We start from the raw sequence: 72089 nt of genomic DNA, 5'->3' as shown, positions 1-72089 counted from the left end.
TGTTTAACAATTCACCTAGTAACAGGCATTTTTGTTGTTTTCAATTCTGGCTATTACAAATAAAAGTGCTGTGAACAATTGTGTGCAGATTTTTTCATCAACATAGGTTTTCATTTTTCTGTGATGAATGACCAAGAGTTTAATTGCTGGGTTATATGGCAAATTTATGTATAGTTTTAAAGAAACTGCTATACTCTTTTCCAGAATGGCTGCCCTATTTTACATTTCTATTTCTACCAGCAAAGAATGAGTGATCTAGTTTCTCTTGCATTCTCACCAACATTTGGTGTTGTCATTATTTTTTTAACCTTTTGGATGGTGGTTTTAATTAGCAATTACCTAATGGCTAATGATGTTGAACATCTTTTTAAGTGCTTACTTGCCATCTGTATATCCTCTTCAGTGAAATACCCCTTCATGCTTTTTACTTATTTTCTAATTGGATTTTTTTTTTTTTTTTGAGACAGAGCCTCAAGCTGTCGCCCTGGGTAGAGTGCCATGGCATCATAGCTCACAAAAACCTCCAACTCTTGGGCTCAAGTGATCCTCTTGCTTCAATTTTTCTATTTTTAGTAGAGACAGGGTCTCACTTTTGCTCAGCCTGTTCTTGAGCTTGTGAGCTCAAGCAATCCACCCGCCTTGGCCTCCCAGAGTGTTAGGATTACAGGCCACCATGCCTGGTCTGGATTGTTTATATTTATTTATTTATTTATTTATTTATTTATTTATTTATTTATTTATTTTGAGACAGATTCTGACTGTGTTACCCTCGGGAGAGTGCTGTGGCATCACAGCTAACAGCAACCTCAAACTCTTAGGCTTAAGCAATTCTCTTGCCTCAGCATCCCAAGTAGCTGGGACTACAGGCACCCGCCACAGTGCCCAGCTATTTTGTTGTTGTTGTTGTTGTTGTTGCAGTTGTCATTGTTGTTTAGAAGGCCTGGGTGGGTTGGGTTCGAACCTGCCAGCCTCAGTATATGTGGCCGGCACCCTACTGACTGAGCTACAGGCACTGCCTGGATTGTTTATTTTTTTACTGTTGAGGTTTGAAAGTTCTTCATATCTTCTAGATATGCACTCTTTGTCAGACACGTGGTTTGAAAATATTTTCTACCAGTCCATAGCTTGTCTTTTCTTTCACAGAATCTTTCACAAAATTGAAGGTTTTGCCTTTAATGAAGTCAAGTTTATTAATTTTTTTATGAATTATGTTTTCTGTGTTAAGTCTAAGAACTCTTCAACAATTCCTAGGTTTTAAAGATTTTTCTCCTATGTTTTCTTCTACAAGTTTTATATTTTTACATTTTATATTTAAATCTATGATCCACTTTGAGCTAAATTTTGTGTAATTTTGTGCTAAATCCAGGTCAAGTTTTATCTTTTTGCCTATGAATATCCAGATACAGCAGCATTGTTTGTTGAAAAGTCATTTTCAAGGGCTCACCTGATTAAGTCAGGGCCCATCCAGTATAATCCCCATTTTTATTAATTAAAGTCAATTGGTTATGGACCTTAATTATATCCAAAATATCCCCTTTTTCATATAGTAGCATAATCATGGAAAAATAACCCATCATATTTACCAATTATACCCACATTCAAGAAGCAGGGACTATACAAGAATGTGGATCATGGAGGGAGAGGGTCATCCTAGAATTCTATCGAGGGCTGTGAATACCCATTCACACCCATTGTTTCCTTCCCTGGGCTTGAGAAACACTGCCTAGCCTTGGAGTCTTGATCAAGGGGGGATTGACTGATCTGGTAAGTTCTACAGGGAGCTAAAGAGTGGGTATGGATGCATGTATGCATTCCAAGGCCTGAGCAAAATATGATTTGGTGTTTTCTACCCTGGGTTAAAGCTGTGAACACTCATTCTAGACTAAATATCTCTGACAGTGCACTGAAACATGGATGAGGTGGGAGCAGAACACTATCACATCAGCCTTTCCTTTGAAAATAGATTAGCCACCTTACAGCAGAAGCTTGTGTTAGGCCAAATTAATATAGGAAATGCGCATTCTCTTGCAACCTACTTTCAAATCTCCACCCAAGTCATGCCAACTGGCATTCAGTTAATAAGCAGTGCTTGGGACCCAGACATGAGGTTTCCTTTCTGTATGATTTCTTTTAGCTATTGGATCCCTCCTGTCTCTGTACTTTTCTGAGACTTCAAAGACATCTCTTCTGCCTAAAAGACTAAGGCTTGTGAAAGAGAATGCCCAGCCAGAAGAAATGCAAAGCCTCTCTGAATCTGCTAACAAGCCACTACCATACAGGTCCTGGGCTGATTCTGTGACTCTTGAATAAAAGGTGGCATGGTGAAATTAAGTCACAATGGTGTCCTTTCCAGCTGAGGTCAACCAGGAGAGTGTAGGAGTAAATGGCTTAGGAAGTTGAGACACATTTAAGAGAAAAGGTGAATTGGGAAATGTAAGGGAAAGGACATACTTGAAATGAGTGAGATCCTAAACCTGCTTGTTGGTTAGTCAGTCTTTCATGAAGTCGAAAAACATGAAGCAAGAAGAGTAATGAGGATTGGAGTTCTCATCTGCTCACAAACATTCTCTTATTCTCTCACTAGCATGCTGCTCTGGACTTTCTTCTCCACCAGGCCCATCACTCCCAATATGAATGGCATCTCTGGTGCCAAGCAGTATGGCAGGCCTAATTCCAATGTGTGCTATGTAAATTCAACTTCAAGACTCCCCTACACCATCAACCTCTTATCAGAATGTACCCTTCCTCTCCTTCACTAATTGCTGAAATCAGGCTCTTTATGGGCACAACATTTCTTTTACAAATCAGCTCCTCTTCCCACATTCCACCAGCATAATGCCTCCAAGTAGGGTTGACATCACCTAAAACCTTGTGGCTGTTTCCAGACCATTGCTCCCTACTACCATGTAAAATCCCCTCTTCCTTCAATACTTCCATCTGCTATTATCATCCTCTATCTTCATCTATCCACCATCACTGTCATCCATTTTCTCTTTATTGTCAGATGATTTTCACACCCACTCTTACTTTTAATTTTACTTCTCTATTCCAATTCCTGTTGCCACATTGCATGATTTCAACAGTCATGTGGATGATTCCAGCCATCTCTAGCCCAGTGGTTCTTGATCTGCAATCACTTGAAAAAGTTTAAAGCACTGATGCTTGGGACCAACTCAATTGAATCTGAATTCCTGGAAATATGGCCTTAGTATGGATATTTTATAAAATTTGTCAGGTGACTTTAGTATACCAGGATTGCAATGAATATTTTCAAAATTTCCATTGCTACTTACATCACAAGCCAGGATGAAAGGCCACTGCTCTGGTCTCACAGATCCTTGGCACCCTCAACTCTAATGACTTCACTTCCACTATTCTTCCAAAGACCAAATTCATTATCATACCTTGACTCTGGCATTACCTAGAATCTCACTACCTCTGAATTCTGATGTCCTAAGAGCACTACTACAATCTTCTAGCTCTTATACTCCCTACTCTGGTACCTATTCCATCTCATTAAAACTTTTGACCTCACTATTATTAGAATTAGAAATGCCATTATTTCTAACTTACTAGCAGTCCCTCTCTGTGTTTCTTTCCTCTTCAATTCTGGCTTCAATGACTGATTTTCCCCTAGTATGGCTCACTTTCTCTCTACTAGACTGATTCTTGAATGCAAAGTGGCATCATGAAATCAAGTCACAATGGTATCCTTTCAAACTGAAGTCTAAGTATTGTTCTAAGTGTCTTTGCTGCATCTTACATAATCTTAAATGTATTTTTTTTTTTTGCAGTTTTTTGCCGGGGCTGGGTTTGAACCCACCACCTCCGGCATATGGGACCGGCGCCCTACCCCTTTGAGCCACAGCGCCGCCGATCTTAAATGTATTTTAAAAGTTGGCAAATTTGAAGATTCCATCCTTAACCCTAATCTTTTCTCTCTATATAATCTCATACTAAGGATTCCCCAAAACTCTTAGTTCAGCCCAAGGTTTTTGCCTGAGCTCTTGACCTGTATATCCACTGTTGACTCTCTCTTCCTCTGCCACCTTCTCCAATTTTACATGTCCCAAACTAAGCTCATTATTATCCATAATCTTCTTTCATCTGAACACGAAAACAGAGTCATGTGTTCCTTGTCTTTATTGGTGACAGCATTATCCACTCTGTCTCACAACAGAAATCTGGGTTTAGTTATCTAGAGTGGCTTCTCTCTTTCAACCCTTACATTCAATTAATCCTCAAGGCCTTTCAGATATAATTCTGAAATAGCTCTGCAATGTATGTACTTCTTTCCATTGCTACTACCTTTGTTCAGGTCTTTATCTCTTACCACAATTAGTGATATAGCCTCCTAACTTATCCCCCATCTGCAGTTTTGGTCCTCAATGATTATTTCTACCCAGCACCTAGAGCAGGGGTCCCCAAACTACGGCCCGCAGGCCACATGAGGCGGTGTGATTGTATTTGTTCCCGTTTTATTTTTTTTACTTCAAAATAAGATAATGTGCAGTGTGCATAGGAATTTGTTCATAGTTTTTTTTTTTTAATTATAGTCCGGCCCTTCAACGGACTGAGGGACAGTGAACTGGCCCCCTGTTTAAAAAGTTTGAGGACCACTGATAGAGTGATGAAAAGTATTTGGCACATAGTAGATATTAAGTAAAATTTGTTGATTAGATGGATGTCCAAGTGCTCTGTGGAGTGACATATAAAGTCTATTCCTATCTCGAGCCTCATTTATTCCATTGCAATTTAGATTCTAGCTAATGAGCACAAGAGCAGGTCTCACAACAGGTATTCTGATTCCAAGTTTAAATGTTCTTTCTTCTACAGCCCAGCTGCTTCTTTTTCAGCCTCATTTTATAGAAGTTTTAAAACCCTTCTGTTTGTGAGCATTTGCATACAGTCCCAACTAGAGTCAAGAAGATAAAAATATTACCTCCCCTTTTCAATTCCCTTGGAGGAATTCCATGATGTTAGATCCACATGGAATGAAGGAGGTAGATTTTGTAGAGGTTGAAAGCTTGGAAGGATTCAGACCATAATTATTGCATCCACCAATTCATTTGTTTATTCAACAGACATTTACTTTGCGCTCGGTTCCATGCCAATTCTTGAGTATGATGGTGAGCTCCACTGCCTTCAGGAGATTTGATGGACAATGATGGGAAAGAGTATCTCCCATGTCCAGTGACAACAGCCAAAGAACTGCTCAAGGGTGTCTCCTGGCCCACTGCAGTGCCACAGCAATGCAGGGTCATGAGATGGTGGGCGGGGGGGAAGTCATTGTGACTCAATCAGGTGCCCACAATAGGAGGGTCTTTTATCCAGTATCCTATCTTCGACAGTATTTGAAAAACCACTTTATATACCAGACAATTGCTGCCAACATTGTGTGTGGAGAAGCACTGGCTCCTCGCACAGTCACTGACATAAGAGGACTAGGGCAGGCAGCAAGGACCAAGTATGCAAATCCCAGCAATGAAGAAATGTGTATACTGTGATCTTGTGCCTTCTCCCCTGGCACAGATCCCTAGGCTGGCCTCCTCTGTGCCCCACCCTTCACCCCCTCCCTTTCTGGGCAGGGCTGTATCAGACCAAGAAGACACTGCCCCAGGGGCTCGTAATCTGAGTGAGACAGTCCAATTATCTACAATTTATGGAGCTCAATTGGAGTGAGTTCAGAAAAGAGCAACCTGAACAATTAAGGGACCGGAGGGCTTGGCTTCTGGGGCAAGATAAAAGGCAAGAGGTCTGAGGCAGCAGTAGTGGTTTCAGGGGGAGTGGTGACTAAGGGGGAGGGCCTACAAGGATGTCTGCCAGCAAAGGAGCGTTAAAGGGGTGAACACCTGTGAGGGAGGAGGTGGAATGGAATGGATGAGATGGAGCAGGAACAAGCAAGGGATGTGAGTCCCCAGGAAGGGCAGGCAAAAGGCTTAGAGCTCAGACCCATCCTCTGGGAGTCAAGCCACGTGGAGCAAGCAGTAAATTTCAGCTTTTCCTGGTACAGGCCCTGGCTTAAGGGAATCCCAGCAAGCCCCAGAGAATGGAGCAAGCAGCAGGGTAGTGCTTGTGACAGACAGAAGCCCAGTCCTGAGGCCTGTTAAGAGCTCACGCTCCATAAGAAGGTCATATGATAGAGAAAATGGTGGTTTGTTGGGCTGGTTGCACTACTCTGAAGTATCTGGAATATCTTCTCTAACCCTACAAAGATTCCACTGAGAATGAAGTCCCTAACCCAAGTCAATTCTAAATTCAGACTTGCCTGGATGCTTAAAAGGTGTCCTGGTTAGGAGGGGAGCCTGCCTTTTGACCAGGTTTTACTTCTGTCAGGCTGTGTGACCTTGGATGAGTCCTTTCGTTTCTCTGGGTCTATTTCTTCTGTCAAAATAAGATGGACATTTAAAAGTATTTTTTAATGATCTCTTACACAGAGGCTGGGCATGGTGGCTCATGCTTGTAATCCTAGCACTCTGGAAAGTTGAGGTAGGTGGATTCCTTGAGTTCAGAAGTTTGAGACTAGCCTGAGCAAGAGTGAGACCCCACCTCTACTAAAATAGAAAAACTGGAAGATGTTGTGGTGGGTACCTGTAGTCCCAGTTACTCAGAAGACTGAGGCAAGAGGATTGCTCAAGTCCAAGAGTTTGAGGTTACTGTGAGCTATGACGCCACAGTACCCTAAACAGGGTGTCTCAAAACAAAGGGCCGGGCATGGTGGCTCACGCCTGTAATCCTAGCACTCTGGGAGGCCTAGGTAGGCAGGTTGCCTGAGTTCACAGATTTAAGAGTCAGAGTGAAACTTAGTCTTTAAAAAAAACATAGCCAGGAGTTGTGGTGGGAGCCTATAGTCTCAGCTACTAGGGAGTATTAGGCAAGAGAATCGCTTGAGCCCAAGAGTTTGAGATTGTCACGGCACTCCATTAAGGGCAACAAAGTTGGATTCTTGTTTCAAAAAAAAAAAAATCTTACACATAATCTTACTATATAAACCAGATGAAATGAGTACATTATTAATAGAAACACATTCACTGAGTTCTAATTTATGTCATTTACCTTAGTATAACGTGGATCAATCAGAATTATGGGGCCATTTTAATCAAATCAGTGGTTTCAAATCAAGGGTTATAGCTCTTGGTTGCTGTATGAAATCTGCCAACATATCAACCTTTGTAAAACTCTTAAAGCTCCTCTGTAAAGCCTGAGGGCACCAAAGAACTCTGGGTGAAAGCCATCACCTCAGTTATCTCCCAGATTTCTTCAAACTCAGACTTTTTCAGAGTCTAGACTATGAGTCTCTAGAGGACAGGCACTGCGCCGCCTATACCTTGTGTCCCTAGCACCTTGAGACCTTAATATCTGTCCTGGGGAACAGAGTAAATTTCTTTTAAACTGTTGAATAAAATTAGGGGCCTTTTGTCACATAAAGGAGTTGGGTTTTGGTTGGAAAGGTACCCTATAAGATGCAAGGGCTGTGTCTACTTCAGAGCTTCTTCTCCAGATGGCTGGGAGATGTACTTCCAGTGAACAAGGAGGGTTCAAGTCCTGGATTCTGGGTGCACTGCTCTAGCCAAACCTCTTTTCCTTTTATCTACAATCCCCAGAGGCTTCACTTCTTGGTACCAAAGAGGGAGTTTAAAATAAGATTTCTTTTAGAGATAGAATGAAGCCAACCTGCCCAGGATGGAGGGGTGACCTGGGTAAGAAGGGGCAGAGTAAACCTGATTTAAGGTTGGACAAAAAATAAAAACCGTGTAAATGACTTTGCAAAATAAGGGTTTGGATACTATAAACACCAGATTGTTTCCTGTATAGCCTTCCTTGTGATTCCCCTTGTGAGTGATTTCAGGGTGTCTTGGGAGAGACATTGGAGTTAGTTTTTTTTTTTCTTTTGTATGTACTACAGCATTTATTAAAAGAAGATATATTTTATTAGATTCATGATGCAAAATACAAAAGAAATAAGAAGGTAAAATAAAAAGTGTGTCCCCTTCTTTTCCCAGAGGCAGCAACAATTACCAGTTTCTCAATATATCCTTCCACAGGTATTTTATGTTTATGCCATATTCATATATCCTTCTATAGATATACTGTACAAATATAAGCAAATAAATACGTACACGTGTTTATATTTCCTATTGCTCCTTCCCACAGAAATATAAGTATACTATAAACACTGCTCTTCCGGTTTTTTTTAATGGCTGTAGGGTTCCATTGTATGTATGTGTCACAATTTACCTACCCAGTCTTTTATTGATGACATTGCAGTTTTGTATACTAGTAATAGTTTCTATTATTCATGATGCTGCAATAAATATTCTTATACATACATAGTTTGGCAGAAGTGTGAGTGTATCTTACTACAGATTCCTTAAGCCAGATTATAAACCCAACTTTGAAGCTGCAGGAAAGAATGCTCTGGAATGTCATGGGCTCATTTTGCTTCCCTTTCCCATCGTTGCTGCTTTCCTTGATCTTCAAGTTGCTGTGACTAAGTGCCATTCTGGGACATTAAGGAGAAGGCCTGCCTTCTGACTTGCCTAGTAGAGAGGTCTCTTGATATGTCTTTGTTAGCTAACAATTCCTTCTTGGTGATAGTTCTTATCTTTTGAATGATTTAAGCAGTGGCCAGAGGAGACATAAAGGCCAGGCAAATAATGGAAACCCATGAAGCCAGCTGCATGTAAGATGATAAAAGGGCAACCTAACTTTAGTGTCAGAGACCAAGTGAGGATTTGTGGGGGCAAGCTGACCAGGAGAGAGCATACCACATCTAAAGAGGGCAGATTCAGTTCCAGATGGCAACAGAGGCCCAGTGGTGTCATATCTTCTGAATATTTGAGGAGGAGCTAGAAATTTGGGTTTGATCAACTCTCTCCAATTCATTTACTGTTATAATAATGAATTAGTAATAATAAATGCACAGCACTTACTATGTGTCAGGTACTGTTATAAGAACTTTATATATAACTCAATATTTGTTGTAAGCCTGTGAGGTAGAGTGCTATTTTCATCTCCATTTTACATGAATAAGATGAAGCACAGAGTTTAACTAATCATCCCAGAATCACACAGAACAAGTGGCAGAGTCAGGATGCAAACCTAGGCTATGTCCCTAGTGACTATACTTATAACCTGTTGCCGAGGAGAAGCCTGGCTCAAATTTAAACACTGCAGAAAGCAACACTGCCAAGTCAAACAAGATATCTCTGGAAGCCTCCAGGTGGAGACTTTTACTTTAGAGGGGTCTGGCATGAGGCTGCTGTTGCTCAGATGACTCTGACAACCTCAACATTGACTGAGTTTCTCTGCCATCATTCAGCCCAGGCCAGGTGTCAGCATGGTCCAGGAGTCAGGGGAAGGCCTTTCACCTGGTTTCAGTCACACCGTCTGCATTTTAAGTCACTCTTGAGGAAAGGGTGAAGGTAACAGGGCCAGGGCTAGTTGGCCTAGCTTTGGTTCCTTAACAGGTCATAAAATGGGATAAAAAGGTGTTGGCACCAGTCTTAGAGTTGGAATTCTTGGCTTCTAGTCCTATCCTTCTGCTGTGCATTTTTTTTTTTTTTTTGTAGAGGGGAGGATGGATCTTTCTCCTTCTCCAAGCTTCTGTGCTTTCATCTATGAACCCAACTAATAATTTCTACTGTACAGAGTTATTAAAAGGATCAGAAAGACAATGGGTATACATGTGTAATACAAATGGAAGAGGATATTCTTAGCAGTAGGGTTTGGTTGGGGTACAGAAGCTGTCATTTCCCAGGGAAAGCTACCCTGAGATGGAATGAGGGAACATGAGATGTCTCCTCCTCTCACAACAGCCATCTCGGGGCTATGTCTTTGATCCTAAGCTCTTTTGTCCACTAGGACATTTCTAAGGCCATGAATAAGCCATATTTGACCCTGGGTGTTGATTTAAGGAGTTCAAGGACCAAGAGCATCTTGAAATTAACCACTAGTGCTTTGTTTGCCAGTAAATCTGCTTTTGCCAATTTTCCTGTTTACTTGTATGTTTTTCCATGCTTATTTACAGCTTTGTGAGCTGGGAGGACAAGTTTAATATAGGAGTCTCAATCAAACCTTTCCTAACAAAGAGCTACCTATAGTCTTAGTACCTGTGAGCATTAGGTGCCTCAAGAGAAACAAAAACAAAAACAAAAAAACAAAAACCAACCCAACTACTAAAAGTGAGAGTTGAGGTTATGGAGCAACCTGGTCATGCATGTCATCAACCACTTTGTGACAGGATGCTGTGTGCTTGTTAAGAATAAGCCTCTTGTACCAGCAGGAGGATCATGAGGGGGCAAGGTAGAGGGGAAGAAGGAACAGGGAGATGGCAGGAGAGAAGTACAGATTCTGGGGACAAGGGAGAAAAGGAGGGGGTGAAAGAATGAACACAGATGTGCTCCAGTGCTCTCGGGAAAGCAGGCATTGTATTCTATGTATCTCTCCAGTCTTGTGACAATGTGATCATGAGTTAAGGTTGTTTAAATAGATGCCTATGGAATCCTGTACAGGGTCTTAAAGAGCCTCCCACTGTGTTCAGTTCTGGTTCTAGCAACTCTTCTCTGCAGGGAAGCCTACCAGGGGTAGGCTGGATAGGATGTGAGTTGAAGTGAACTGGCCAAAATGGAGAGGTCAGAGTGTAGAGGGGCTTCAACACCTGCTTTTGATATTTCCAAGTAATGGGAGCCATGACAGGGTAAGGATGCCAGACCAGTGCTCCAGGAGGCTCCTGTGCCTGTGCCAGGTCATCTGGGCTGCAATAGCAGGAGGCTGGAAGCTAGTGACAGGGAAGCCAGTTGGAAGGTGATGTAGATATGAGGATCTAGGCAGACAATAGCAATGAAGATGGAGGAATCAGTTTGGGGATATATGTAACCATGTAAACACACACACACATACATAGAGACAGAGAAATAATATATTTGGGACATATGGCAAGAGAGTGTATAGGGCCGAAAGAGGAGTCCCAGATGACTGGCTTCTTGCTCCAGGGGCCCAGAAGAAAGCCAGAACTATTAATATAAACAGTGAACTGGCCCCTATAAAGGCTCTGGTCCCTCGGCATCAAAAGGCTGCTCCTGCAGCCCTAAGCTCAGGGCCTGGCTGCATGGGCCAGGCCGGCTCAGGGCCTGCATTTGCAGGTGTTGGCTTCAGGAGCTGTCTTGTCGCTGGGGTCCAGGGAGACGCGAGGCCTGAACCGGCTGAAAAAGGAGGCTCCACCTGGTCCCAGCTCCTCCTGTGCCCCGCCCAGACCCCCGCCTTTGGCCCTACTGGTTGGAAACCCAGAGACCAAGGACGGTGAGCTACGGCGGGCCGGGACAGGGGTGGCAGTGGGGGCAGAAACCGGCCTGGACGTGGGGGAAGCGCGTGAAGTGGGAAGAAAGAGCCGCCTAAGAAGAGCCCGCTGGGCAGGCGCCCACGGACCCTACGCCGCCGCGCCTCCGCCTCCCTGGCGCCTCCCGCCCGGGTAGGAGGAACCACAGCGCCACCCAGCGGCCAATATCGGGGAACAGCAGTCAGGGCTCTTCCGTGGCCTCAGAGGAGAGCGGGAGCTGGGTGGAACAGGGACAGTGGAGGCAGGCCTGGAGGAAAGTGAGTGCGAGGGCGGGCATCCAGTGGTTGACGATTCTTCAACCAGACCCTCGGTTCACTTCACCCACCAATCCATCTGGCACGTGGCACTAGGTGAATTTTATTCCAGGTCAGCTGATGATATTCCTCTCAAGCTCAACCAACAATTTTTTATGGCTTCCTATAAGTCACTGTATAAATCGTATAAATCCCAAATTCCTTGGCTTGAATTTTAAGGCCTTCCATGTTTTGATCTCAGGTTATCCTTAAGCTCATCTCTTGCCACCCACTTCACACATATTCTACCACTCACTCTTGCCCAAATGGACTGCTCACCACTTAACCACTTCTGCATCCACAACCATTCAACTCTGTGAGCATTGACTAGGAGAGATAGGAAGAAGACAGGTCCTTGCCTGAATAGAGCTTACATTTAAAGGATAAGAGAGACAATAAATAAGAAAGCCAAATTATAAACAATATCATTTCAAATAGTTACAAGTGCTAGATTCTATAAAAAGGGTGGTATAATAGAGTGACTGTGGTGAGAAGGGCACTACTCTACCCAGAGTAGCTAGAAAAGGCCTTTCTGAGAAAGTGACATCTGAGTTTAAACCCTAAAACGAAGAGTCAGCCTTTCAAAAATCTTGGGGAAGAACATTTCAGACTGAGGAGTGTCATGGTCAAAGGTCCTGAGACAGGAACAAATTCTGCATTTCAGAGGAAAATAAATAAGACAGAACGACTGAAGGACTGAAGGATAGAGTGAAGGGAATATATTGGGTAGGGCTGGAGAGGTAGTCAAGTGGCAGGTTGTGTAGGCTACTGTGAGCCATGCTAAGGAGCTTGGATTTTATTCTGGTTGAGATGGAAAACTGTGGGAGGATGTTACAGGGGAGAGAAATGATCATGTTAGCCTCACTCTGGGTGGACTGTGAGTGGAGTGCAAGATTAGAAGCAGGGAGACCAGTTAGGAGGCTATTTTAGTGGTCTAAGAGAGAGTTGATGGTGACCTGGACTAGGTGGTGACAATGGAGGTGGGAGATATTGTCAGATTCTAGAGGCATTTTGAACAATTTCTGCTCATGTGTTCTGTCCCCCAACCAACCCAGGAGCTTCTTAAGGGAAGATTCCATATCTCAGTGATTTTTGGATTCCCCTCCTTACCCCTAAGCAGTTAGCCTCATAGACTTTGAGTGTTAAGTGAATAGATCTCTATGACCCATCACAGTGAATGTGACAGGAGGTGATGGCAGTAGGACAGAAATTTGGCCCTTGGGCATAACTTCTGGGGCTTCTTTCCAGTTGTTCTAATAAATTTCTCCTTTTTCATTTTTTGCCTTTTGGTGTCTCTTAAAGAATTTAAAAGTGGGAGCGAAGAAAATGCATGAGTTATGGAGGTTGGTCCTCTATGCTAGTAACTGGGCTCAGTGTAAGTCTTCACATACTTTATTTCATTTGAGTTAATTTATTTAATCTCTGTAACAATATCTAATCATATCCTTTCATTTTAGAGATAAGCTGATTAAGAAAAAACATGAAAAGGGACTTTATGAAGTTGGATAGAAGAGCAAAGTTGTCATAGCATAAAATTGTCACTATTTTGATTCCCCAAAAGTCCTTCTTCCCATTTAACACCCTAATGCTGTTTATCCATATCCATTATGCTACAGTCTTTCTCAGTTCCTTGTTAATTCTTAGTATTACAAAGTCTCAAGGTGAAACTACATGTCTTGAAAAGGATTCAAGGTTTCATGAAGTCAATGAAAGTGATGTTGGAGACCATCTCAAATGTCATGTCAAGTTCTTGATAATGGGGATTTGGCAGAGAGAGATCAGTTACCATTAGCAGAAGAGAAAATTGACCTGGGTAATGACAGGATCAGGGCTTCAAAGAGAATGATTCAACTCTCAAAGGATTACAAGAGGTCCTTGGGTAATTGAAGAAGCTCTTTAATTTTGGAAAAACAAAACAAAAACTCTGCTTATGACTGTGCTGCAAAAGTCAATATTATGCTTTCATGTACTTTTGTTAGGAAAATTACATTATTCCCCCAATACTTGATTCATTCTTTGTTCATTCTAAGAATTAGTGCATATTTGCACATTTTACACATTTTAAATTGAGACTAAAATATTTTCTACATTTCCAATTTTATTTCTGAAGATGAAGTCAGTCTCAATCAAACCCTTTTCCCATTTTCTTCCACTCTACTATGAAATGTTGGTCCCCATTTCAAGTGGATTCATTGTAAGTGGCCTTATTCTAGCACCACTTATTCTCAAATAACAAGGACTTCATGTAGCCCCAGCCTTCTCTTCGCCCGGTAATTGTCAAGCCTGGCTGCACATTAGAATCACTTGTGGAGTTTGCTAAACAATACTGAAGCTTGGATACACCCCCACCCTAGAATAATTAAGCCAGACTTTCTGCTGGTGGGACCAGAGCTAAAACACTCCAGGTGATTCTGATGCACTGCCAGGGCTGAGCCTTCCTTGCCCATGTAGAGGCTGAAATACACTGAGGTTGTTTGCAGTTGAACTCACTTGAAGGGAGAATGCCAGGGCCTAGGCCTGGTTAGAGGAGGGGAGTTCAGAGGCAGCTGTAGTGTGATGCTAGCTTAGTTTAAGACTCAAAGGGCGACATATGGCTGGTAGAGCTATCTCCTTGGTATAGCCACTGTCCTCTTTACAACCTTAGCACCATGGGTGCACAGCCCCCTCTATTTCTACATGTGGTAGGTTAGAATGTGACCTCCAGTCCTTTACTCTCTTTCCTATACCCAAGGCCAAGAAAGCCTGGCTCCCTCCTCATAGGCATGCAGTGAGACAAAGACTCTAAAGTTATAGTGAGTGTATTATGGTTGCCTGTATAATGTTTCTGTTGCCTGCTGTACTGTCAGCACCCAGCACAGTGCTTGACACATAGTAATTGCCCAGGAGGTATATTTTAAATGAATGACTAAGTGGAACACAGGCAGGGTGTAGTAAGTACCATGATTAAGGGACAAAGTGTTATTGAGGTACCGTGAAGAGACTGTTTCCAGCTTGGCGGGGGGGGGGTAGGATGTAGAAGTTTTCGTAGCCAGAGATGGCATTTGAGCTGGATTTTGAAAACTAGGAAAGTCCATGATAGATAGAGATGGAAAGAGGACATTCCAGGGAGAATAGACAAAGTGAGCAAAGGGCAGGAGATGAGAAGATGCAGAGCTCATTCAGAGACTGACCAGTAGGGCTATGGGACTTGTGCTTGTGAGTGCCTATGGGGGAGATCAGACTAGTAGGATAGGATCAGGAAACAAAGAGCCTTGAATGGCATGCTCAGAAGTTTACACATGATTCTACAGACAATATGGAGCCATCTGATGGTTTTGAGAGATATAATATGATTTCTTTACAAAGATTAGCTGTGTCCTTTAGGAAACTCAGTTTGGCAAAATTACTTTCACAAAGTCTCTGTTAAGTGCTTCTGAAGTGCATAGCATTGTGCTAGGTGGAGGATGGATTGGAGCTGCAGTAATTGGATAAGAGATTAGTTGGTAGACTATTGCAGTACTTCAGGCAAAAGCTACTGAGAGTTTAAAGCAGCTTAATGGAAGTTGGGGCGGAAAGCAGGGGGAGGACTTGACACATATTATGGAGTAAGAATGACAGTATTTGGTGACTATTTTAGGTATGGGTGAGGAAAAGAGAAGAAAGACTGAGTGACTACTGATAGTAACGATGATCAGCATTTGAGTGGCTCCTTTGTGCCAGCTGTTGTGCCAAGTACTACATGTATGACATCTAATTCTCACAATAGCCCTTGTTGTAGACTAGGACGCCAAGGAAATAAAGGAACTTGTCTAAAGTCATACAAGTGGGAGATGGTTGGGGCTAGACTTAGAACTCATATAGTTTGGCTCCAGAGACCGTGCTCTGATTCCCATGCTGTGCTGCTTCTGGGGGAGTTGGCGCACTGTTTTCTTGAAATAATTTGACAGCACTCCCTCCTGGCCATGCTCACTTTCCCCACTCTTGTGAAAGAAGTGGTAGAGGTGGAGGGTGCCTTCTGCCACCCCTCTGGCAGTTCTTCCTGAGTGCCTTTCCCCCTTGTGATGGACCTGGTGAAGGGAGATGGGGCTAAGAGACTGAAACTGAAGCTACAACAAAGGTGGAAAGCTGGTAATCCACAGGCCACATGGGGATTTGCCCCATGTGGAGGTAGTTTGGTTGTTTTGTTTTTAGACTTGAACCAACATTTAGGAATTAAGGGGCTTTGTAGCAAAATCCTGAGTCCTGATTTCCACTGAAGAATGAGAAGATCTGGAAACTCTGGGCCTATGGTTCCACCAGAAAACCCTGGGTCTTGGGCTGCTCCCCTTGCAAAGACCCCACAGTTCTCATCATTCCCATTTGAGTCTACACTTTCCTCAGCCTGGCCCACTTTGCTCCTTATCCGCCTCATCCCTGCAGGTGGTTGGCTTTGTGATTCCTTGTCTAGAATGGAAACTACAGAGTTTACCTTTTTCTTCCTGAGATTTGAGATGACAGGGGACCAGGCACAGGGTCAGCATCCCCTGGTCCCACCCCATTCCCAAGCCATAGATTGTTTCCTAGGGCAGTAAGCTCCACTCCGCAGAACAAAGCCATAAAGGGAGGGTTATCATCAAGTCTTACCATTTATTTCTTTATGGGGTTAAACAAGAGCAGAGAGACCTCTGCCCCACAATGCAACGAAACAGAAAGCAGTACACATACAGACTCTCACCGAAACACAGAGGCACAGGTAAGGGGGGGCAGAGACAACTGAATCATAGCCAGGTAAGGTAGGAAGGGATGGGGACTACTAGGAAACCAGCTTGGAGACTCAGTCATAGGGACTAGTGCAAGAAAGTCCTACTCATGAAGCACAGTGTAGAAAATGGCAGAAGAAAGCTGCCCGGCTCTGCTGCCTGTGATGGAGGGCAGGGTCAGCTGGAGAGGTGGTGGAAGATTGGGGTTAGAGGGCAGATGGGGGCAGTCAAATGACTTTGAGGTGGTGTGTGGTGCCCCTTTCCCCTGCCACTGGGAAAGGCCTTGGGCTGGTCTGGGCCAGGGGTCTCCTGGGCACTTGGTGAGAGGGAAGAGAAGATGGGAGTCTCCAAGGGTCCATTCCCGGGGGCCATATGGTCCCCCTTTACTTCCCAGTCCCTTTTCCCCTCTTAAGGATGCGGGAGTTAGAAGGCAGTACCTAGGGTCTCTCTGGAGCCCAAGCACCTGCCCTTTCACTTACACATAAGCATGTCTGGAAAAGAGCCAGCACCTCTTCCCCTTCCCAGCTGAAAAGAGCACTCTAGGGATGGGCTATGTGGCCAGGCCCGAAGTGCTGAGGGCCAAACAGGGGACTGTGTGGGCAGGGCATGGGGTGTTTGGAGGGGAACAGCCTATGAGAAATGAGAAAACTGGCAAGGAAGGATTCCCTAGTCTCATGAAACCAATCTGGGACCCAGCTGAGGCCCAGGCTTAATGATTCTCTCTCTACTAGGGAGGCCTCCCATTCATCCCTAAGCTGATCAAATGTGGCTCTCTCCTTCCTATCTCCTTTTTGGTTTCACTCTAATGCAGCTCCATGCCTGCCCCTCCACTTTACTCACCTAGCATCACGTCCTAGAAGGACACAGGCCCTTCTGACACTGAAAGCCCCCAGGCCTCTCACAGAAATACAGTTCTTGCTCCATTTTCTTGTTGGCTTTTATTGACTTTTAGATGTCCCAGGAAATGTGCCCCTCCAGCAGATCAAAGCAAGGCTAATGACCTGCAAGGGGCACTCAATGGCTCTTGTCCTACCTTCTAGTCTGACTAGACAGTCGAAATCTATCAGCTAAGAGATGAAAGCCCATTATTTTTAGTCAAATGGTTCTCTTGCTAGTCTCTGGACTTTCTCCAGCAAAGGATGAGGTGACTGGAGCAGGGGACTCCATTACAGGGTGAAAAGGAGTCTGGTTGTTCCACATCTGGGACAGTAACCCATGGGGTCAGAGATGGAAAAGGATGAATACTCTTTGGTAGGCTGGGGACAGGGACAGGGTAGGGATGAGGGGGCTCATCTCTGGAGAGCTCTGGAGGAATCCCACCAGGTTCTCCTTCATGGAGGCCTGGGCTAGGACAAGATGGGAGAGTATGAGGACCCAGGCCAGGTGACCCACTTGGGCTTAAGTCCCTCCTCCGCATAGAGATCAGAAATGGAAACGTCTTTGGCCCCAAGGCCAAGATCTCCAGGGCAAGAGTGGCCCTTGGGAGTATGTGCACCTTCTGTAAGATATGGCCCTTCAGACAGCGGCAGTTGAACTACATGCCCTCAGCCATCTATTTCATGGCCCCCAAACTCAGTTCCTGTGCTCTTTCCCAGAGGGTTCCTTATGTAACTCTCTTTTTGAGAGAGAAATCTCTTTGATTTGGGGAGCAGATCTGGAGCCTGCCTCAACACTAACTGCCCACCTCTCCAAAGCCAGGTGGCAGTAGCCCATCAGGCCATCTCTCGAAACTCTCTGTCCCTATGTCTCCTCTTCCCTTCCCTTTCCCTGTCTTCACTCTCTCAGCACTCATTCTGTACCCCATTCCTACCCCTCATTGCTTAAGGTGGTGGGGCATAGCTAACTGAGGCCCCAAACTAGCCACAACTGTGCGCAGCTCATCTCCTAGCATGGTGCTTCACATGTGATGGGCCCAAGTGGAGCAAGGTGCACTGAAGTGGCAGGAGGGCCATTGCAGTGTCTGCCGTTGCCTGTAGGCATATGGGAAGGGGGGAATTAAGGATCCTGGCAACAAAAGGAATGTGGAGGGGGGAAAGAGCTTCTCCCCTTTGTGCCCCCCAACATTCCCTGCAGGGCCAAGGCTGTGTGAACAGCCTCCTTCCCTGGGGTCAGGGCTCCTGGCAGGGGTGGACATTTCCAGCCCCCACTCCCCCCCTTTGTTTGCTAAGCCCCACAGATGGGGTCTTGGGAGGGGGCACCTGTTGCTCCTGCCTTTTTCTCCAGGATGAGTTTTACAGCTCCCTGAGGCCCTCTGAGCATTCTGTTGGAGCTATTTTGGGGGTGGGGGTAGGTTAGGGGAGAAGTGTGGTCCCCCATTTTCCCCTGCCCCCCACCTTGTCCTATTCCCCCATGGGAGGAGACCCCTCCCCCCACCTGGAGGGGCTGATGTTAGTATGTGGTGGAGGTCTGTCCTCCCTCCCTACTGTCACTCTTCCAGTGTCAGGCCTTCTTCTAGGGAAGGCAGTGTCTCCAGCCCCAGTCCCCCACCACCCTGGTTGCTGGAGAAGGACACCATGGTATGGAGGAGCATGAGAACAAGGACACAGAGCCGGATCCTGCTGGGGCTGAGACGAGAACCCCCAGAGACCGGCAGCAGGGAGGGCTTATGACTGACGCGGCCTGGGGGGTCATGGTGGGGGTGGTAGTGGTGGTACTGTTGGTGGTAGTGGTGGAAATAGGAGTGGTGGAATTGCTGGTGGTGGGTTTTGGGGGCCTCAGATTCCTTGAATTTCTTCTTCTCCGACTCACAGGAGACCCACTGCACGTCACAGCACTTGGTTTCCGGCCGCTTTGGTGAAGTATCCAGCAACCCTGCCAATGGATAAGGAAGGTGTGGTGGGGTGCTCAGAGGGCTTATGGCTATGCCTTATGCCTTAATCTAGAAAGGTCTGCTCAGGGAGCCCTATCCAAGACTCTTTTCCCCTTGGTCCTCAGCAGTTTCCCTTTCTAAGCCCTTCTTTCCTGGAGCCCACAGCCAGTTTCTCCAGGGTGACTCCTTGGCTGTGTGTTCTAGATAAGAGATGGGCACTCTGATCGTTCACCCTATTCCACTTGGGCCCTATCCCAAACTGGGGACCTCGGTGCCCACTTCTCCAGCCACTGGCCTTCTTCTAACCTGTCTTCCTTATTGTCCTCCCTGCTCCCACTCCCCTGGCCTGGTGCCTGCCCTGGGCCCCCAGCCTCCTCCCTCTTCCCCAGTTCCCTGCCTTTACCTGTACATATAAAGCCAGGGAGCCCTCCGTACACCATTTCCTCATTGTCAGGGAGTATAAAGGGGCACCGGGTCTGCACCTCCAGGCAGTATTGCTTGCAGGGCACCCAGCGCTGGCATTCCTGCTGGGTCACGCTGAAGTATTCTGAGCACAGCCAGGCCTTGTAGACAGCCTGTGGGGAGAGGAAAGAGCATCAGCCCATGTGCCAGCCCCTTCCCACCTCAGAGGAGAGGGATGAGGGGGGCGTAATTGTGGTCTCAAAAGTAGATTCACCAGCCTAACCCCAGGATCCAGGGTTGCAGAGTTCAGGTCAAGGCCACTACACTACATCTTACCCTAAGATCTCTCATCTTATAGCCCAACTCCCGAGTTGCCCAGTCTGCAATAATCCAAGAATCCAAATTTGTTCCTTGGCAAAAATCACAAAATTACTCCCATGTCAGAGCTGGAAGGAGCCTTACCAATCAATCCATCCATCTCTATCATTTAACACTTGGTCCACAGAGGTGGCTTAACTTCTCTGAGGTTACCTGTGTATAATGAAGCAAATTTCAGTTACGTTTGATTCAGCAAACAATTATTTCTCTGATGGTGTTGAGTTCTTAAGTTCAAGAAAGAAATGAAAAGAATAACTTTGCTCTACCTCATTGGGGTGTTGTGTGGATCAAATAATATGGCACATATGGAAATATTTTATGAACTATAAAGTGCACACAAATGTGAAGAGTTATTTTTAATATAAATGGGAATATGCCTTACTAGGCACCACAATTGCCTTTGAGCTCTACTTAATCCATGCTGAGTCCTTTTGGCTTCAGCTCTGGTACAGAGCAGACATCATGGACATTGCTACATTTAATTTGGAATCTTGGCTTTGCAGTTTCATTTCATGGGTATACTTTCTGCTCTTCATCTTGCCCACCAATACCAGGCACTGGGTCCTAGCTGAGCAAGGTTCCCTCCTCCATACTCTTTGGCTATCATCAAGGCAGGGTTTCTTAATAGTCACACTACTGACATTTTGGGTTGGATAATCATTTGTTGTGGGGGCTGTTCTACACATTGTAGAATATTGAGTAGTATCTCTGGACTCCTAGATGGTGGCACCATTCTCTCCCTTCACCCATTATCACAACCAAAAAGATGTCCCTAGCCATTGTTGAATATCGTCTGGGAGGCAAAATTCTCTCCCATTGAGAACTACTGATTTAGTTCTTTGCTACTCAAAGTGTGGACCTGGGCCAGCAGCATCACCAAGGAGCCTGTGAGAAATACAAAATCTTTAGGCCCTGGCCCCAGTTTGCCGAGTCACCATCTCCATTTTAACAGGATGCCCAGATGACTCTCATGCACAGGACTGGAGTTCTGCCTGCATCCAGCCCTGGTATCTTCAGGGGTTCCTTCTAGGTTCATAGGTGCTCCTCACAGCAATAGCTCTCAGACTTCAGTGTGCCTCAAAATCCCCTGGGGCTGGGCTGGGCACAGTGGCTCACACCTATAATCCTAGCACTCTGGGAGGCCAAGGCAGGTGGATTGCCTGAGCTCACAGGTTCCAGACCAGCCTCAGCAAGATTAAGACCTCGTCTCTAAAAATAGCTGGGCATTGTGGCGGGCACCTGTAGTCCCAGCTACTTGGGAGGCTGAGGCAGGATGATCGCTTGAGCCTAAGAGTTTGAGGTTGCTGTGAGCTATGACACCATGGCACTCTACCAAGGATGACAAAGTGAGACTCTGTCCCAAAGTGTATATATATATATATTTTAATATATATAATTAATTTTTTAATCCAAAATCTGCTGTCACCTTTAAGTCTTGATCATTCCAGTAAGTGCCACAAAGCCTAGGTGTCAGCCTTTATTTCTCTTTCCCTGCACCGCCACATCTAGTCTATCAGCAATGCATGGCAATTCTAGCTCCACATCCACACCATTGTGGAGGCCATTATCCTCTCTTACCTGGGTGACAGCCTGCTATCTGGCCTCCCCACCTGTACTCTGGCTTTTTCCAATACACTGTCCACACAGAAGTAGGAATGGTCTTGAAATGCAATCGAATCATGTTACTCCCTTGCTTCAAACTTTTCAATGCATTTAGACTAAAACCCAAACTTCTGACCACAGACTTCAGGCCCTTGCATAACTTCACAACTTTCTCTCTCTCCAACCTCATTTTCTTTTTTTTTTTTTTTTTTGTAGAGACAGAGTCTCACTTTATGGCCCTCGGTAGAGTGCCGTGGCCTCACACAGCTCACAGCAACCTCCAACTCCTGGGCTTAAGCGATTCTCTTGCCTCAGCCTCCCGAGTAGCTGGGACTACAGGCACCCGCCACAACGCCCGGCTATTTCCAACCTCATTTTCTATCTCTCCCTTCAAGTTCATCATACTCTATAAACACAGGTTTTCTTTCTTTTTCTTGAACATGTCCTACTTCTTCCCACCTTAGTGCATTGGCATATGCTGCTCTCTTGGCCTAGAATGTTCTTCCTCCACTTTTGGCATGGTTTGGTTCTTTTTGTTTCAAGTCTCAATTTAAGTGTCACTTACACAGAGAGGATCTCCCTGACCCAGGTCACTAGATGGTGCCACCCTCATAATTCTCTGTTTTCATTAGTGTTTCTTTACACAAGTATTACTTTGTACCCTTGCGTTTTTTCTCTGTCAAACCCTCTAAAATGTGAGTAGCATGTAAGCAGAGATGAGGTTGTCTTATTAACCACTGTTGCTTAGTGAACAGTAAAAGTAAATGAGGACATATCCCTACTCTCAAAGAAATGACTTGAATTTATGGCAGATGGTCTATACTATGAGAGAGGTCAAATCATAGGCCACTGGAGGGAAGCAAGCTGAGCAGCCAGGAAAGATTTCAGTGAGTAGAGAATGTTGAGCTTGGACTCAAAGTAGGATTTTAGATGGGTTAGGTAGAGATAAGACAAAAGGGCATTCCAGGCTGGGGCAACAGCTTAGGCAAAGACATGGAGGCCAGCAAATGCATGGCGTGCTACCAAAACAGAGAATGGTTTTGTGCGAATGGAATGGAAAGGGTACCAATCTCCTGTTCATGGATGTATGCTTCCAAGTATTCATTATTATGAATAACCCTCCAAGGAATATCTCTGTAGACATACCTCTTACACGTTTGTGTTAAATTTTATATCTATAAATTCCTAAATATGAAATTTATTGTAATAAAAGCTATGTGCAAAGGAATGAGAAAGGTGTGAAAGGAGAGTAAAATGAAATTGGTGAAAATAAGAGGCAGGGTAAGAAAGGGAGAGAGGGAGGGGGAAGAGAGGGGCTTAAGGGATACAAAAGAGTAGCAGTGGGGTAAGGGGTAAAAGAGAAGAGGTGTGTAGGAAAGAAAAGATAAGAAAGAGTGAGGGTGGAGGGTATATAATGTGAGAATAGTGGGGGGTAGGAAAGGACAAGTTGGGGAGAAAGAGCTGAGGACTAAGTGGTGGAGGGTTTACAGGAAGTGAGATGAGTGGGGTGAAGGTGAGAGGAAATAAAGGATAAACAAGAGTAGGGGCATAAGAAAGGGTGAGATGAGAGTAAGGGTGAGAAGAGGGAGTAAGTGATATGGGGTTAAGAGTGAGCAGAGGGTGGATTAGAAGGAATAAGGGTGAATGAAAAAGATAGAAATGTGAGAAAGCAGGGGTAAGAAAAGAGGATAAGAGAACACAAGGCAGGTAGGAAAAAGAAATAGAAGGCAGGAAAGAAAACAAAATCACAAGAGCTAAGGGGCCCAGTACCTCAGAGACTTCTGCCTCCATCTTTTGGACCCCACAGTGCCAAGATGAGTTTCTGTCCGCAGCATCTGCCCCAATCTCTGCAGCCTAGACCCAGAGTCTGCTTCATCCTCACCCCAAACTGTGTGGAATGACCTCTACTCCTGACCCTGCGTCCATAAGTGGGGTTCAGAGGTCCCTGTGGAATTCTCTCTGGGCTCTTTCAAGTCAGTGCTCCTGCTTCTAGGTAAGCAGGGCCCAGTGGAGTTCCTATTCTCCTCCCAGGCAACTGCAACTTGCCCAGTAATAGGCTATGGTGGCTGGGCACTCCCCACATCTGCTCCTGGAGGGAAGGAGAAAGGGAAGGAGGTAGGAAAGGTGGGGGATGGGAGGGGGTGGCCTGACAGTGGGAGTGCAGCCTTTCTCCTTAATGAGACGACCCCCTCTCAGTCCCCACACCCCCAGCCAGAGTCACCATGGCAACATGTGGGCGAACAGATTGCCTGGGGAGGACACCAGGCCTGTGGGTGGTGAGGCAGGAACAGGCAAGGAGCTAATGAGGGGAATGGAGGAAGAGTGACACAGGACTCAGAGGTAATCCAATTCCTTGGCTTCACAGATAGCCAGCCGAGGCCATTACTGGCCTGCATGCTTCAGAGGTGAAAGGCTCTCAGTGCTACCACCTAGGCAACAAGTCTGCATTAGACTATATGGCCCTGTTCCTAGGATGGGCCCAGGTAGTTGCTCTGTCACATCAGCATTAGGACTGAGCCAAGGAGTCGGATTATTTGGTCACAGGAGCCTGGACAGTCATCTACAAGGAGGGGGAAAAGCCAGGAGGGCAAGGCTTAGGAGAGCTGTGGGGCTTGCTGGATGTGGGGCATGCAGGAGGTAATGTCTCAGCACCAGATAATAGTCACTTGAGAGACCCTTGCAGATTATTTGCTCTCCAGCTTCAACTCTGGGTACATATTAGAATCACTCGGAGAGCTTTGTAAAAATACTCTTACCTTGCTCACATTACAATCCAGACCAACTAGGGCAGAATCCTTGTGGGTGGAGCCAGCACATCTGTAGTTTTTCAAGATACATCAGGCAATCTTAGTATGCAGCCACAGTTGACAATCATCAGTTTAGTACTACTTCATCATTTTACAGATGTGAAAACTGAGGCCCAGAAAGGCATGAAGGACTCATTTATAGAAACATAAAATAGTGGCAGATGGAGGAAATTGAAATCTTGTTTCCCTGCTCCAACTTCAGGGTTCTTTCTATTGAATGATCCTGTCAGTAACTGTGAATTCAAAACTCAGGGGGCAGAACACAAGGGTGTGGTAGGGGAGGACAGCTGAGGAGAACTAGGCCTGCTCTGCTGTGCCAGGCTTTTCACACTCCAGCCCTGGCAGAAAAGGCTTCTCCATTAGTCTCTGTCCTCTGAGCTTAACCATCCTGGACCCTTGAGATGACAGCAGGGGATGGGTGGGGCAGAAAGCCTTGGCCTGGCAGTGCCCTCCTTTCCCCACCTTAGTCCGGCCACTTCTGGGCTCAATCAAGTTCTGATTTCTACAGCCTAGTTGCTATGGGAACCGAGCAGGGAAGAAAGCAGGGAGTAACTAGAGGAAACACCAATTAACCCAAAAAGGAATCTGGAAAGGCTGTTCCCCCTTCTCCCAGCTGGGCTCCAGAGCCACTCCTGAGATGGGAGGGGCAAGGTAAGGGGGATCCCCATCCCTCCAGGGCTCTACAGTTGCCAGTTTAGACAGAAGAGGGAGGACCTAGATAGCCTCACCCTCAGGCTCCCTGGCTTGCAGCCCTGGCCAGGGCATTCTCATCCTTATTCTCTAGAAGGAAGCACCTGGCTTCCCCTGAATGCTGCTTGAATGCACACTTTCACACCCCAAAGCCAGGACTTAGGGCCAGACATTTTAGAAAAAGGAGGCTGTCCTGAGCTGCTTGGTTTAGGGACTAGAAAGCCCTCCAGGGAGGAAAGCTTCAGTTCTTGCCAACCAGAAAGTAAGCAGTTTCCTTCTTGTTTTCAACTTTCTTCCCTCTCTAGGGCCTATTTCCCCATCCAAATCCTCCCTATAGATGTTCGCTTCATGGCTGCTTGTCTTCTTAATGTACCACTGGGATCCTTGGCCAGGAGTTGCAGCGACAGAACTTGTGGAGACAAAGCAGCAATGGGCTTGGGGATGAAACCCACAGTCCACAGCTCAGTACATCCAAGCCAAGATTTTACCCATGGGGAAACTGAGGCCCAAAGAAGGGGATTGGCTTAGCCAAGCCAGATGGATGCAAGAAATCAACTACAAGCCAGGGTAAGAAGGGAGGCACCCTTACAACAATCTGAAACCACTCTGTACTGCACCCATCAGCACACATAGAATTCTGTGAGGGACCCCTGGGGCAGAGTCTAAAAAGAGCCAAGTGCTCCTAGTCCCAACTCTGGGCTTTCAAAGAGTTGGATCAGAACAGTGTAAGGGACAGGTGGGAGCAAGATGGCAGCCGAGTAACAGCTTCTTTGCAACTGGGTGTGGTGAGATTGGGGAGAGAAGACTCCAGGCATCTCCGGCTTGTGGGCTCTGCCCAGAAACACACCTTTGGGGATGCAGGGGGGCCAGTGAGAGACTTCTCATCCCCAGGAGGAGGACAAAAGCAGAGGAGAAGTGGCAAGTGGTTGTGTTTGGTCTGAGGCTGCCACAGCTGTAAGTACAACAGCAGTGAGATTGCAAACAGGGAAGGCCTTCCCTGTGGGTTGTTTTGTTACTTTGGACATGGGAACTCGGTTAAATTATCTTGGGAGAACTTGGGTGAGAGTGCGGGTGACTTTAAGCATTGTGCAGGGTCTGTGACTGAGCCGGTAGGCCTGAACAGAGTTAACATTGTTCGGCTGTGGGCCGTGCACACAGTCATTGTGGGAGAACTGCCCTGCAGGCTCCACCCTCAGGGTTACAGAGTGAGGCTTGGGCTGGGAGACCTTGGGCCAGTGATCTAGTGACTGTAAGCAGTGTCAAAGGCCGGGACTGAGATGCTGGGGAAGAGCAGGGTTTTCAGTATTTGTCAGTAGTCAGCCCTCAGGAGCATAGAGCGAGGCCTGTTTTGGTACATGGGATAAGTGAGATCCTAATGACAAGTGCTTTCCTGGAAAAGCTTCTGCTTAGCCAAGGTTAACAGTTTAAAGTGTCTTTTAAGCAGGCTGAGGAGAGATTCAGACTCTCAACCCTACAGGATTTGAGTGCAAAGAAGTCAGAAGAGGCCTCCAGTCTCCATCTTATAAAGCTATATCAGCATTGTGATTAGCGTCTCATACCCCAGAAGATAACCTGTTGCCCAGACAATATTCGGCAAGATACATATACTGCTTTGTTTTTGGTTATGTTTATTATTATTATTATTTCAATATTTCCCCCAAGATTTTTCTTTTTTTCTTTCTTAATTTTTCTAGTTTAAACATAATCTTCCATTGTTGCCCAAGAACTTCATTTTTGCTGGTGTTTCTGCCCGTTATTTCGTTTTCCCCCCAATTTTATTCTATAAGGTTTTCTGTCTGCTTTTGTTTGATTTATAGTATTTTTGTCTTTCCTCTTTATTTGGTGGAGGTGGAGTACCATGTCTGTTCAGGCTGGCAAAGAGCTGCTGAACTCTAGGGACCCACCCAACCCAGCACCCCCAGAGGTTGGGGGTTTTTAAGGTGTGAGTGAAATTACCCTACTGTACACCTTTATTACTCCTGTCTCACTCTTTCTGTGCCTCTCCTTTTTTTGTGAATATTCCTTTTTACTCACCCCCCTCCTTTCTGTTTTTTCTTTTTTTAAAATCTTTTTTCCCTTCTTGCTCTTTAATCTTCTCATCCTTTTAGTCCTGTACCAAAAGGACTCATCTAAACCTTAGGCCAGAGGCATGGCATCTTAAAGAGCAAGAGGAAGTGAAAGGAAAATTAGGGCAAGGAAACAGATAAAAGGAAATACTCATGAGGAAGCATCAACAGAAAAATCCTGGCAACATGTAAAACCAGACCATAGCAACCCCCCAAGGGACCATGAGGTAGCTACTGCAGAAATGTAGCTATTTGTAAATGTAGAAATTTATTCACCTATAAAGAAACGTTAGAAATGACAGAAGGGGAATTTAAAATACAGATGATGAAAACAATGAAGGAAATTTCTGAGAAAGTGGAAAATAACCAAAAGAAATAAAAAGAAAAGAATCAAATAAGAGATGAACGATATGAAGAATATAGAAAGGAGGGTGGTGCCTGTGGCTCAAAGGGGTAGGGTGCCGGCCCCATATGCTGGAGGTGGTGGGTTCAAACCCAGCCCCAGCCAAAAACTGCAAAAAAAAAAAAAAAAAAAAAAAAGAAAAAAGGAAGAAAGAAAGAAAGAAAGAAAAGAACAGAAAAGAAAAGAAAAGAATATAGAAAGGATGTAGCATAGCTGAAGGAACTGAAGCATTCAATTAGGGAACTTAAAGATGCAATAGAAAGTATCAACAACAGATTAGACCATGCAGAAGAAAGAATCTCAGAGGTAAAGGACAAAGCTCTTGAGATAACTCAGATAGTTAAAGAGGCATAAAAAAAGGAGAGAGAAAGCAGAACATTCAATGACAGAATTATGGGACTTTATGAAGACTTCAAACATACGAGTTATAGGTATTCCAGAAGGGGAAGAAGAATGCCCAAGAGTAATGGAAGCCATACTAGAGAATATTGTAAATGAAAATTTCCCAAATATTACCAAACATTCTGACACATTCCTTTCAGAGAGATATCGGACCCCAGGTCATCTCAACTCAAATAGAGCTTCTCCAAGACACATTGTGATGAACCTGTCCAAAATCAAGACAAAATAAAAGATTTTGCAAGCTGCCAGGAGTAAGCACCAATTGACCTACAGGGGCAAATCCATCAGGGTGACTGCAGACTTCTCTAATGAAACTTTTCAAGCCAGAAGACAATGGTTATCTACCTTTAATCCACTTAAACAAAACAATTTCCAGCCCAGAATTCTATATCCTGCTAAGCTAAGCTTTAAAACTGGCAGAGAAATCAAATCTTTTACTGATATACAAACATTGAGGTAATTTGCCATAACAAGATCAGCTCTATAGGAAATACTTCAACCTGTTCTACACACTGACCATCACAAAGGACCACCAACAAAGTAAGCACCCAGAAATTAAAGGACAGAACCTAGCTTCCACAATGATGCAAAAGATAAAACTAAGTAATGGACTCTCATAAAATAAGATGACTAGAACACTACCACACTTATCGATTATCTCAATAAATGTTAATGGCTTGAATTCCCCACTGAAGAGGCATAGATTGGATGACTAGATTAAAAAACACAAGCCATCCATTTGCTGTTTGCAGAACACACCTAGCCTCAAAAGACAAATTAAAACTCAAGAGTTAAGGGTTGGAAGACAATTTCTCAGGCAAATGGAATTCAGAAGAAAAGAGGGGTTGCAATCTTATTTTCAGATACATGTGGATTTAAAGCAACTAAGGTAAAAAAAAAAAAGATGGACATTTCATATTGGTCAAGGGAACAACACAACAAGAAGACATTTCAATTCTCAATATTTATGCACCCAACTTAAATGTTCCCAGATTCTTGAAACAGACCTTAGTCTGAGCAATATGTTATCCTACAACACCATAATAACAGGGAATTTTAGCACTCCTCTTGCAGAGCTGGACAGATCCTATAAACAGAAATTAAACAAAGATATAAGGGACTTAAATGAGACCCTAGAATAACTGTGCTTGATAGACATATATAGAACACTCCATCCCAAAGCTAAAGTATATACATTCTTCTCACTGGCCCATGGAACATTCCCCAAAAATGATCATATTCTAGGATACAAAATAAACCTCAACAGAATCAAAAGAATTGAAACTTTACCTTGTATCTTCTTAGACCATAAGGCATTAAAGGCGGAACTAAACTCCAATAAAAATGTTCAACCCCACACAAAGGCATGGAAATTAAACAACCTTATGCTGAATGAGAGTTGGGTGCAGGAAGAAATAAAAGAGGAAATCATTAACTTCCTTGAGCATAACAACAATGAAGACACAAGCTACCAAAACCTGTGGGATACAGCAAAAGCAGTCCTGTGAGGAAAATTTATCACTTTAGATGCCTACATCTGAAAAACAGAAAGCACATCAACAAACTGACAAGTTATCTTATGGAATTGGAAAAAGAAGAACAATCTAACCCTAAACCCAGCAGAAGAAAAGAAATATCCAAAATTAAATCAGGGATTAATGAAATTGAAAACAAAAGAATCATTCAGAAAATTAATGAAACAAGGAGTTTTTGTTTTAATAAATAAATCAGATAAACCTTTGGTCAGACTAACTAGAAATAGAAAAGTAAAATCTCTAGTAACCTCAATCAGAAATGACAAAGGGGAAATAACAACTGATGCCACAGAGATATAAGAGATCATCTCTGAATACTACCAGAAACTCTATGTCCAGAAATTTGACAATGTGAAGGAAATGGATCAATATTTGGAATCACACCCTCTCCTTAGACTTAGCCAGGAAGAAACAGATCTCCTGAACAGACCAATTTAAAGCACTGAGATAAAAAAAAACAATAAAAAACTCCCGGCTGGGGTGGCCCCTGTGGCTCAAAGGAGTAGGGCAAACTTGGCCCCGGCCAAAAACTGCAAAAAAAAAAATCGCTCAACAAAAAAATGCCCTGGTCTGGATGGCATCACACCAGAATTCTTTCAAACCTTCAAAGAAGAGCTCATTCCTATACTGCAGAAATTATTCCAAAATTTGAGTAGGAAGGAATTTTCCTCAACACATTCTATGAAGCAAACATCATCCTGTTACCAAAACCAGGAAAAGACCCAACTAAAAATGAGAACTTCAGACCAATTTTACTAATTAATATGGATGCAAAAATTCTCAACAAAATCCTGGCCAATAGATTACAGCTTATCATCAAAAAAGTCATACATCATGATCACGTAGGTTTCATCCCAGGGATGCAAGGCTGGTTTAACATATGCAAGTCCATAAACGTTAGTCACTGTATCAACAGAAGCAAAAACAAAGACCATATGATCCTCTCAATAGATGCAGAAAAAGCATTCAATAAAATCCAGCATCGGGCGGCGCCTGTGGCTCAGTGAGTGGGGCGCCGGCCCCATGTGCCGAGGGTGGCGGGTTCAAGCCCAGCCCCGGCCAAACTGCAACAAAAAAATAGCCGGGCGTTGTGGCGGGAGCCTGTGGTCCCAGCTGCTTGGGAGGCTGAGGCAAGAGAATCGCTTGAGCCCAAGAGTTAGAGGTTGCTGTGAGCCGTGTGACGCCATGGCACTCTACCCGAGGGCGGTACAGTGAGACTCTGTCTCTACAAAAAAAAAAAAAAAAAAAAATCCAGCATCCTTCTCTAATTAGAACACTGAAAAGTATAGGCATAGGTGGCACATTTCTTAAACTGACTGAAACTATCTCTGACAAACCCGCAGCTAATATTTTACTGAATGAAGTAAAACTGAAAGCTTTTCCACTTAGAACTGGAACCAGACAAGGTTGCCCTCTGTCACAATTACTATTCAACATAGTTCTGGAAGTTCTAGCCAATACAATTAGGCAAGACAAGGAAATAAAGGGCATTCAAATCTGAGCAGAGGAGGTCAAACTCTCCCTCTTTGCTGATGATATGATTTTATACTTAGAGAACCCCAAAGACTCAACCACAAGACTCCTGGAAGTCATCAAAAAATACAGTAATGTCTCAGGATATAAAATGAATATCCACAAGTCAGTAGCCTTTGTATATGCCAATAATAGCCAAGATGAGAGGCTAATTAAGGACACAACCCCCTTCACCATAGCTTCAAAGAAAATGAAATACCTAAGAACATACCTAAGAAAAGAAGTGAAGGACCTCTATAAAGAAAATTATGAAACCCTAAGAAAAGTAGTGTCCCACTTGAGACTGGGTCCTGAATGGAACAATTGATTTGGATCTCTCAAACTGGACCAATCGCCCGAGGACTATCCAAAGTGGTACCCTGGGTGTGTGGTTGTGGGAAGGTTTGATTTTCCTTTTCCAGTTGTTGCCCATGGGGGGTGGGGTGACTTAATTGTTGTTATTTCTCCATAGTTGAGACTTCAACCCAGAGTCACTGATTCACTAGGATAGGACAGAGACCAGCTGAAAATAAGACAGAGCCACTTAGCCCCACCACACAAAGTAAGTCCCCAGTGTCTCAGGCCATAGCACTGTATGGGTCCATTGCAAAGCTCTAGGGGAAAAGGTACAGACACCAGTCCCAGCTCTTGGGCAAAGGGCTGGTTAATCACTACTCCAGGATCCCCCCAACCCAACTTCACCTTATTTGCTCATCTAGCCAAATGGTGTAAAATAATTATGGGGAGGAATCAGTGGAAAAACTCTGGTAACATAAATAACCAGAGTAGATCAACTCCCCCAAAGAACAATATGGAGGAAACAACTGAAGATCCCATTCCTAAGAAAAGTAATAGCAGAGGATATTCACAAGTGGAAGAACATACCATGCTCATGGCTGGGAAGAATCAACATTGTTAAAATGTCTATACTTCTCAAAGCAATCTACAGATTCAATGCCATCCATATTAAAATAACATTGTACTTTCAAGGCTTGGAAAAAATAATTCTTCATTTTGTATGGAACCAGAAAAAACCCTGTATAGCTAAGGTAGTTCTAGGTAATAAAAACAAAGCCAGGGGCATCAGCATATCAGACTTTAGGCTGTACTACTAGGCCATAATGGTCAAAACTGCATGGTACTGGTACGAAAATAGAGACATAGACATTTGGAATCAAATAGAAAACCAGGAAATGAAACTAACATCTTACAGCCACCTAATCTTTGATAAACCAAACAAAACATACCCTGGGGGAAAGACTCCCTATTCAATAAATGGTGTTGGGAGAACTGGATATCCACATATAAAAGACTGAAACTGGACCCACACCTTTCTCCACTCACAAAAATTAATTCAAGATGGATAAAATACCTAAATTTATGGCATGAAATGATAAAAATCCTCAAAGAAAGCATCAGAAAAACACTTGATGATATGGGCCCGAGGAAAAGACTTTATGAAGAAGACTTCCGTGGCAATTGCAACCACAACAAAAATAAACAGATGGGATTTAATTAAACTGAAAAGCTTCTGTACAGCTAAGGCAACAACAACCAAAGCAAACAGACAACCTTTACAATGGGAAAGGATATTTGCATATTTTGAATCAGACAAAATCTTGATAATTAGGATAAATAGAGAACTCAAATTAATCTACATGAAAAAAGCCAACAATCCCATATATCATTGGGCAAGAGATAAGAATAGAACGTTGTCTAAAGAAGACAGACCAATGACTATGAAACATATGAAAAAATGCTCATCATCCCTAATTATTAGAGAAATGCAAATCAAAACCACCCTGAGATATCATCTAACCCCAGTGAGAATGGTCCACATCACAAAATCTCAAAACTTCAGATGCTGATGTGGATGTGGAGAGAAAGGAACACTTTTGCAAAGCTGGTGGGATTGCAAACTAATACAACATTTTTTGAAGGAAGTATGGAGAACCCTCCAAGAACTCAAGCCAGACCTCCCATTTGATCTTGCAATCCCATTACTGGGCATCTACCCAGAAGGAAAAAAATCCTTTTACCATAAGGACACTTGCACTAGACTGTTTATCACAGCTCAATTTACAATCGCCAAAATGTGGAAACAGCCTAAATGCCCACTAAACCAGGAATGGATTAATAAGCTGTGGTATATGTATACCATGGAATACTATTCAGCCATGAAAAAAGATGGAGACTTTACATCCTTTGTATTAACCTGGATGAAAGTGGAACACTTTATTCTTAGTAAAGCATCACAAGAATGGAAAATCATGAATCCTATGTACTCAATTTTGATATAAGGACAATTAACAACATAGCACACAGTGGGAGAAGGGAAGAGCAGAGAAAGAGAGAAGGAGGGAGGGCGGTGGAGGTAAGGAAGAGCAGAGAGAGGGAAGGAGGGAGGGTGGTGGGAGAAGGGAAGAGCAGAGATAGTGAAGGAGGGAGGGGGATGGTAGTCTCAGTGTGTGACACACTTTTTGGGGACAGGACACAATTATAAGAGGGACTTTACCTAACAAATGCAATCAGTGTAACCTGGTTTCTTGTTTCCTCAATGAATCCCCAACAATAAAAAAATAAAATAAAATAAAAAAAAGAACAGTGTAAGATCAAAATCAGTCATCCTAACCAGAGGAAGGGTATCATGGATGTTACTCTCAGGAAAGCAGTACTTCATTGGGATTAGCAGAGTCAGACTGGGGATGAGACTCTAATCTAAAGTTAGACTCCTTAATCTAAGGAATGTTGAGTGGTTCTCAACCTGCCTAATGCCATGATGTATTTTCATTGTTACAAAGGTTCGCGATCCACAGGTTGAGAACTGCTGGATTAGAGGCATTCCAGGGCAAATCCAGGTGGATGATGGGGCTTTACTTATGTGGCTGTAAAAATAAGCAATGGCTGTCCTGCTTCTCAGACTGAGCAATTATGAAGCAAAGTGGCCTGGCCTGGCTTGAGGAAAAATCAGAGGAGATGGCTGGAGAGGTGGATGAGAACCTAGACCCAATGAAGTCCTACAGGACCCTTGCACCTCCAAACAAGCCTCTTATTCCATCTACTCAAAGGCCAGGGGCTAGGTAGGCCAGGCCTGGAAGTGGGTGGGCTGGTATAGAAGCAGTGTCCTTAATGCAGGGACAGTTCTGAGGGAGTCTTGATGGTCAATGTCAATCGATTGAACAGAGGAGGCTAGTTCATGACTGCTCCAGAATGGAAGGGATCATGAAAGTCATCACCTCACCACTCCAACATCACTTCCAAGCACTATCGAGCTTCTGATTGCAAACCTTGTCGCAGGGAGCTCACTCTCTCCCAGGGCAGCCTAGATCTTCAGACAACTCTAGCAGTTAAAAAAGTTCTTCCTTCTTTTGAGTTCAGATAATGCCTCCCTGTGGCACTTCTGGTGCCCGTCCCCCATGACAGGCATGCAGGAACTTGTAGATTTCTCTGAATCTGGTTTTCTCATTCATTTGTTCACATGAACACTTCCTTCTGAACATTTTCTGAGTGCCTGGCATTGTGCTGGGAGCTATAGATAATAAAGATGAGTAAGACAAGATTCCCGTCTTCAAGGAGCAGGATAGACAAATATGTGAATCAATCACGACAATTCACTATGATAAGTAGTATAGATAGAATCATGACATATGATGGTTCCACTTTACATTTTTTTACTTTATAATGGTGTCCAAGTGATATACAGTCAGTGGAAACCATATATACTTTAAGCATCTATACTACATACAATCACCTGTCACCTGTTTTTCATCTTTAGTATAATATTCAATAATTGTGAAAGATATTCAATAATTTATTAAGAAACATGCTTTGTATTAGATTATTTTGCTCAACTATAGGGTAATATAAGGGTTCTAAGGAAATTTAAGGTAGAATAGGCCATGCTATGATGTTCATTAGGTGAGGTATAATGAATGCAGTTTGTTTTGACTTATAATATTTTCAACTTATAATGGGTTTATTAGTCTTAATAAAGACTAATTAATCTTAATTCAAGAAGCATCTGTATCTAGTAGTTATAGCAGTAGCATAAAAGGAAGAGCAATTACTTGCATTTTGAAGGCTGAAGGACAGAAAATTGTCTCTATGTGGGAAAGCGTTGAGTTAGGGCTTAGAAAAAGTGAGTAGAAGTTCTTTAAGTGGAATAGGGAGAGAATAGGGCACTTCAAGCAGAGAAATCAGCAGGCACAAAGGTGGAGGTGTGGAATAGGGCTGGGGTCAGACACTGTAGGTAGTTCAGCATAGTTAGAGGGGGCAAAGCGGGGCATGATGAGAAATGAGGCTGCATGATAAACTATGGAAGCTGAAAAGGAGGTGGCTTCATTAAAGGCAATGGAGAGCCTTTAATAGGTTTATTTTATTTTTTGAGACAGTCTCACTATTTCACCCTCAGTAGAGTACCATGGTGTCACAGCTAACAGCAACCTCAACCTCTTAGGCTTAAGCGATTCTCTTGCCTCAGCCTCCCGAGTAGCTGGGACTACAGGCACCAGCCACAACGCCAGGCTATTTTTTAAGTTGCAGTTGTTGTTGTTTAGGTGGCCTGGGCCTGGTTCGAACCTGCCAGCTTCAGTGTATGTGGCTGACACCCTACTCACTGAGCTACAGACACCGAGCCAAATTACTTGGTGATGCCTAAACAGGGACTTAAACCTTGGACCCTTGGATTAAAAGTCTGATGCTCTACCAACTGAGCTATCCAGGCTCTACCTTTAATGGATTTTAAATAATTGCTTATCTAAAGATGGCTTACCACTTCTGTGACCAACTTTTCAGACTGCTGCCTTGATGAGTGGATGATGTAGTCATCAAGATAGGAGGTAGGGAGACCAGTTATAAGACTATTGCAACAGTCTGAGTTGGAGACCATGAGGACCTCAACTAAGCCAGTAAGTAGCAGCAGAATTAAGAAATGGGGAGAAAGGGATAGATGTGAGAAGTGATTGTTAAACAGGTGGAATCGATATGATTACTTAATGATGTGGGGAATGAGGGAGAGGGAAGGGTGTCCAGGATGAGTATCAGGCATCTGGCTTGCATAGCTGAATAAATAAAAGTCTCATTTATTAAGGAAGGGAAAAGAGGAGGATTAGACTCAAGAGTGAAGATTAATTCAGTTTTTGGTTATGTTGACTTTGAGGTATATATGGGTCAGGTAGGTAAAATATCAAGGAGATAGTTGGACACAATAGACTGAACTCAGAAGGAGGGTCTGTATAAAGGTTTGAAAGTCATCAGGAGTTAAAGCGTTAATCATTAGGAACATAGAAGGACAATTTTCCATACCTAAAGTTAGGCATGGTTATATGATATACTTTGCCAATGAAATATGAGTTGAAGTAACATGGATCATTTCTAGGGAGAAGCTTTAAGAGCTGGTGTATGATTTGCCATATTCTCTTTCCTCTGCTGACTGTGGAAGCAGTGCTGAGATGGATTCTCTATTACTCTGGGTCTTTTGGTGACTATTATGAGCAGATGCTCCCTGCTGATCTGTTTTGGACATATATCATGAGCAAGAAATAACTTTTTTTTTCTTGCTAAGCCACAAATATTTGCAGGTTGTTTGTTACCAAAGCCTAACCTAGCTTACTCTAATATAGTGATAGTGGAAGTCTAGAGGTAGTGTTGCTGAGAAAGAGTATAAAGAGAGAGAAAAGGATCAACAATAGATCACTAGAAAATATTAACATAAATTTTATTTTTTCTGAAACATTTAATTTTTTAATTTTCATATAATAATTTTTTTAAATTTCAATTTAATGTGAGGGTACAAACAACCAGGTCAAAATATTTGAATTTGTTAGGTAGAGTCTCTCTTGTAGTTATGACTTCACTCCATGCCCATTCAGTGAAAGCACCTCACCCCCTTCCCTCTCTCATTCCCCCTCTCCCCAACATGAATTGAAATGAAATTTTCTCCTATGTGAGCATGCATTAGATTGGCTATTGGCTTCATATTAGTATTGAGTATATTGGATAATTGCTTTTCCATTCTTGTGATACTTTACTAAAAAGAATGTGTTTCAAATCCATCCTGGTTGATACAAAAGATGTGAAGTCACTATCTTTTTATGGCTAAACAGTATTCCATGGTATGCATATATCACACTTTATTAATCCATTCCTGAGTTGATGTGCATTTAGGTTGTTTCCACATCTTGGTGACTGTAAATTGAGCTGCGATAAGCAATCTAGATGTCCTTATGATAAAATAATTTTTTTTTCTTCTGGGTAGATGCCTAGTAATGAGTTTGCAGGATCAAATGGGAGGTGTAATTTGAGTTCTTTGAGGAGTCTCCATACTTCTTTCCAAAGAGGCTGTATTATTTTGCAGTCCCACCAACAGTGTAGCAGTGTTCTTCTCTCTCCACATCTGTGCCAGCATCTAAAGCTTTGGAACTTTGTGATGTGGGCTAATCTTACTGGGGGTAAGTGATATCTCAGGGTGGTTTTGATCTGCATTTCTCTGATAATTAGGGATTATGAGCATTTTTTCATGTTTGTTGGCCATTCATTTGTATTCTTCAGAGAATGTTCTATTCATGTCTCTTGCTCAGTGATAGATGGGATTGTTAGGTCTTTTTTTTGTTGTTCATTAATTTGAGTTCTCTGTAGATCCTAGTTATCAAGACTTTGTCAGATTCATAATATGCAAATATCATTAAAGGGTAGGTGGAAGGGAATCAGATGAAGATGGAGGAGTGGTTTAGGAGATTAGAAGAGAAACAGAAGAGAGTGGCATTCTTTAAATTAAAGGAGAAGAGAATTTCAAAGAATAGGAAGTGGTCGGCAGATAAGGATTTAGATGGGAACACACTGGTTTGGGGAATTGAGAGGCAGTCTCGTTACATTGAGAGAAGTTTCAGTGGAATGGTTGGGGCAGAAACCAGACTGTAGTAAATTGAAAAGGGAAAGTGAGGGAAGAAAAATGGAGATAGCAATAAGTCAAGCATCCCCAGCTTTTTCAACAGATGCGTCTATTTTTCTGTGTCCTTTGCAACTGACCACAATCCTCAGACAGGGTTTATTAACACAAAGTGAAGTAGCAGCATCAGCCCTCTTGTCCTAGAAACTGTTTCTATTAATGCAGCCTAAGATCACATTTGCTCTCTGGGAGACTTTATCATAACCTAGTAACTCACTGGAGACATAAAAAGAAAGGTCTGTCTGGAGTGTGGGACCAAATATACAGCTTAGATTGAAGTCCTGTGACAGAAATCAAGCCTTCTGGTGAGACATCTATATGAATTAAATACCTATGATACCATAGACTCCCTAGAAGCAGGGACTATACCTTACTCATTTGGGTATTGCCCTCGGGGTTTCACATGGATCTGGGTTCACAAGTAGAAGAAGTATACACAAAGAGGTGTTTTCCAAGTACGGTAGAATCTCTATAAGTTGATCACCCAAGGGACTGTAACAAACCAGTGGCCTACATAAGGAACTAGGCCTGCTGTACTGATATATACATGTAGCACATGTCCAGTCTATGAAAATTAGGTCAACTTAAGGAGGTGGTCAAGTATGAAGCTTCTATTATATTTGAAAATCAAGCCTCTAGCAACTAGCCCAAATTGAAATAGGTGGAAAGCTCCAAGAAAAAAGTGAAAATAATGGGTTATGAATGTGTTTGCATGAAATTTTATAGCTTTAATGAAGAAACTGGAGATGTATTAGCAGAAAGTCATAAAACACTAAGCAAACAGCAAAAAAAAAGAAGAAGCAATTATTAATTCCAGGAAAACAAGATGACCAAGGGAGGAAATGTAGTCACAGTATTCAATATGACCCAGCTGTGAACAATGTTTATAATCTTTTTTTTTTTTTTTTGAGACAGAGTCTCAAGCTGTTGCCCTGGGTAGAGTGCCGTGGTGTCATAGCTCATAGCAACCTCAAATTCTTGGGCTTAATTGGTTATCTTGCCTTAGCCTTCCAAGTAGCTGGAACTATAGGCACCTGCCATAACCACTGGCTATTTTTTTTTTGGAGTTATCATTGTTGTTTTAGCTGGCCCAGGCCAGGTTCAAACCCGCCTGCCTTGGTGTATGTGGCCAGCGCCCTACCCACTGACTTACAGGTGCTGCCCAGTGTTTATAATCTTAAAAATGCAGACATGGAATATTGTTAAAACCAGAAAATGTGATTTTCCAATATTGAGTGTATTGGAGAAGAAGTATATGTGTGTGCATAATGCTGCTGGTAGTAAAAGAGCTAAATCCTCTCTAATCAAATTTCAAAAGTCAACAGGTATTTAAAACATAAAAATCAAGAAATAGCATATTGACATGTCATTTAAGAAATGTAGAGGCAAATATTAGAAGAAACAGCCCAGAGGATCACAAATGTTTAACTCTGAAGAGTGAGGCTCTGGTGTGTGTGTGTGTGTGTGTGTGTGTGTGTGTACACACATATATGTATACATATATGTATATATGTATAACTTGCAAATGCCTTTTAAAATTATGAACATATATTATTTTGATAAATGAAAATTAAATAAAAACATAAAACTTACCTGTAGCCATGAACCTCAAAAACAACAAAACAAAATCCCCAAGACATAACCTGACCAACGTCACCAGGCCCTGTACTATACATCCCTGCCCGGGATCATCTACTCCATCACCAACATCTGAGCCAGCCATGAGCTTAAGCCAAGTAAGCAAGATCCAGCAAGGGATCCCATGGCCAGAGAGAGGAACTAAGATAAGAGAAGGAGAGCTTTGGCACCTTCTGTGCTCAATGGTCGTGCAGGTCACCACAGGCTTGGCGCCAGTGTGACAGTGACAACCACAGTTTCAATTGAGCTGTAAACCTGTTTGCCACACAACTAGACCTCAGCCCAGGCCTAGTAAATAATTTCATTCTTTGTAGGGATCACCATAAAACCAGCTCCTTGTTCCTGCCTTATACCTCATTCCTAAAATGCTGTGCTTAGTTAGATAGATGAGAGGCTGGGGAGAACAGAGATCTGATCAAAGGTGATTGTCAGCTGTGCTTGGTCTTTGGTGATGAGGCAAATAAAGAACTTGGGAGTCCTTCCACCTTCCTCTCTGCCTCCTTCCCATATCTAAGCATGTCTTTGTGCCCTCACTCACTAGAATCTCTCCAGCTGCCATCTGAGTCCAAATCCCCCATGCCCACCCCAGAGACTTCATCTCCTATTCCCAAACTACCTTTCCCTACTCCAGTATTGTCAATCTCAATTGGGTGTTAAGCAATCATTTGGATTAAACACATGTAAGGTGAGAATAATAATAGCTACAATTTATTAAGTTCTTATTATATGTCAGACTCTGTTCTAAGCATCTGACCTGGACATTATTAACTCACTGAATCCTCAAAATTATCCCCTGAGGTAGAGATAGGTATTTACAGATGAGGACAGGGAGGTCCAAAGAGTTTGAATAACTTGGCCAAGGCCCACTGATGATAATAATAATAGGGGTGGCTAGCATTTCTTGAGTACTTTCCGTTTTGCAGGCACTGTGCTCTTAAGAGATTAGCATGCTGTATGTCATTTAAGCCTCATAATGACCCTGTTTCTTAGGTACAATGGCAAGGAAAGTGAGGTTCCAAAAAAAGATTCAAGAATATTTTCAAGGTCTCAACAACTATCATACAGAGAAGACAGATTTCAAACTGGAACTTGAAGCCAGGTTTACCTGGACTTCACTGCCTAAGATCTTATATACCATACTTCCCTTGGGATTGTCCCCTCAATGTACTATGACCATTGAAGCTTCTTATTAAAAAAAAAAAAAATCTCTTTTAGATAGAATTTCAGGTCAAGTTGGGGAGATTTCTAGGTCTGTATGGAGAGGGAGGTATGATTTTGTAAAATTACTCTATCTTCAGTCAATTCCCCACATGGGCACAATTTTCTTTTTAAGTGGATGTAGAGGGAAGAACATTTGGATACTAAGGGCTACAAATGATAATTTCTATTTCCCTATCAAAGCACTCCATTCCTTCTTTTCTCTAAACACACACATGTGCACGTGTACACACACACACACACACACACACACACACACACACACTGGGAGGTGAAGGTGCTGAAAAAGGCAAACACTGCTTTGGATCTTTCACAACCACCAGCTTCCTACCCAAAGCCCAAGGCTCACTATTCCTGCTCTAATCTTTAGCAATTGGTAAAAAGAGAGTAGATCCCTCCAGTAGAAAGTTTTTCTTGCCTTAAGACATGAGTTCTCCTGTCCCAGGGCCTACCTCTGTGGGATTCTGAAATAGCCTTGCCCTCGAAGTCTCTAAATGTCAGAGTCCGTTCCTTCAGCAAGTTTCAGGTCAGCTTATAAACTCCACCTGATTGCTCCTTCTCCCCAGCTTTTTCCATAAGTGCTGAAACTTCATCAAGAAACCTTTGCTCCAGCCAGATAGAGCTGGGTTCAGATTCTGGCTCTGCCACTAACTAGCTGTGTGAATTTGGACAAGTTACTTGTAAGGAGGCAGAGACTCAGCCACTAATTTTTTTTTTTTTGAGACAGAGTCTCAGTATGTTGCCCTCAGCAGAGTGCGTGGCATCACAGCTCACAGCAACCTCAAACTCTTGGGCTTAAGTGATTCTCTTGCCTCAGCCTCCTGAGTAGCTGGGACTACAGGCACCCGCCACAATGCCCGGCTATTTTTTGTTGCAGTTGTCATTGTCGTTTAGCCGGACCGCGCTGGGTTCAAACCCGCCAGCCTTGGTGTATGTGGCTGGCGCCATAACCACTGTGCTACGGGTACCAAGCCTCAATCACTAATTTTTTATATGACTGTGAGAAAGGCACTGTCTCTCTCTGGGCCTCAATTAGAACCCAAGAAGATTCAAATTTTGCTCCAGGGAGCAAACATCGTATGGTGGGAAGATGGTCAACCAACGTTAAACTGAAACAGTCCTGCAGTCCAAATTGCAGGTCTTTTCTTACCAGTAATAACACTTCAGGCAAGTTACTTGACTTCCCTGAACCACTGTTTCCTCATCTGTAAAACTGAGATAATAATAGTACTTGCTTTCACTTTTCTTTAAAAAGCAACAAGCACAAATCTTTACCTATAATATAATCACACCAACACAGATTGGGTGGTACCTTTGCCCGCTGCCAGTCAAATCCCAGCTTCAACTTTTACTAGCTGGATGACCTTAAGCTAGTCATTTAATCTCTTTGAGCCTTTCCTCTCCTCTATAAAAGGGAGATAATATATATACACTTCACAAAGCAGATGTAAGAATTAAAGACATAAAGGTCATAAAATGACTGAGATAGTTCCCTTCCTTCTCATTCCCTCCTTTCACCTCTAAGATGTAAATAACAAATTAAAAAAAAATCTGCCACAAATGTGATCAGAAAAAGGTTAATATCATTAATATATAAAAAAGAGCACATACAAATCAATAAGGAAAACACAAAACGTGAAAAGACAATTCACAAATCAGGCGATACAAATAGCCTATAAACAAGAAAAGCAAATGTCTGACCTAAGGCATGCAAACGAAAAGCCAATACTGTACCATTTTTCAACTACCAAATAAATACAGTTTTAAAAACATGCTAGCCAGTATTAGAAAAGTGTGCTAAATTAGTCTTCCATTTTTGGTGAGGGTATAAACCAGAATAATGTAGTAATATGAAAGAAATTTGGTAATGTATGTCAAGAGACTTAAAAAGGTTAACACTCTTTGATTCCGTAAGTCTAGTGCCAAAAGAAACTTCACCCTGCTAAATTACTGTTTACCCTCTCATTTGTGTGTGAAACAAGGGAAAAGAAAAGTCATTTTGTGTGTAGATGTTTATGTAAGGCTAGAGGGAGGGGTAGAAGAACATACTCCAAATTGTTAACATTAGTGACCTGTGGGAAGTGCTACTGGGAGGGGAGAAAATAGGAGGATTATTAATGTTTTTTTTTTTTTTTTTTTTGAGACAGGGTCTTTCTCTGTTGCCCAGGCTAGAATACAGGGGCATCATCATAGCTCGCTGTAACCTCAAGCTCCTGGGCTCAAGTGATTCTCCTGCTTCAACTTTCCAAGACTACCAGCATGTGTTAATCCACTGTGTATTTTTTACTTTTTTGTAGAGACGGGTCTCACTATTGCCCTGATTGGTCTCAAGCTCCTGGCCTCAAGCAATACTCTCCCCTGGGCTTCCCCAAAGTACTAGGATTTCAAGTGTGACCCACCATGCTCAGACATTAATGTTTTCTTTACAAACCTCTATACGGTTAGACTTTGTACAATGAGCAAGCATTATTGTGATTTTAAAAATTCAGCATAGTAGAGAAATAAGAAAAAAAGCATTTGAGAAAGTATTTATTAGTAAAAAGAATTGTAGCTGTGACACAGATTTATAAAGAAAGATATCCTTCATAGCATTATTTATAATAGTAAAAAGTTGGAAGTAACATAAACATCTATCAAAAGAAGATTAGATAAGTAAATTACATTCATGTGATGAAATATTGTACACTCATTAACAATGATGTCTATGAATATTTAATTATATGGAAAGATACTCAGTTTAACAATAAATGAAAAATAGCAGAATAAGATTTCAACTATGTAAAAGTATATAGTCACACACATTAGGATGGCTATTATCAAAAACACCCCAGAAAATAACAAGTGTTGGCAAGGATATGGAAAAATTGGAACTCTTGTGCATTGTTGGTATGTATATAAAATGGCGCAGCTACTATGGAAAACAGGATGACAGTTCTTTAAAAAGTTAAACATAGAATTACCATATGATCTGGCAATTTTCCTCCTAAGTATAAACTCAAAAGAATTGAAAGCAGGGACTCAAACAGATACTTGCACACCAACGTTTGTAGCAGCATTATTCACAATAGCCAAACCTGGAAATAACCTACATGTCCACCAAGCAAATGAAGGGATAAAAAAATGTGGCATAGACATACAATGGAATATTATTCAACCATAAAAAAGAAAGAAGCACTGCTACATGCTCCTTGATAACATCATGTTGAATGAAATAAGCCAGACACAAAAGGACAAACAGTATAGGATTCCATTTATATGGGATACCTAGTCAAATTCATAGACAGAAAATAGAGTAGAATAGTGGTTATCAGGGGATAGAGAGAGTGAAGAACAGGGAGCTATTGTTTAATGACAGTTTCTGTTTGGGAGGATGAAAACATTTTAGAAATGGATAGTGGTGATGGCTGTATAATGCTACAAGTGTATTTAATGCCACTTAAAAATAGATGAACTAGTAAGTTTTACATTATGTATATTTTACTACAATAAGAAAACTAAGTGTCTCTGGGAACTTTTTCCTGTTATACTTTTATTTTCTAAAAGGCTTTTTTTTGTAATTGGAAAAAAAGACATATTTTAAATATTTTGAGTCTATAATAATCCTGAAAAATTAACTTAGTTGGAAATTTTAGTTGAGTTCAACACTAAACAGACATGTTCACTTTTCACAGATCAGACAGGTAGCCATGCTTAAAACAAAATAAGCCGGCTCAGCGCCCATAGCACAGTGGCACCAGCTACGTGGCACCAGCTACATACATGGAGGCTGGTGGGTTCACATCCAGCCAGGGCCAGCTAAACAATGAAAACTGCAAAAAAAAAAAAAAAATGCTGAACGTTGTGACAGGTGTCTGTAGTCCCAATTACTTTGGAAGCTGAGGCAAGAGAATAGCTTAAGCCCAGGAGTTTGAGGTTGCCGTGAACTGTGATGCCATGACACCCTATACCAAGGGTGACATAGTGAGACTCTGTCTCAAAAAAAAGAAAAAGAAAACAAAAACAAGCCATTGTGGTATATGTACACAATGGAATACTATGCAGCCATAAAAATACAGAGACATCACATCTTTTATGTTTACCTAGATGGAGCTGGAACATATTCTTCTTAGTAAAGTATCTCAAGAATGGAAAACGAAGTATCCAATGTACTCAATACTACTATGAAATCAATATATAAATACCTACACACTCAAACGAATAGCAAAACATAATTATAGTCCAGAAAGTAGAAGGGAAGAGGAGAAAGAGGGGAGGGGGGATATAGGAGGAGGAAGGGCATTCAGGGGGACCTCACCTAATGTGCATGATACATTTCAAAACTATTAAGAAATAAGTATAATTGTGATGGATGTGCTACTTAGTTCAATGTAAGCATTTCACATTGTATATTGAAGCAGTACCCTAAGCCCCATAAATGCATCAATGTATAAAGTTATGATTTAATAAAAAAACGATTAAAAAAAAAAACGAAAAAAACCCCCAAATAAACCAAATAAGCCAAAGAACATTGGTAACACCTGGCAGAACTTGGTGGGCTAGCATATTCTTCAATCTCCAAGAGGACAGGGGCTCACCAAAACCTTGGCATGGGAGCCAGGCATCTGAAGCCAAAGCTAGGCCTCAATAGGCTCTGGGGTGACAAAGACACACTGCATTTACTTTCCTTTCCAGCTCTATCAGCATGGGCAAGAATGTGGAGAAATTGTACATGTTGGAGTGAGGTGGATGTGGAGGCCAGGGGTTTAGACCTACATAGCAGATTGATCCCTCCAGTATTTGGGGCTGAGAATATAACAGTGATACCTTCCCTCTAGGCAAGATGAGCCAAGCTCCTCCTGTATCCTTTGCAGAGCCTATAGAAAGAGGAGAAAGCAAACACCTCCCTTCCTCATGTCACTATCCCAGGAGGATGCTAGTGATTTTCACTTGGTCTGAAGGACAAGAGACTGGGATATTAGCTAAGAGGATGTTAGTGGGTCCTAACTTTGGATCTGGGCCACTTTCAAGGGGTTCCTAAGCTGTCAGTAGGTTCTTCCGGGCCTCTTCTCCAGTTCATCCAACTTCTCACTCCTCAGCCTCTCAGTAGCCAACTGGGCACTGCTTCTGACAACTGGAGGAGATTATTAACATTTTCTTTATATATCTGTGCACTGGGGAAAGGACAGACAGACCTCAGTTTGTATCCCAACACTCCCGTGTTTTAGCTATATGGCCTGGATAACTCATTCTCCTCACTGAGCCTCAGTTGTTTCATTTCTAAGATGGTGATCATGATAGTGCCTGCTTGCTAGGATGACTGTCAGGATTAAATGAGTTCATGAACATATTAAAAGCCCCTGACAATTCCTAGGCACTCAAAAGCTTGCAGTTTTCTTCTTTCCTTTAGCTTTCTTAGCCTGTTCCTCTTTGGAGCCAGTGGCCTCATCTTCTGGCCCAGAGACTTGTGGCTCAAGTTCCAGCTCCTTTCTCCAGAATCCATTCAAGCAGGAGCTTTGGCCCTGACAGCCTTTTTATCACTCAGTAGTAACTTCTTCCCTCCTCAGGGCCAGTCAAAGTTCACCTGATGCCCTTGTTTTCCCCTCTAAGCACCTACCTGGCTCAAGGTCTCAAGAAATTCAGTCCTTTCTGAACTCCCTCTTATGCCCAGGCAGAATAGGCTGGTTTAGCTTGCCTGGCCTTTTGCATGCACTCTGGTCTGCATGCCTATAACCACAGGAATGCAAATATACCCATTCCCCAGAGAACCACTAGGCCATCACTGGAGAGTGGTCTTTCTGGGTTCCCAGATTTGTCCAGACCCCCCAGAAGCAGAGGCTGCTCCTGGCTTTCAGGAAACACTGACAGCTGCAGTCTGCATGTGGTTGAGCAGTGAACTAAGGAGGGCAAGTTTGATGCCCAGTCTGCACATCACACAACAGGTAAACAGCCTCAGAGGGTGGGAACACAAAAGAACTGCCCCAAGGTAAAAGTTTTTCTAGGGCAAACTCCCACCCCTGAGTTTGAGGTGTCAGCCTACCTCCCCATCCACATGTAAAAGAGTGGGTGTACCCTTTCCCTGAGGTACGGACAACTATGTGGAGGGTATCAGCATGTATCCACATGACTTAGAAGTACCCTTTTATGCTTATGAAGTGTTCAGACATCTTTGACCCTCTTCCTTTAATCTCAGTCCCATGCACTGTCTTCTCTCTTCTCACCCTCACCTCCACCATGTTCAGCAGTCTTTTCCAGCCAGATCATGATATTAGGTGGGAGGATGCTGGGCTCCCTTCCTCTATCTAACTCCCCCTACTCCCACCTTTAGGAGATATCAGTGTATCCTTCCTGGAGGTACCTGTTGCTATAGTGACTATAGTAAGTCAGGCACCAGCTTGCGGGAAGGATGGGAAGTAGCCATGAAGAAGACTGCGGGAAGTGTGTCTATATGCATGTGTGTCTGAGTGTGTGTGCATGTACACATGCACATGTCTACCCTGAATGATGAGGAGAGAAGAGTGGGAAGAGAAAGCACAGAGGAGAGGGGCTAGGAGAAGGGAGTTGGAGAAAGGAGGTGGGGCATGAGGGATGCCAGGGGTGAGGAGCATGGAGTCCAGAAGAGTGGGTAAAGGCTGGGAGGGGTTCACAAGGTGGGAGATGGCAGATTGGCAAGTGGAGTGGGATGGGAGGGGCTGACAGAAGCCAGGTGGGGAGTGGGATAAAGGAGCAGGTTGGCAGAGGTGGAGGTAACTGTTAGGAGGAGCAGGAGTTGGAGGAGTGTAGGGAAAAGGATTAGAGAATGAAGTGTGGGTGTGGTTTGGGATGGGGCTAGGATGATAAATAGAATATGGGGAATGTTGTGGGGTCCTTGGTATGTGAATGGGGGTTGGGTGTGGGCTAAAATGTGGGGAGGAACATAGGGGTTGTAATGGGAGTGGGTCAGGATGGAGACAAGAGATCTGGCCAGGTGTGGGCAGCAGGAAGCCACTTTCCCCCATCAGCCTTAATTGGCTATTTCCTTGTCCTAGCTGTAAATACTGCCTCCTCTCTGTCCCCGCTCCAAGACTCCAGGTTCCTGCCTCTTCCCAGAACCCTATGCTCACATTCTTTGGCAATTAGGAGATGAGTTTCTGTGGATCTGGAGGTTCTTCCGCCAGGGTAGCTTTGTCATGGTTCCCAGGAGGCCACTTATTGACTGCCTCACCTTTCCTCCATCCCCAAACAGGAGTCAGGGTACCCTTTTTGGTCCCAAGGGCCCTGGGTCAGGGAGACTGCTTGTGGAGCAGGGTTCCCTGCCTGCCAGAGTGGATGACAACAGGAATCACTACCTAACTTGGGGCTCCTGCCTTTTGCCCAGTGCTCTGAGCTCCCTGATCTTGGCACCCCTCATCTCCTGCATTAGCCTGGGAGCCCTGCTTGGCAGGAAAGCTCTGGCAGGTGGGAGGAGAGAGGAAGGCAGTGAAGCAGAAACAGCTGTCAGCCAGAGTGGAGGAAGAGCAGGCCCCCAGCGGGTACGGGCAGAAGGCAAGGCACTGGCTTTGGCAGCCCCCCACCCCATTTCTGTGTGTGGGTGTTAGGCCCAACTTCCTTCCCCAGCCTTCCCCATGCAATGCTGGTGTTCAAGGAACAGGGCCAGTTCACAGGCCTCAACTCTGGGCTGAAATAGACTTCAGAGGTCACCTGGCCCAACTGCCCCCATCATTTGGTGTTAACCTCCTCAGCATATTCCCCAGGGGTCTACCTGCATTAGACCAGACATTTCCTAGAAGCAAGAGCACGTTTCTCCTAAGACAGCCTGTTTCTTCTTTGGAAAAAAAAAAAAAAAACTTAATTGAACAACTCTGATGTGTCAGGCATAGGTACTATACAGACTTCTCATTAACAATGAGAAAAGTAAGGCTCAGAGACTTGAAAGCCCTAGCTCAAGGTCATACAGGTAATAAATAAAGGAGCTAGATTTGAACCTAGGATTTTCTAACTATAAATTCCCTTTGGGGCCAATCAGGATAGGCTTCTTTTGTATCACAACTCTTGTGAGATATAAAGTCAGAGACCACATCCTCCTGAATCTCCTCTTTTCCAAGTGAAACAGTTCCTTCAACTCTCTTCAGAACTTGAATTCCATCTCTCTTCCCAGCCCAGTCAATGTGAGACCCAGAACCAAAAATATGGTCTGCCAGGTGGGTTTGGGCCAGTCCAGAATAGAGCAGAACTATCACATTCTTCCCTGGCACTAACCTTTATTAATGTGGCCCTGTGGTTGGTTACACAGCTGAGAACTTCCCCTCCCCTGAGCCTCCACCCTCTCTTAGATCAGGAGCCATGACAGAAGAGGCCAGGATTTCACTCCCATCTCTACCACTCCCCCCAATCTGAATGTTCTGAATTGAGAGTAGGAAAGAGGCAGAGGTGGGGAAAGAGGTGATCAGAACCAGGCAGAAGCACAGCACCTATTGGGAGGATAGAGAGCCATGGGGGAGTGAGGTGTATGCCCAGTAACCCTAGGCAGGGCCAACACAGCCAAGGGGGAGAGAAGGGCTTAGAGGGGAATGGGGAGATAAGAAAATTGTGGAGCTGGCCCTAGCTGTTGGGAGAGGGCAGGGTGGGGATGGGTATTGGCCTGCCTACGTTAATATTGCTCTGCTGTGTGAGAGGAAGTCAGTCACACATTAAGGAAATGTTGCAGCTGGTACTAAATTGGGAGGTGTCACAGGCAGAAGTGAGGACAGGTATGATTTTGGGGGCCCTATGTGGCCTGAAATAGGGGCAGACACTGCAAAGGCAGATTCTGGGGCCATCCAGGAAGGACCTGAGCCCTGGGCATGGGGTCACTCAGCCTTGGGTCAGAGGCTCCAGGCTGGTTTCCAGAAGTAGAGAAAGCCTCCTTGTCCTGGCCTGGGGCTGTGCACTCTCCACTCGGGAGAAGCTCTGAGGGTGGAGCATCTCCCAGGAATCTCATTTGGGGTGAGGGCCGTATAGAAGGGCCTGGAGCCTAGTTGCAGGCCAGGGGATTGGCAGAGAAGGCCTGTGAAGGAGATGGGGTGAAGGGTTCAGGAGACGAGGCTTGCAGGGAGGGCATCAGAGCTGTATTTTCCCTTAGTGCCCATAACATACCTGGATTTAAAAGCCTGTATGTCCAGGCTTCAGTTGAGGGAGAGAGCATTGGAAAAGGGGTGGGGAAGACAGGAAGAAAGCTGTGGAGATGGCATTGCCCTTCTGCCAGCACAGCAGGCAACAAGAGAGCAGGAGAAGTTCACTTGCTCACTGGAGAGAGACAGACAAGGAAACAAAGGAGAGGAGGGAGGGCCACTGGGAACTTGATGAGAGGCCATGGCAAAAGCATAGAGTTAGCACCAAAACACATGAGTTAGAATCCTGGAACTCCTGCTCATTAACTGAGTGATCTTAGGGCAAACTGCTTGATCCCTCTGCACCTCAGTTTTGCCATTTATAAAATAATATATTTGAGAGGAGTTGAAAACCTTAAAACATTGATGTCAGATGTTATATTCTTACTGAAAAATACTATCAGCTACCTCTTCCCACTTACGTCTCACAAAAGAACTAGGATGTGGCACAGCAAGGAATATTATCTCTGTTTTACAAATATGGAAATGAAAGCTTAGAGAAGTGAAGTGACTTGGCAAAGGTCATACCACTAATAAGTTTTCAATGTGATAAGGCCTCCTAAATCGGAGAGATCAGATGTCTTTCTCCTATATCAAACAGCTTGGTAAAAACAACATGAGAGATTATTATTTAGAGCAGGATCAGTTGGTGCTTGGAACCAACTTTCACATGGAGAAAACCCCAAGGAAAAGTTGTGGCATGGCTCTCATTCATACTGGTGACTGAGAAATAAACTAGTCATGGCTATGGGGTTGAAGAGAGGGCCACAAAAGTCAGACATGCTTTATTCAATCTGCTTTTAGATTATATTCCTCTGCCCCCATTGTGTGTGTGTGTGTCTGTGGCTGACATCAAAGGTATGTGTCTTTATATGAGTAAATGTGTCCTTCTACATGTGACAGTACTTCTGTCTGTGTGAAGAGACACTGTGTGTGTGTGACAGGGTGTCTGCTTCTGTGACACCGTTTGTGGGTGTGACGACCTCTCTGTATTTCTGTGTGACTTTGCCTGGTCGTTGTCATTGGTGGTGGTATATAGCAGTGTGTGTCTGTCTGTACACCTTTAAGAAGTGGAATATCGCATTTGGTAGTGTGAGTGGGGCAGTGAGTCAGCTGAGGCGAGGGAGGCGGGAGAGAGACTGCTAGGTTACGAGAACAGGAAAAAGGAGAAGGAGAAAGTGGAGTCAGGAACAAGGAGCTACCCCTTTCCTCCCTGGATCTCACCCCCAAATCTCTATAGAGTCCACCAAAAGCATGGAAGCCTTGCAGAAGTCCAGAGGGACCATGCTGGATGGAAAGGGGCATTTTCTGCCCTTCCCAAAAGCCTTGAAGGGAGATGAGCTAGGCAAGGAGGCAACTGTCTCCCTTTCCAGCTCTTGGCCCCAGCACAAGGATATGTGAGGCCACTAGCCCACCTGGTCTCCTTGTCATTTGACCCTTTGACCTTGCTATTCAATTTCTCTCAAAGGCAGGCTACCTGGCCAGGCTGGGCAAACAGGGCATTAGCATCAGGTCCCAAATGTTTGCAGCCTCACACACATACTGTCCAAAACAATCCTGCTGAGGGTTACAAAGTTTCTCAACACTCAGCTCTACCCTAGGCAGGCCCATTTTGCAGTTGCCTCGCTTCCACTATGGATGCCTGTCCCCAGCAGCCAGAAAGCCAGCTTTCCCTCCATTGCCAACCTGGGGGCTCTGGGAAGGCACTAGGAGTTTGGTAATGCAACAACCTTCAGTGGCCCTCCCACAGACACAGTACTCTGTTCCCAGCTTCTTCCTTTGTCAGGGGAGAGGAACTTGCCGGTTCCCTCCTTGGGAGAAGACAGGCACTCTAGGGCTCCACCTGTCTTGGCTGTGGCCAGACACTTCAGGTCACATAAGGTCAACAGTAAATGTGTCCCACCACCAGGAGTGCCCCTCCTCTCACCCTTCGTCCTCCTTCTTGGACCAGCCAGTTCCAGGACTTTCAATTTCAGCCCAGAAAAGGAGCAGGGCACAGACAGCTAAGGGTGGAGGCTGGGGGAGTATAATTCCTCCTGCTACCCCTTTGCCAGCCCAGGGCCCCACAGCCCCGCCTTTCTCATGAGGGGGCGGGGCGCCAGGAAGCCTCAGCCCTAAGGTGCTTAAACCCGGAATTAATATAAGTTGGCTGGGTGGGTTATCTGACCTGAATCTTTGAGGCCCCTTCTTTAGGGATGGTCTCAGGGAGGTCTCAGGTAGTGCTGCACTGGGAGTGGTGGGAGTGTGGGGTGGGTAGAGACGGAGACCTCCTTTTTTTTCTTGGTCACAATACTATTGCTGCCGCTGCCCAGACAGCCGTTGTGGCTGCGGACACCAGTTCCTACCTTACAGCCTTTCGTGCAGGACCGAATTGAGTACTCTTCCGCCTGTAAGTATTTATGCAGCACGAGGTCGAACTCGTCATATTTTTCCTGAGCATGTCGGTCCAACCGCTGGTACACCTCGATACAATTGCTACACGCCTCCCAGGCCCCAGAGCCCGGACTGGCCACCACGGCCAGCAGATCCCCCAGCAGGGTGTCCAGGCTGCAGTCCAGGCTGTCGGGGCGGTCCATGCCCAGCAGCAAATCCCAGACCGTGTAGGTGTCACAAAAGGAGAGCGTGAAGTTCCGAAAGTGGCCTTTGAGCAAGTTTTTTTTGGCAGAGGGGAACTCAGCTGGGGCACGGGAAAGGAAGTCAGGGGGCCGCAGAGGAGGGACTGGGGTAGTCGGTTCGAAAAGTCTTTGCAAAGATTGCAATTTGGTGCAAGCTGCGTCCAGCCCCGTGGACTCTGGGACGCGGCCGCAGACCGGCCCAGAGCCGGCGGCGGGGGCGGCTTTGGTCAGGTTGCTGTATCGTGGGCCGCAGGTACCCGGGGTCGCGCTGGGCTTGCCGGGCGACGGCGGTGGCCGCGGCAGTACCGCGCGAGGAGGCACCGGCTGCCTCTCACGGCCGGCTCCCCAGGGCAGCCTCATGGCGCTGCTCAGCTCTCTGGCCCGGGGCCGGGCCCCCGCGCACAGCCACAGATGGTCAGCGAGCAGCACGGTGAAGAAGAGCAGGGACGCCAGGGACAGTCGCCATCGCTGCGCCCGCTCGGAGTCGGCGCAAGGTTTGTCGCTTGCCCTGGGAGCCCAGCAGCAGCAGCAGCAGCAGATAGTCAGCGCGGCGGCGTCTTTTCCGGGCCACATCCAAGCGCCCCTGAACATATTTCAGGGGTGGTCCGGGCTGGAGGGAGTAGGCAGGCGCGAGGCCGGACGGCCGTCCCAGGCGGGCGGGCTGCACGCCACTCCGCGCTCTTCGACGCCGTCCAGGCTCTACCTCGGGGGCTGCATGGTGAGGCAGGCCAGTCAGCCCGGGGCCCCGCTCAGGCCGAAGTCGCGGGGCGCTTTCGTGCAGTCCCGCGCCGCTCCCGCGCTCCCTAGCTCTCAGCCTGGGCGCCGCCGCCCGGCCCGCTAGGCACTGCCCGGCGTCCCAGCGGGGGGCGGTGCGGGGCACTGGGGCGGTGGCGGCTGCGGCGGCCGCGCCGCACTCCTCATAGTGTCAGGCCCCTCACATGCCCTCCGCTCCGCGCCACTTCACTCCGCTCCGGCGGCCGCCCGGCTCTCACTCTGTTCCGGCCGTCTCGGTTCGGTGCAGCTCTGCGCCCCTCAGCGCCGCCCTGCGGGCCCCGCAGCCGCGCTCCGCTCGGATCTTCTCGCCCCGCTTCGCTCCTCTCCCGCCCGTCTGCCCGCTGCCCGCTGCCCGCTCCGCGCCGCTCCCTGCCTAGCTCGCGCCCTCCTAGGCCGGCCAGCCGGTCCGCTGCCTGGCCCTTCGGGCTTCGGTCGCGCTCCGGCCGTTCGCCGGGGCAGGTCCCGGGCCAGCTCTGCTCGGGCTCCGCACCCGCTGGTCCCGGAGTTCCGGCTCGGGAGGGCCACCTGGCTCCTGGCAGCGCCACGGGCGCCGGACGCGGACACCGGGCTTTACTTAGTGTGCCTCTGGCTTCCGCCTCCTGTTCACACCGCTGCAGCGGCCGCCGAGCGGCACGGCCCGTGGCTCCCGCTGGCCATGCCCCCTCAGTCTGTCGCCATCTTCCGCTGTGCGGAGAACACCTTGAGAGCCCGTGTGCGAGTGTGTTTGGGGGGAGCGGGGCGGAGAAAGAGGCACCGAAAGGAGGAGGGAGCGGGATTGGGGCCCCGACTGCGCCTGCGCCTCAGGACTCCCCCCCCCACCCTACCCCACCCCAGCCCCCGCCGGCCGCAGCCTGTGCTGTTTGGGGATGTTTCCAGTCCACCCCCAACTCCATTCACTTCAGCGCCTCCGTTCATCCGCTCGCTCCCCGCGTGCGCACACCACACGCTGAGTCCCAGGCCCCAGCGCTCCCCCTCCCCCACCAAGCTCGGCGCCCTCCTCCCTCCCCAAGGCTGCCCCTTATTCCCCCCACCCTAGGGCTAGGGGACTTCTGAGGGTGATTCTTGGAGGCAGGAGGCAGAAGGCAGGAGGAAGGAGACATCACCGTTCTGTCTCACTGCCTCCCTGGGTCGCCTCCCCGGTCCCCAAGACTAGGAGACGCTAGAGCCGGCTGCAGGTCGGACCAGTCCGGTGTTCCTAACTCCACTGTCGCCCTCACTGTCCTGCTCGAGACCAAGGCGGCCCCTGGTGCTGAAGGACAGCTCCCAGCTTAGCTGAGGAAGAGGACCCAGCTTGGAAAGCGTCCTGGAGGGGCAAGCAGTGGGCTAAGATGGGAAGTACTGGTGGGGTGTCATTTTTTTTGCCCTTAGAAATATTTCCAGCAACCCCCCCCAACCCGTCCTAGCTTCCTGGCTCCCCCTACAGGCTGCTGAGAATAGCTAAGGAAGAGTTAGGGAAGCTGCACCGCCAGATGGAACCATGTGCTGGGGCCCTCGCAGAGTCAAATGGTACCACTAGGAACTCAGACATACGAACGTCCTGCCTTGCCACTAACCTTGTTTGGATTCCACCAAATCTCATACCGATCCTTCGGTCTACTTTCTTTCCTCGCTAACTCCCCCCAACTCCCAGTAACTCCTACATTCTAATTTTTAATCAACCATTGCCAGCACAGTTTTGTTAATATTAAGAATCATAACAATAAAGAAAATAGCATTTAATGAACTCATACTTTGTGCTAGGTTCTGCTCTAAGTACTTTACAAGCATTATTCATCTCATCTTCACAACAATTTTGCCAGATAGGTACTGCTGTTATCTTCATTCACATGTGAGGAAGCTGAAGTTTAGCATTGTAAACTTGCCTAAGGTAATGGAGCAGCCAAGGTAGAAACTCAGTCAGTGTGACCCTAGAGCTCTCTTAACACTCCAGAAAGGCCCTAACTGGAAAGATGAAGGGCGGAAAATACATTCCTGCCTTAAAAAGAAATTATAGTCTATTTAAGAAAGCAAGACATGTATTGGTCAGTGGAAGGATTCATGGGCTTGAGACATGGGTTCAAGTAATAGTTATGACACTAAACATACTTTATTCCCTTGGGAGAATCTTTTCCCTTTGTGAGTTTTAGTTTTTCCCTAAGTTACATGAAGGGATGCCAAGGGTTAAATGAGATGATGGGGAATGGCTAGCACTGCTCAGAGATAGGCTGAGATGGGTGCATGAAAAGTTTCTGAAAGAGGGGAAATTGTAGCTGGTTTCTAAAGAAGTAGCAGGATTTGGGTGGGTGGGTCAGAAGGACATTCCAGGTAAGAGGAATGCAGATGAAAAATTTCAGGTGTGGGGTGAAGCCTTGCATGTTTATGAAGCCTTGAGTGTGACCACTTGGGTATATTGATGGTGAGAGTTTGTGGGTAAGCAAATAGAGGGGGATGAGACAAGGGAGTGAACTGTCAGGTATTTGGAAAGCCTATTTATTCATTGTTTCAGGCACTATTCTGGGATCTAGGCAGGATACTTGGGTTGATAAGACATAGCCCTGCCCTTGAGATGCTCACAGTTGAATTAGTGAGGGAGACTTGTTAAAAAAAAAAAAAATGTTACCCAGTGCAGTAAGGATGAGGTCTCCCTCTCATAGAGGAAAGGACCAGTCAATTCTGCCAGTTTCCCTCAGAGGTGATATTGAACACAGCCACTTGAGTTGGGACATTCATTCATTCATTTATTAAACATCTACTGAGGATCTATTATGTTCTATATCTATACTAGACATAAATAATACAAACACAAGTGAAATATATATGTTGGGCTGTGAAAGTTTAATTGAAATCATAAGGGATGAGTAGGTCCTGGCTAACCAGGTAGCAGAGATGGTAGGTCAATGATATCCCAGACAGTGGGAATGTTATATGTAAAGGCCTAGAAGCAAAATCAGGAATGGCATGTTCAGAAACCTACAAAGTAGTTCATTATGACCAGATATGAAGTGGGAGTACTGCAAAAAATGAGGCTGAAGATTTGGCAGGAGCCAAATCATGAAGAGTCCTGGATGCCATGCTAAGTAGTTTCGACTTTAGCCCAAAGGCACTAGGAGCCTTGGAAGAGGTCGAAAGGTGTTTAGCAGGAGGTGACACAATCAGACTTGTATTTTTAGAAAATTGATTTGGCTGGGTTGAAGGAGGTGAAACTGGATGCTGAGAGACTGGTTAGTAGTCCAGGTAAGAGGTGTTGAGGGCTGACCAAAGGCAGCAGCATTGGGGACAGAGAGAAGAAATACACATGACAGGGAAATGAAAGAGGCAGAATTGAACGGACTTAGGACTGGGGGCCTAGATGTAAGGAATAGAGACAGAGCCTAAAGAAAGAGTGAAACCAAAGAGCTCCAGTTAGTGACACTGGCACAATTGCCTCTGCCCACCCAGGAACTGCCTTTTCTGAGCCATTCTTTGTTTAGTCCTTGGAGGATTCAGTGTTCTGTTTAACAAAGAAGGCTAATCTCTTACAGATACCTATTTCAGAGCTGATTGGCAGGACCACAGTGATTGACAACTTTGAGTGCCAATGAAAGAGCAGTCTTCCAAGCCTAGGCTATCAGCTCTGAGCACTTCTGGAGCTTTCTGTGAGAAGTCACTCAGCCAAGACTTCCTCCTTATACTCCAGCACACAGGGTGAAAAGTGTCTCACAAAGGTCCATTTAACACAGGAGCACAATATAACAATAACTTACCTACACAGTACTCACTGCACACAAAGGAGAAGTGGTAGCATACCAGCAGTCAGATGAGGCTCTCATTCTCTCGCTCTCGCTCTAGATGACACAAAAAATTGGGTTGGGGGAAGGGAAAGCATAGGCCTCTCTCTAACCAGCCCCTGGAATAGAATAGCCAATGTAGGGAAGGGATCTGGAGTGGCCATTGCTCCCCAGAGTCAGTCACAACCTGGCCGGAGCTTCTTCCCAGCCTTTTCTCACTACCTGCCTCTTGGTTAGCAACAGTGAAAGCCAGAGAATAAAGGTGCATTTCCCCTGAGAGGTCCAGACTGCCCAGGAAGAGTGATAGAAGGCCCCCAAACCAGGCAAGAGGGAAGAGAACTTGGAGTAGAGGGAAGAGGAGGTTTTCCACAGTGAAATGCTGACAATTAGGGAGAAGACAAAGTGGGAGCCATTTAAAGGGGCCAGTATGGTTATGCAGTGAGCTTTGTGTTAAGCTCGGATCTTAAAAGATCATGGAGAAAAGATGGAAAGAAGGGCATGCAATTAAGAGTGAATCTAAGAATCTGTGAGAAGAATGTCAGGATGGCTAAGACTCAGCTTGAGCTGAAGCTTGTCAGGCTCTGACCAGATCCTACCTATTGCCCTCTCCTCCCTCTATAGTTATAATTTTCCTCCTACCTGCAGGCTATTCCTGTCCTAAAACAGGAAGAACTGAAGTAACCTGCCCTGCATACTGGAACTCAGAATCAAGTTATCCTTTTGTCTCTGGTCTGAGCATGATCTTAAGTTTCCATTGATCCTATACCTCATTCCCCACATCTGCACCCTGAAATTCTGTCTCATGTCCTGTATCTGAATCCACCAGTCAGAATCCATGCCTGCCTATGAAGGCACTGTCAAGGCCTAGGCCCAGTCATGCTCTTTTAGTCCACTATCTAGGGAAGGAGACCTGATCTCAAACCTGAATCCAATGGCTGAGAGCTAGTGGCCCACTGACAGAGTCTTCCGATCCCAACTGCCCACTTGTATTTCTAAATGTTCCCTCCTTCTGGATTCCTAGTCAGTTAACCCTCCATTTGTATCCTCAATTTTCCTGTTATAACCCTAGGTTAGTTAGGAATATTTTTTGACTGCAAACCACTCTACAAATACACTCTACAAAATAAACCACTCTACAATAGTGGCTTAAACAGATAGAGGTTTATTTGTTTCATTCAACAAAAATTTTCTTGATACATGATCCAGGGTTGGTATGGCAGGTCAATGCTGCCTTCAAGACTGTTGTTCTTAAAGTAGGCTTTTATCCACTTGATTTTGCCTCATTGTCACAAGATGGCTTCTGCAGCACTGGGATTCAGTCTGTATTCTAAACAGGAAAAAAGGAAGGAGCTGGCAGGGAGAGAAAATGAAGGGCAAAGGATATTCTAGGGAGTCTTTTCACTTTTTTTTTTTTTTAAATGGAATGCTCTTTCCAGTGACATCCACCTGCATCTCTGACTAAAACTGTATCATATAGATATTCCTTGACTCAGTAGATACTACCCTGCTTGATAGAATCTTCCTGCTCTGAACCCTAATTTGAATAACTATTTCTGATCTTTCTCCTATGTGTATTCCTACAAAGGAAGCTTTGAAATCCAGTACTTTTAGCTAGGCACATTGCTGCTCTGAACAAAGTTGGAATTCTTTAAGAAGAAAAGAGAAAGATTGTTATTGGGTAGGCAATGAGTAGCATCTGCCATGAGCCCCAACCACCAGTTGCCTGAACTAAACCCTGTGAGCTAAACCCTGGGCTTTGACTATGAACTTGACTTTCTTTTAGCAATGGCAGCTGTGTTTGTTCCTCTAGCATAGCATGGAAGAGACCTGCCTGGTTTAACAACAGCATATGTGAAGAAAACCTTGATTTGATTGTAAAGTCAATTTGAGCCAACAGAGTGATGATGCTGCCAAAAGAGGTAATTAGATTTTAGGCTGCATTAATAGAAGTAGAGAACCAGAGCATGTGAAGGGATGGCTGTGCCTACATGGTACACTGTGCTCTACTATAGACAACCCATTTAAACTGGGATATAATGACAAAGTGCAAAGTGTCCAAAGGTGAGTCCCTAGGCTGGCGCAGCAGCAGCCACATCATATAAGGAACAGTTGCAAGCCCTGGCCTTATTTGGTCTAGAGGTAGATAAATCCAGGGAAGGGTACACATAGGAGAAGGATCAGAAGTAGTTATTCAGATTAGGGTTCAGAGGCTGGGAGATTCTGTCAAGCAGGATAGTATCAAGTGATTGAGTGGGAGGATGGGAGAAGGAATTAATAATAATAAAAATACACTTATATAATCTTAATACATGCCAGGTATTGTTCTAAGTATTAAATCACTTAATCCTCTACAATGAGAATTCTGTGGCGGTAGGAGCTATCGTTGTCTCCATTTTCCAGATGAAAAAACTGAGGAATAGACAGGTTAAGTCACTTGTCTAAGGTTGCACAGTGAGCAAGTGGTTGAGGTAGAATTTGTACATATGCAATCTGGCACTAGAGTTCATGTTCACCTAACCTCCTCTCAGCAGAGGATTAGCTTCTGGGGAAATTTCCTAGATTAAAACACTGATAAAATTTTTCAACTTGTAGATTGTTTGGCAGTTGTGGGTGAGCTAGGAAAGATGGGGCTGCAAGATAGACCCAGGGGATTCCTCCTAAATATTTTGATATTTTCTCAGTCAAAACCAAGAGAAGTAAATGTCCACATTTTGACTCACCATGGGCTTTCCTTGTCACTTCTAATTTCTAATATGAGGAATCCCGCCTCAATCCTAGATAATTGACAGAGTGGCCTCACCCTAGGATCCATCCCACTCTAAGCTGCAAAAGTGCAGAGACAGCCATCTCTGGGCTCACCACTCACTACCTAGAGCTCGTGGTATACAGAGTATGCAGTTAGGGCACCTGCTACCAGCTCTGGTTGAGAGAGTCAGTTTTATGGCCACTAGGTCCAGACCCAAGCTCCTCAAAGATAATGACTAATCCACCCTTCTTCACACCTCCCATAGTCACCAGTCAACTTTCAAAGTATAAGCCCATATCCACCATCACATTGATTCTCACACTGATATGCTTTTTCTTCACCCAACCCAGCCCTCTAATTTTTTTCCACCTGCTCAAACCTCCACAGGGGCCATCTTGACCAGATGATCCCTACTTAGCTTTTTCAATCTCTTTTACCTAACAGAAACCTAACTCAGAAGGCTCTGTTTTCCTGGCTGCCTTCTTACATGAAGGCTTCTCATTATTTCTTCTAGTACCTTAGGGTTGGGAGATGGGGTAAGTGTTTTACTTACTCCCATTGCTACTTCCAGACTATTTGCTCTCTTTCCTCTTACAAAAACCACAGCTCTTTTGAACCTTATATCATTTTTATACATTGCTCCTTCTCATTGCTTTCATGAACAGACCTCCTGATCATATCCTTTGTAATGGGTTGAACTATGTCTCCCAGAAGTGTATGTTAAAGTCTTAGCCCCACAGTACCTATGCAGGTGATTTTATTTAGAAATAGGTTCTTTGTAGATGTAATCAAGTTAAGTTAGGTTATACTGGATTGGAGTGGGCCTCATTCCAGTGACTGGTGTCCTCATAATTAGAGGGAAATTTGGACAAAGATATACATACAGAAAAAAAGACCACCACGTGATGACAGAGATTGGAGTGATGTAGCTGAAAGCCAAGGATTGCTGGCAGCCACCACAAGCTAGGAGAATTTCATGGAGCAGATTCTTCCTCAGAGCCCCAGAAGGAACCAACCCTGCCAACACCTTGATTTGGAACTCCTGGCCTCCAGAACTGTGAGAAAATAAACTTGTGTTGTTTCGTGGTAATGTATCAGGGTAACCCTAGGAAACTAATACACCCTTTCTCAATGTAGGCTTTGGTTTCTGTCTACTGGCTTCCCCGCTCCCTACCACAAGGCCTGCCATCGTCCTAGGGGATTTCAGGGTAGATGTTGATGATTTAGTCAGCACCTAAACCTGCTGGTTCCTAAACTTCCTCATCTCATCCACCTTATTTTAGTCACTCATTGTCACAAACTGGCCTTGCTCTGCTATAAATCACCAATCTCAATCAAGCCCTAAACATTGCTTCACAATCCTACTAAGTATTAAATTTCTTTAGCACACTCACTTTCCAGGATGACTATTTCCTTTCTTTCTTTCTGTTTTTTTTTTTTTTTTTTTTTTTTTTGAGACAGAGTCTTACTTTGTTGCTCACGGTACAGTGCTCTGACATCATAGCTCACAGCAACCTCTAACACTTGGGCTCAAGTGATTTCTCTTGCCTCAACCTCCCAAGTAGCTGGTACTATAGGCACTGCCCACAATGCCCGGCTATTTTTGGAGACGGGGGTCTCGCTCTAGCTTAGGCTGGTCTCGAGCTTGTGAGTTTAGGCAATCCACCCATCTTGGCCTCCCAAAGTGCTGGGATTACAAGTGTGAGCCACCGAGCCTGGCCTCAGGGTGACTATTTAAAATCTTCTCCACTCTTATCTCAAACCTCCAACCCCTGAGTCCACCCTCTCACTCTTAGCAAACAATATCGTGTCTTTGTCTAGTGTTGCTATAACAGAATACCTAAGACTGGATAAGTTATAAAGAAAGGGGGTTCACTGCAAAGGCAGTTCTAAGAGGGAAATTTATAGCACTGCAAGCCTTCCTCAAGAGAACGGAAAGAGAGGAAGTTAACAACTTAATGGGACATCTCACGCAACTGGAAAAGGAAGAACATTCCAACCCCAAACCCAGTAGAAGAAAAGAAATAACCAAAATTAGAGCAGAATTAAATGAAATTGAAAACAAAAGAATAATACAACAGATCAATAAATCAAAAAGCTGGTTTTTTGAAAAGGTCAATAAAATAGATAAACCTCTGGCCAACCTAATCAGGAAAAAAAGAGTAAAATCTCTAATATCATCAATCAGAAACAACAAAGACGAAATAACCACAGACTCATCAGAAATCCAAAAAATCCTTAATGAATATTACAAGAAACTTTATTCTCAGAAATATGAAAATCTGAAGGAAATAGACCGATACTTGGAAGCACGCCACCTTCCAACACTTAACCAGAATCAAGTGGAAATGTTGAACAGACCCATATCAAGTTCAGAAATAGCATCAACTATACAAAACCTCCCTAAAAAGAAAAGCCCGGGACCAGATGGTTTCACGTCAGAATTCTACCAAACCTTTAAAGAGGAATTAGTACCTATATTACTCAACCTGTTCCAAAATGTAGAAAAAGAAGGAAGACTACCCAACACGTTCTATGAAGCAAACATCACCCTGATCCCCAAACCAGGAAAAGACCCAACAAGAAAAGAAAATTATAGACCAATATCACTAATGAATATAGATGCAAAAATATTCAACAAGATCCTAAGAAACAGAATCCAGCAACACATCAAACAAATTATACATCATGACCAAGTTGGTTTTATCCCAGGGTCTCAAGGCTGGTTCAATATACGTAAATCTATAAATGTAATTCAGCACATAAACAAATTAAAAAACAAAGACCATATGATTCTCTCAATTGATGCAGAAAAAGCTTTTGATAATATCCAGCATCCCTTCATGATCAGAACACTCAAGAAAATTGGTCTAGAAGGGACTTTTCTTAAACTGATAGAGGCTATCTACAGCAAACCCACAGCCAATATCATATTGAATGGAGTTAAATTGGAATCATTTCCACTCAGATCGGGAACCAGACAAGGCTGCCCATTGTCTCCATTGCTTTCAACATTGTAATGGAAGTTTTAGCCACCGCAATTAGGGAAGAAAAGGCGATCAAGGGTATCCATATAGGGTCAGAAGAGATCAAACTCTCGCTCTTCGCAGATGATATGATTGTGTATCTGGAAAACACTAGGGACTCTACTACAAAACTCCTAGAAGTGATCAAGGAATACAGCAGCGTCTCAGGTTACAAAATCAACATTCATAAATCGGTAGCCTTTATATACACCAACAACAGTCAAATTGAAAAAGCAGTTAAGGACTCTATCCCATTCACAGTAGTGCCAAAGAAGATGAAATATTTTGGAATTTACCTAACAAAAGACGTGAAAGATCTCTATAAAGAGAACTATGAAACTCTAAGAAAAGAAATAACTGAAAATGTTAACAAATGGAAAAACATACCATGCTCATGGCTAGGAAGAATCAACATTATCAAAATGTCCATACTACCCAAAGCAATATATAATTTCAACGCACTCCCTATTAAAGCTCCACTGTCATATTTTAAAGATCTTGAAAAAACATTACTTCGTTTTATATGGAATCAGAAAAAACCTCGAATAGCCAAGACATTACTCAGAAATAAAAACAAAACAGGAGGAATCACACTACCAGACCTCAGACTTTACTACAAATCGATAGTGATCAAAACAGCATGGTATTGGCACAAAAACAGAGAAGTAGATATCTGGAACAGAATAGAGAACCAAGAGATGAATCCAGCTACTTACCGCTATTTGATTTTTGACAAGCCAATTAAAAACATTCAGTGGGGAAAAGATTCCCTATTTAACAAATGGTGCTGGCTGAACTGGCTGGCAACCTGCAGAAGACTGAAATTGGACCCACACCTTTCACCGTTAACTAAGATAGACTCTCATTGGATTAAAGATTTAAACTTAAGACATGAAACTATAAAAGTACTAGAGGAGAATGCAGGGAAAACCCTTGAAGAAATTGGTCTGGGTGAGTATTTCATGAGGAGAACCCCTCGGGCAATTGAAGCAGCTTCAAAAATACACTACTGGGACTTGATCAAACTAAAAACTTCTGCACAGCTAAGAACACAGTAAGCAGAGCAAGCAGACAGCCCTCAGAATGGGAGAAGATATTTGCAGGGTATATCTCTGACAAAGGTTTAATATCCAGAATCCACAGAGAACTCAAACGCATCAGCAAGAAAAAAACAAGGGATCCCATCGCAGGCTGGGCAAGGGATTTGAAGAGAAACTTCTCTGAAGAAGACAGGCGCACGGCCTGCAGACATATGAAAAAATGCTCATCATCTTTAATCATCAGAGAAATGCAAATCAAAACTACTTTGAGATATCATCTAACTCCAATGAGACTAGCCTATATCACAAAATCTCAAGACCAGAGATGTTGGCGTGGATGCGGAGAAAAGGGAACACTTCTGCATTGCTGGTGGGAATGCAAATTAATACATTCCTTTTGGAAAGATATATGGAGAACACTCAGAGATCTAAAAATAGATCTGCCATTCAATCCTGTAATTCCTCTGCTGGGCATATACCCAGAAGACCAAAAATCACAACATAACAAAGATATTTGTACCAGAATGTTTATTGCAGCCGAATTCATAATAGCTAAGTCATGGAAAAAGCCCAAGTGCCCATCGATCCACGAATGGATTAATAAATTGTGGTATATGTATACCATGGAATACTATGCAGCCTTAAAGAAAGATGGAGACTTTACCTCTTTCATGTTTACATGGATGGAGCTGGAACATATCCTTCTTAGTAAAGTATCCCAAGAATGGAAGAAAAAATACCCAATGTACACAGCCCTACTATGAAACTAATTTGGGACTCTCACATGAAAGCTATAACCCAGCTACAACTTAACAATAGGGGGAAGTGGGAAAGGGGGGGGTGGGTAGAGGGAGGGGAATCGGTGGGATCACACCTGTGGTGCATATTACAGGGGTATTTGCGAAACTTGGTAAATGTAGAATGTAAATGTTTTGGCACAGTAACTGAGATAACGCCGGAAAGGCTATGTTAACCACTGTGATAAAAATGTGTCAAATGGTTAAAAAAAAAAAAATAATAATAATAAAATAAAATATGAAAAAAAAAAAGAAAGGGGGTTTATTTAGCTTGTGATTATGAAGGCTGGAAAGTTTAAGACTGGATATTTGCATATGGTGAGGGCCTCAGGCTACTTCAACTTTAGGCCGAAAGTGGAAGGGGAATGAGTGTGTGCAAAGAGATTATATAGTGAGGGAAAAAAGCAAGAAAAACTGAGAAAACCAGACTCTTTTTAAGCACCCTTTTCCACAACTAATCCATTCCTGTGAGAGCAAGAACTTACTTCTGCAGAAGAGAATTAATCCTTTTATGAGGGATCTGCCCCCATGACCCAAAGACCTCCCAATAGGTCACATCTCCCAGCAATGCCACAATGGGGATCAAATTTCAACATGATTTTCAGAGGGGATACACTCAAACCATAGCACCTTGTTGCCTATTTCACTGAGAAAATGCAAGCATCAGGTAGGGTTTCCTCTTCCCACCACCATATCTACACATTACTGCATCTATGTTCTCTGTATAATTTCCTTCCTGTAACAATGGAGGAGGTATCTCAGCTCCTCAGAAGACTGTACTTTCCACTTATGTTTTGTAGCCTATCTCTTCCCACCTTCTCACACTATTATCTATTCTCCTTTCTCTCCTATGTATTCAATTGCTTTCCTTCAAATCAACCCTTCTCAGTAGCAGATGAAATAGTCTCTTCCACCTTAAAATCATGTCCCCACCCCTCAGCCACACACTCCAGTTATCACTTTTTCTAAAATGTTGTCTACCTTCACTTCTCAGCCTACTCTGACCATGCCTCTGCTCTTATTGCCACCCTGACAGTGCTTTCACTAAGGTCACCAATGATTTTCCTGTCATTAAATCTGAATGATGCTTTCAATCTTCATCCTACTTGACTTTTCAGTGGCATCTGATATTATTGACCACTTCCTTTTTATTAAGACATTTTCCTCTATAATATTAGCTTCCTTCTTTGTTTTTTTCCTACTTCTCTGAGAACTTTTTATTGGTCTTCTTTGAGAGCTCACTTTCCCTAGCTGGATTTTAAATGTTGGAAATCCTCAAGGCTTCCTTCTCTTCCCACTCTATGTTCTCTCCCTGAGAAATATCATCCATGCCCATGGTGTAGATCCCATATCTATATCTGTACTCATATTACTGAAACACAACTCAAATTCAATTCATCCACCACAAAACCCATTATCTTCCCCCTTAGATCTGGCTCTCTATCGGTTTCCCTTTTTCAGTGAATGGTACCCTCAGGTATCCAGTTAAGCAATTCAGAAAAATAAGAGTCATCCTTAGCATCCCTATTCCTCATATTCAATCTATCACTAAGTTCTATCTATTTTACTCTTTAAAAGTCTTTTAGTCCATCTGTATCTTTGCAGTTACACTGCCAGCCACCACCCTTGTCCACATTACTATCAGCTCTCATTTTATCTATTACAGTAATCATTACTGGTCCACACCACTACCTGCCAACCCATTTTCTGTATAGCAACCAGATGATGATTTCAAATATTAAATCTGATCCCATCATCATCTTGTGTAAAAACTCTCCAATAATTTCTTATGACCCATAAAAGAAAGAATTATTGATGTGGCCTCTAAAGTCCTGTAAGGTCTTACCCAAACTTACCTCTCCAGCCTCAGCTCACACCACTTTCTCCCTCGTCCACTGTGTTCCAGCCACACTGGACATCTTTCAGGTCCAAATATACTATGGCTTGTTGGCCACAGGACATTTGCACATGCTGTTTCTATTATCTACAATACTTTCTGTACTCCCTCTCTCTAGTCACTTTGGCTAACCCTACTTAATACTCAGATCTCAACATCACTTCTTCTGGGAAGTTTTCCTTGATGAGTTCCTCCAGTCTTGATCAGAACTATCTATCTTTCATCGAACTTTCTTCCTTTCTTAATAACACTTGTTTTAGTTTCATTTTCATGCTTATTCATGTCATTTCTTGGTTAATTGCTATCTTTTCACTTCCACTCCAAACTCCATCAGAACAGAAACTATGCCTGTTTTTGTTCCTCTTTATTTCTCTAGTGCCAAGCACATAGATGCTCAGTATTTATTAAATGAATGAATAAATAGGTGAGTTAATGAATAGACACTTCAAGTCAGACTATCCGCACTACATAACAGTGGTATAGATTTACTGTAATGGATCTGCTAACATAACTGTGTTTTAATACCAAACATTAACCACAACATACAGAAACAAAGGGTCATTTCCTCATGGTGCCTCCAGACTTAGTGAATTTCTCTCCATGAAGGTATCTTCAAGTGGGTATCTGATCAGAAGTTGAATGACTGCTTGTGGTAGAGGTCACAAGATGATGTCTAAAGTTTTTGTTACCCAAGGATTTTAAGCATTTCGTGCATACAGAGAGTGGCTTAAGAAAAGAGGATTCAGATGCCTTCTGGGATGGAAGAGCCATGGGAGAAGCCACTTTAGGATTTTAGACCTATTGAAATAACCTCATTCATTTCATTCCCTCTCAACAGAAGTTTTCTTCTAATTCCTGTTTTGCAGGACTAGTATTTTTTCTATGTTAAAGATTGCCATGGGTAGAGGTTCTTCAATTTCCAGAGTTTTCTCATTTTCATGATTCCCTGGAAATCTTGTTTCCAATTTTTATCTTTTCTGCTTTGTTTTGAACCTATTTCCTCATGCTTCCCGTAGCAAGTGTGGGAAGTACATATCCAGCCATATCCAAAGCATTTTTAATGAAAGGGTTTTTTATTATTAAATCATAGCTATGTACAATAATGCAATCATGAGGTGTAATGTGCTGGTTTCATATACAGTCTGAAATATTTTCACTGAACTGGTTAACATAGCCTTCATGGCATTTTCTTAATTATTGTGTTCAAACCCTTATACTCTACACTTAGTAAACTTCACCTGCACCCTTCCAAGATGCACTGAAAGTTATTGTTTTGAGCTGAGTATAAATCCCCCCATTTCATAGTACAGATAATTGAGGTGCCAATTGTGACAGAATCAGCTCGTTATACCAGGTGTGGGTAACTCTTGGTATTTGGATGCTAAGCATCTTGTAAGGCTGAAATGTTCTCAGACTATGGCCTGTAAAAGTCATGGCCACACCCTTCAATATGGTGGGTTGGCTCTCACTTGAACTGTGAGATAATAAATGGCATCAATCACAACCAAATCCTGAGGTTCATAAGGAAAAGAAACATATTTCTCAGAGAGAGAATCAGAGATGATGTGGAGGACTCTAGGAAGTTTGTGACTTAAGTTTCTGTAGTACTGGCTGGGGAGGGAACCCAGCCCTCAAACAATTGCTCCCTGAGCTTGGATTTAAATGGCAGCTATCCTGAGAGCACAGGCTAAGAACAGAGGAGAAGCAGCCAGGCTTTTGCCGCTTTGGAGCCCAGATGTAGTACAGACAGAGCACGTGAGTCCCTGAAAACTTGATTGTGGTTGGCTCAGAGGTGTGTGCTGTGGAAACTGGGCTGTTTGAGTTTTGGCATGGCCCTGTGCTTTACCCAGAGTATTTCAAGAAGTTCTTGTGCAGTTGCTTCCTGCTGCCTTTACTGTGCTTAGGAAAAACTAAGGATGGGCCTGGTGAACCTCTTAGGCCAGTCTTAAAAAGAGAGTGACACATGCCTGGGGCATGTGGTGTGTGGCAGCAGCGGCAATAAGAAAGAGGCAGAGTCTCTCTTTTGAGCTCAATAGGGTAGTAATGGGAGTAAAAGCTTCCCTCCTGTATGTCTTTTTTTTTTATTTTTATTAAACCATAGCTGTGTACATTAGTATGATCGTTCCTCTCCAAGATCTTCTTTACTTCAATGTGGGAGCCCCCATGTTTTGTTTAACCAAGGAAGTGACAACAGTAAGATCAGAGTGAGACCTAGAAGCCTAAGGGGAAAGGAGAGATTTAAAGAGCCAGAGTTGGGGCATGACCACAGCATCTTCCTCCAAGGACATTCTTTCTTCAGTGTTATGGGTTTCTCCTCTCAAGGAAAGTAGCTTCTTTCTTCACTGGGTACTTTTTCATGGGTCAATGAGACACCCACCTGTTGAGACGGGTAGATTTCCCAGCTGGTTGTGGGCAGGTGAAATCCCTCCAACACTGCTCTTCAGATCCTCTCTGGAGACACCTTCCTAGGCAGGGCAAGGCCTTGGCCAAAAGCTTTCTGGGATGTAGTTCAGATTACTTGTAAATGCCATAAAATCCCTCTCTGCAGTTTCCTAACTCATTGTACCCAAGAAAGCTACCTCCTGAAAGTGGCGAAAGGTAGGCCTGGAGGCTAGGAAGGAATTTCATCCTCCACAACTCAATACAAAGTCACTGTCAGCCTTATCCCTTGCCATCAACAGAGCTGCATATAGAAGGAATCTGAGTAGAAGTCTTGAGTCAGCAGACCTGAGTACTGGGCCCCTATATTCTGAGTCACGTGGGATGATGACACATGTGTGACCTAGGACTTTGGGCCCAATGGAAACCTGGGTTGCCTACATTCAGGGTCTTCTACCTCAGGACCCCAATAACCTTCTCCTATACTACTTCTGAGTAAAGGCCCATACTCTTGATGTGCTATACTTTGGCTCTGTGGCTGTTGTTTCCTCTGGAGGGTTTGTGATTCTCCTCCTGAGGCTTGGACCATGGTCCAGTTATTTTATAGTTGCCTCTTTCTGACAACCTTATAGGGTATAGTCTGTAGCTCTGGGAGTTCTAGACCTCCACCCTTCTTCAGGACACAGCATATTACTAGTGAGAACAGCATTAACTTTGGAGTTAGGCAAGCCTGGGTTTACATCCCAGCCTACTACTTCTGAGCATAAGTGATCAGATCCTATTTCTTTATCAGTAAAGGAAGGGAGGGCAGGAGGGAGAGAGGGATAGATACTTCATAAGGAGGTTGTTGTATAGATAATATGTTAGTCACAATGGCTCTAAAGTGTCTTACACATGCCCCCCATTGCATATTAATCCACCCTGAACTGTTCTTTGTTGGACAGGGCAAGCACTCCCTTTTTCTTCTCTCCTGGTATCTTTATAATCTGTTCTGTAGCTTTAGACATGTTCACCAGCAGGTTATTAAGTCTGGTTCTCTGCTGGGAGGAAAGTCCCAGAGGGGAAAATTTCTATGTATAGCAGAAGCTTGTGGGTTGGGTGCTTCTCTTCACCCACCAGGAGAACATCCTTAGAGACACAGATTTCCCATGCAAAGAATGGGAGCCTGTATGCCCTTGCTTCAGGTGTGGGTTGGGAGAAATGTGTGTGGGGGGAGGAGAGTGTTTCAGGATAAGGAAAGCAGAGGGAATTAGAGAGAGAGCTTCCAGTGGCCATTTCATTAGGGAGCCAAGAGAGCGAGCCCAACCTCCAGCTATCTAGGAATGTTAGAAGATGGAGCCTTTGTCACTTTATGTATTCCATTGTAACAATTTACCAAACCTAGTGTGTGCAATGTGTTGCTTTTGTTAACTATCTTCTGCTTTGCCTTGATAAAGGCAAGTACAGCTTTTTACCTGTTGTCTGTATATTTATTTGTGGGAGAGTGCCAGGATAACTTTTTCTTACTTTTTAGCCAGCCCAAGGGAGAGATGTGACCTACTTAAAGAGAGAGTGTTAATGATAGCTTTAGAGAGGAAAGAAAGGAAGCTGAGTCCCTAGGCCTGCAAGAAGCCAGGAGACCTCTTGGATTTGGTCTGAACCTGACACATGATCTGAAAGATTAAGAGGAAAAACAGTAAGGCTGTCCTGGGACATTCCTCAGGGAAGCTCAGCACCTTCACTTGTTGGTCTAAACTCATATTTGGTTCTGTTTATTCTATCAGCTATGTGGTCTCCAGAGTAGGTGGCATCTCAGGCTGTGATACTTCAATTAACAGACTTTTTCTTTCTACTCTGAAGTCTAAAATTGGACTTGGACTCCCCAGTAAGGCACTGTCTTTCAGGAGTACTTTTGGTTTCCATCTCAGTTATAGAATGTAGATCGTCAGTGTCTTCTAAGTTCAGTAACTCATCTTTGGTTACCAGCCTCATCCTCTTCCACAAGAAATCACTGATGACTCACCTCTCTACTGTACCTGGTGCAGGGGGGATGAAACTCTTCCTATAATCCCTGAATTTCATTTTTATGATATCTAGATAATCTATATTCATGGATTATAGAAGTAAGAAGGTGGTTTCCAGGCCAGAGAAGCCAGCATGGTAGACATGGAAAACTGTCATTGCTAGGACGACCTTAGACAGAAGCTGGGGAAACTGTTCTGAGAAAGAGTACTTCCAGGCCGGGAGGACTAAGCCTAGAATATGTAAAGTGGGGAAGAATGCATCTATGTGAGAGTCAGGGAAGGAGAAATTTCTGTGCACACTAAAGACTGAACTAAATTATATGTAAGTAACTTCCCTCCTCTCTTACCACGTGCTTCTCTATTAATGGCATTTGGGGTCCCCAAGGTTGCCCTATGGTCTTGGAATCTTTCCTTATCTCTGATTTCTCTGGCTGCTTTTTGGACCATCCTCTCCCCTGACTATTGTACCAAGTCTGTACTGGCCTGCAAGGAGACGAGGTAGTGCTGGCCTGGGATTGAGTGGACCCTGGACTTGACATGACTCTGTGCACGAACACAAACATTCTAACCTAGGGGTTAGAGTGGACCCCAGACTTGACATGACTCTGTGCATGGACACGTACATTCTAACCTTGGAACTAGGGGTTCCAAGTCCAGGCTCAGTGTTCTGTAAATTGGCCTCTGCTGCCCACCCCACCCCCCATAACTGAAGTTACTTTTCCTCACCTGAGGTAACTTCTGGAGAAAGGCCGTCAAACTCCCAAAGTTCTGGTTACTTTTCCCAGCTCCTTATGGCAACCTCTGTCCCCTCTGCAGTGCTTCAGGACAGGAGCAGGACATTCTGTCAAGTTTTGAGACTAGTGAGGTTCAGGCCATGAATGGAAGATGCTACTGTCTACTTTGGCCTGCATTCAGACTCCTCTGTGAGAAGTGAATGGACAAGGAGGGAGGTTCAAATCACTATAAATAGGATGACTTCCTTTATAGTGATCTCAGGCTCACAATCATCAGCCTGAAGCCAATAACATACCCAAGCACCTATTTCAAAGTCTAAGTATGTGTAGGATAATATTTAGAAATAAACATATCCTACATCAAGCACACAAAGTGAATTCTGTGTGAGTTTAAAATGACTTGCTTTTCTTCCAGAGGCTTAAGGGACCTGGACCCCCCCTGGGATGCACGCAGAGTTGGCTTCCTTGGAG

At 44.1% G+C, this 72089-nt stretch overlaps 1 protein-coding gene and 1 non-coding gene across 2 annotated transcripts; both read right to left on the bottom strand.

Moving 5' to 3' along the window:
- Positions 1 to 16216: 16216 nt before the first annotated feature.
- NALF2 (NALCN channel auxiliary factor 2) lies at positions 16217 to 53320 on the bottom strand. The gene is made up of 3 exons (XM_053580982.1): positions 52207 to 53320; positions 19562 to 19733; positions 16217 to 19160 (listed from the first exon to the last, which is right to left on the bottom strand). Exons 1-3 carry the CDS (start codon positions 53065 to 53067, stop codon positions 18775 to 18777), a joined length of 1419 nt encoding a protein of 472 aa, XP_053436957.1. The 5' UTR covers positions 53068 to 53320; the 3' UTR covers positions 16217 to 18774.
- TRNAK-UUU (transfer RNA lysine (anticodon UUU)) lies at positions 35606 to 35678 on the bottom strand. Its single transcript has one exon. It is a non-coding gene; the product is annotated as a tRNA-Lys (tRNA).
- Positions 53321 to 72089: the final 18769 nt, after the last annotated feature.

Source organism: Nycticebus coucang, chromosome X (genome assembly GCF_027406575.1).
Source record: "Nycticebus coucang isolate mNycCou1 chromosome X, mNycCou1.pri, whole genome shotgun sequence".
Lineage (NCBI taxonomy): Eukaryota > Metazoa > Chordata > Mammalia > Primates > Lorisidae > Nycticebus > Nycticebus coucang.
This window is presented reverse-complemented; position numbering and strand designations above follow the sequence as displayed.

Bases quoted from the DNA above. Each gene is read 5' to 3' on its own strand.
- NALF2 (XM_053580982.1), bottom strand. From the start codon at position 53,067: ATGTTCAGGGGCGCTTGGATGTGGCCCGGAAAAGACGCCGCCGCGCTG. The intron at 19,734-52,206 runs GTAGGAACTGGT...CTCTCCCCACAG, and splicing joins CCTGCACGAAAGGCTGTAAG to GCTGTCTACAAGGCCTGGCT. The intron at 19,161-19,561 runs GTAAAGGCAGGG...ATCCATTGGCAG, and splicing joins CCCTGGCTTTATATGTACAG to GGTTGCTGGATACTTCACCA.